The sequence below is a fragment of the Metarhizium album genome (assembly GCF_000804445.1).
Source record: "Metarhizium album ARSEF 1941 chromosome Unknown scaffold_21, whole genome shotgun sequence".
NCBI lineage: Eukaryota > Fungi > Ascomycota > Sordariomycetes > Hypocreales > Clavicipitaceae > Metarhizium > Metarhizium album.
The window spans coordinates 75,643-143,533 of record NW_024467595.1 but is presented as its reverse complement, the minus strand read 5'-3'; the positions used below and the strand labels follow the sequence as shown (position 1 = coordinate 143,533).

General features: G+C 52.8%; 16 protein-coding genes across 16 annotated transcripts; 9 read left to right on the top strand and 7 right to left on the bottom strand.

Moving 5' to 3' along the window:
* Positions 1-15,490: 15,490 nt before the first annotated feature.
* On the bottom strand, positions 15,491-18,288 carry MAM_06466 (uncharacterized protein; the record flags this gene model as incomplete). Its single annotated transcript, XM_040825264.1, has 5 exons — positions 15,491-16,223; positions 16,286-17,432; positions 17,495-17,674; positions 17,746-18,064; positions 18,118-18,288. The coding sequence occupies 5 exons, from the start codon at positions 18,286-18,288 to the stop codon at positions 15,491-15,493; spliced, it is 2,550 nt and encodes an 849-aa protein (XP_040676691.1).
* Positions 18,289-19,390: 1,102 nt separating this feature from the next.
* MAM_06465 (Metalloenzyme, LuxS/M16 peptidase-like, metal-binding protein) lies at positions 19,391-22,693 on the top strand (the record flags this gene model as incomplete). Its single annotated transcript, XM_040825263.1, has 3 exons — positions 19,391-20,160; positions 20,225-22,439; positions 22,502-22,693. The coding sequence occupies 3 exons, from the start codon at positions 19,391-19,393 to the stop codon at positions 22,691-22,693; spliced, it is 3,177 nt and encodes a 1,058-aa protein (XP_040676690.1).
* A 278-nt stretch (positions 22,694-22,971) lies between these two features.
* On the bottom strand, positions 22,972-25,364 carry MAM_06464 (Peptidase M48; the record flags this gene model as incomplete). The annotated part of the gene is made up of 3 exons (XM_040825262.1): positions 22,972-23,397; positions 23,454-24,383; positions 25,239-25,364. 3 exons carry the CDS (start codon positions 25,362-25,364, stop codon positions 22,972-22,974), a joined length of 1,482 nt encoding a protein of 493 aa, XP_040676689.1.
* A 57-nt stretch (positions 25,365-25,421) lies between these two features.
* MAM_06463 (Taxilin) lies at positions 25,422-27,061 on the bottom strand (the record flags this gene model as incomplete). Its single annotated transcript, XM_040825261.1, has 5 exons — positions 25,422-25,916; positions 25,964-26,207; positions 26,276-26,424; positions 26,497-26,768; positions 26,869-27,061. The coding sequence occupies 5 exons, from the start codon at positions 27,059-27,061 to the stop codon at positions 25,422-25,424; spliced, it is 1,353 nt and encodes a 450-aa protein (XP_040676688.1).
* Positions 27,062-28,063: 1,002 nt separating this feature from the next.
* On the top strand, positions 28,064-31,078 carry MAM_06462 (mitochondrial presequence protease; the record flags this gene model as incomplete). The annotated part of the gene is made up of 1 exon (XM_040825260.1): positions 28,064-31,078. One exon carries the CDS (start codon positions 28,064-28,066, stop codon positions 31,076-31,078), a length of 3,015 nt encoding a protein of 1,004 aa, XP_040676687.1.
* Positions 31,079-34,227: 3,149 nt separating this feature from the next.
* Positions 34,228-35,639, top strand: MAM_06461 (ornithine decarboxylase; the record flags this gene model as incomplete). The annotated part of the gene is made up of 2 exons (XM_040825259.1): positions 34,228-34,507; positions 34,573-35,639. The coding sequence occupies 2 exons, from the start codon at positions 34,228-34,230 to the stop codon at positions 35,637-35,639; spliced, it is 1,347 nt and encodes a 448-aa protein (XP_040676686.1).
* Positions 35,640-36,445: 806 nt separating this feature from the next.
* MAM_06460 (elongation factor 1-beta) lies at positions 36,446-37,861 on the top strand (the record flags this gene model as incomplete). Its single annotated transcript, XM_040825258.1, has 3 exons — positions 36,446-36,485; positions 37,088-37,489; positions 37,632-37,861. The coding sequence occupies 3 exons, from the start codon at positions 36,446-36,448 to the stop codon at positions 37,859-37,861; spliced, it is 672 nt and encodes a 223-aa protein (XP_040676685.1).
* A 988-nt stretch (positions 37,862-38,849) lies between these two features.
* MAM_06459 (Formyl transferase) lies at positions 38,850-39,646 on the top strand (the record flags this gene model as incomplete). The annotated part of the gene is made up of 3 exons (XM_040825257.1): positions 38,850-39,045; positions 39,081-39,326; positions 39,390-39,646. The coding sequence occupies 3 exons, from the start codon at positions 38,850-38,852 to the stop codon at positions 39,644-39,646; spliced, it is 699 nt and encodes a 232-aa protein (XP_040676684.1).
* A 421-nt stretch (positions 39,647-40,067) lies between these two features.
* MAM_06458 (DNA repair protein RAD16) lies at positions 40,068-43,508 on the bottom strand (the record flags this gene model as incomplete). Its single annotated transcript, XM_040825256.1, has 3 exons — positions 40,068-40,296; positions 40,351-43,429; positions 43,487-43,508. 3 exons carry the CDS (start codon positions 43,506-43,508, stop codon positions 40,068-40,070), a joined length of 3,330 nt encoding a protein of 1,109 aa, XP_040676683.1.
* A 1,233-nt stretch (positions 43,509-44,741) lies between these two features.
* Positions 44,742-46,532, top strand: MAM_06457 (DNA repair protein Rad7, protein; the record flags this gene model as incomplete). Its single annotated transcript, XM_040825255.1, has 1 exon — positions 44,742-46,532. The coding sequence occupies one exon, from the start codon at positions 44,742-44,744 to the stop codon at positions 46,530-46,532; it is 1,791 nt and encodes a 596-aa protein (XP_040676682.1).
* A 901-nt stretch (positions 46,533-47,433) lies between these two features.
* On the bottom strand, positions 47,434-48,592 carry MAM_06456 (lipase; the record flags this gene model as incomplete). The annotated part of the gene is made up of 3 exons (XM_040825254.1): positions 47,434-48,190; positions 48,263-48,434; positions 48,493-48,592. The coding sequence occupies 3 exons, from the start codon at positions 48,590-48,592 to the stop codon at positions 47,434-47,436; spliced, it is 1,029 nt and encodes a 342-aa protein (XP_040676681.1).
* Positions 48,593-53,843: 5,251 nt separating this feature from the next.
* On the top strand, positions 53,844-55,603 carry MAM_06455 (uncharacterized protein; the record flags this gene model as incomplete). The annotated part of the gene is made up of 4 exons (XM_040825253.1): positions 53,844-53,947; positions 54,108-54,424; positions 54,489-54,618; positions 54,694-55,603. The coding sequence occupies 4 exons, from the start codon at positions 53,844-53,846 to the stop codon at positions 55,601-55,603; spliced, it is 1,461 nt and encodes a 486-aa protein (XP_040676680.1).
* A 1,571-nt stretch (positions 55,604-57,174) lies between these two features.
* On the bottom strand, positions 57,175-58,041 carry MAM_06454 (uncharacterized protein; the record flags this gene model as incomplete). Its single annotated transcript, XM_040825252.1, has 1 exon — positions 57,175-58,041. The coding sequence occupies one exon, from the start codon at positions 58,039-58,041 to the stop codon at positions 57,175-57,177; it is 867 nt and encodes a 288-aa protein (XP_040676679.1).
* A 1,557-nt stretch (positions 58,042-59,598) lies between these two features.
* Positions 59,599-60,879, top strand: MAM_06453 (RmlC-like jelly roll fold protein; the record flags this gene model as incomplete). The annotated part of the gene is made up of 3 exons (XM_040825251.1): positions 59,599-59,914; positions 59,976-60,354; positions 60,477-60,879. 3 exons carry the CDS (start codon positions 59,599-59,601, stop codon positions 60,877-60,879), a joined length of 1,098 nt encoding a protein of 365 aa, XP_040676678.1.
* Positions 60,880-61,473: 594 nt separating this feature from the next.
* MAM_06452 (exostoses (multiple)-like 3) lies at positions 61,474-62,589 on the bottom strand (the record flags this gene model as incomplete). The annotated part of the gene is made up of 2 exons (XM_040825250.1): positions 61,474-62,227; positions 62,297-62,589. The coding sequence occupies 2 exons, from the start codon at positions 62,587-62,589 to the stop codon at positions 61,474-61,476; spliced, it is 1,047 nt and encodes a 348-aa protein (XP_040676677.1).
* Positions 62,590-64,285: 1,696 nt separating this feature from the next.
* MAM_06451 (Glycoside hydrolase, superfamily) lies at positions 64,286-67,250 on the top strand (the record flags this gene model as incomplete). The annotated part of the gene is made up of 3 exons (XM_040825249.1): positions 64,286-64,571; positions 64,787-65,325; positions 65,382-67,250. 3 exons carry the CDS (start codon positions 64,286-64,288, stop codon positions 67,248-67,250), a joined length of 2,694 nt encoding a protein of 897 aa, XP_040676676.1.
* Between the last annotated feature and the right edge of the window lie 641 nt (positions 67,251-67,891).

Sequence of the window (67,891 nt, the reverse complement as noted above, 5' to 3'; positions counted from 1 at the left end):
GTGCCTTCGGAGGAGCTTGGTACTTTGAACCAACAACTCCCAACTTGCACTGGGCAGGCCCTCTCGTAGGTCAACAACGATCAGAAATGGATTTTTTGGTATGCGCTTCTGCGAAGTCCGGGAGCAAGGGCAATGGGATGGGTGTTCATCAATCGATTGACATGGATGGGATGGATTCCCCTCTGCCTCCCTGGCTGGCATGGGCAAGCGAGCAGGCGTCGACAGACGTGGGCTGACAAGAGGGGAAAGGGGGGTAAGGGGGGGTAGCGGGGCAACAGAAGGGTGTGGCTGCAGTAGAAAAAACACTCAAGGTACATATATAAAAAGACGGAGTACTAGCTTGGCGGAAAAATAAAGGAAATTTAACAACAGCAAACGAGGTCGGCTGCAGGCCAACCCAAGCACCAAGGTGACGGGACAAAAAAGGAAAAAAAAAAAAAAAAAAAAAAAAGGACTTTGCTCAACTTGGTGGAAAGGGGAGGGGGGGTGAGCATGGCGCTGGCCGGCGGTATTCTTGCTAAGGCATTGGTGTGCTAGCAGGCGCGCTGGCAGCTTCGGCGAGATGACCAGCATGGAAGGACAGGAGGCAAACTTGAGTGACATACGTGAGTGACGATTAAGATTGATGGACGCTTAGTGCATCATCAGTATGCAACGCGACCCTAACAGGAACTACTGGCGAGAAGAATGAACAAAACCCGTGACATCCGAGTACCTCTCCGGACCTGGGTAAGTACGTACGGAGTACGTATTAAGCCTAATGTGTCAGACCTCGACTTGGTCACTCTGCCGGTCGCTCTGGACGGAGGGACCAAGCACTTCCCTCGTGCGCGCAACAACGTCCAGCCAAGTATTAGAGGCCATCAGTAAGCTCCAATCCAATTGAGAGTCGTCGCGGCGTACGGAGTACCCCGTCCTTGTTGGGGGAGCTGTCAAGTTTTAGCGCCAATTAGTCCAATTAGTCCTGGTTGTGAGGCAGAAACAGGCTCGCATAACTCGGTCGAGTGCTCGAATCACCGTGCAAACAAAGTATTGCTGGCATCTCTACTCCGTGCCCTCATTCATGGTCATTCATCATGGAGGGGCATGGAAGCCCCGGCAGAAACAAAGCCCACTCCCTCGCCCACGCCCACGCCCAAGCCCAAGCCCAAGCCCAAGCCCACAAGTCCAAGCAAGCCTTTCGAACCTCTTAAAGCAAGCTACTGAAGTAGCTCGCCACAGCCGTCCGCTGGGTGATGGACCCGGCTATTTGGGACGGAGCAAGCTCAGGGCCACTGGCACCTTGCACCGTGACTCTGCCTGACTTGAAAAAAAAGAGTTTGCTTGATGGCGATGGGGATTTCTGACTTTCTCTCTCCGCCGTGCCGAAAGGCCAACGAGAGTCCACGTCCCCATCATGCGCCGTGACCTGCCCATGCCCAGCCCGCATCTTGACAACGGCTAAAACAGGGTACAGGGTTCTTTACCAAGTTGACGGCTTGTTTCTTCCTCTCCAAATCCTGCCAAGTGGCCAGCAACAACAGGAGAGCAGGACGGATTGATGGCACATGGATGGGCCCAAGGTCAACAAAGGCAGGGCCGCAGCTAGAGCAGCGCACCAAGTCAAAGGGACGTGCAGGAATACTCCGTAGTGTAGGTGGCCTCTTTTCTGTACCGTCTAGCATGGCCGCGGCGAGGGCGGCGAGATCCTGGGGCCCGTGGCTGCGTCACAGAGAGTCATGTCCTGTGTGACACAATGCATGGAGAAAGGACAAGGCAAGACGACATTCTCAGGCTCTCGTGCCTAAAAGGGCTTGTGCTGCGCGACATGAGAACCGAGTGACTGATGAGCACCGAGTAATAGACCGAGTACTCCGTGGAGTAATAGAACCATATCCCGCATCCGTCTGGTTCTCTGCCGTGCGCCTTGGGCCTTCACCTTGCCGGGGCGGTCTGCTCTCCCGCGTCCGAATCGACGAGCTCTGTCGCAAATATCCATTCGTGGCGTCTGGCAGCCTCTGGCCGTCTTTGGTCGATTGTCACCCATGATCCATGCAGGAGACACGAAACCAAAGTCACGAGGATGGACATTTCATCGTTGACAGCCGCAACAAACGACGACGGCGACGACGACGACGACGACGACGGGTTGGCACACGCGACTGGCCCAGCGCTGGCCCAGCACCGGCCCAGCACCAGCAGGCAGGCGAGCACGCCGTGACATGCATAAGTGTAGAGGCCGCCGCCTAAAGCTGCATGGACCATTCGGTGCTCTGTACTCTGTACTCTGTACTCCGTGCTCCGTGCCCCGTGCTCCGTGCTCGGCACTCTGTGCTCGGTACTCTGTACTCGGTACGGAGCACAGCGTCGAGCGTCGACGGGTCCATGAGCTGCCAGGGTGCTGCAATTCCTGTCGACACATTGTATGCAAGCACTTCTCCGTACAGACAGGGTGCGTCGTACGAAAACGAATCTGTCCAAAACGATGGGTAGCAGTCATTACCTGTCAAGCATGCACCTGCAGTGTGCACCTGTGCGGTCGACCCGTCATGGCGTCGGCCAACTCGTGGCCGTGGTATGACGCAGAACTCGTGAGATCTGAGCTCCCGCCAGGCGCGCCAAACACTGAAGCCAAACGCAAATGGCTTACGGAGTACGGGCTTGAGGACTTCGAGGGCGTGGCAATGGCGCTAGGCGGGGCCCTACACAGAAGCCAGGGCAGGCAGCACACAAGTCTGGGGGTGTCTGGCGCACATTTTCTCGCATACTTACTTGAGTCCTCCGTACTTACTTAGGCACGCACCCAAGCAAGCAGCAGCTGGGGGTGTGGCGTGAACGCCACCAGCCCAGACCGCAAACAGCGCTGCGCTTCTAGCACCAGATGACGTGCCGAATACTCTGTAGACCGACTATTCCTCCGTACACTTCCTAACAATGAGGAGTACCGAGTCTGTCTTCGCCGGGTGGGTGACGACGTAATAATTTCCGCTTGCATCTCCCGACGGGGATATCGCGCGGCCGCACAGATTTGGTTTTTGTTTTTGTTTTTTTGTTTTTTGTCTTTTTTTGCCTGCATTTGTATATTTTTTACGGAGCATGTGCTGTGTGTTAGTTTTTCTTCCTAACTTTATTTAATTGGGGGATGGAGGCAGGGGGTCCCCTTCTCTGATAAAAAAAAAAATGCAGCACGGCATGAGACAGCGCAGGGTGCAGAAAGGCGTCGAGGAGAATAATAATGACGGTGATGATCTGGCCGTCGTTGTGTGACAGCTGTTAGTGGTGCAGCCATGAGCTCATGGACCTCGAGCGGGTTTAGATCGGGGCTTTGAGGCTCTGAATTGGTTGGTTTGACAACACTGCTGTTTGCGATTGCCCACTAGCAGTGCTCCGTACCGAGCACGGTGCTCCGTACGTACGTATTTCGAATATCCTTACAACATGCCTCTGTGGCTGGAGCTCCAGAGATGGCATTTGTGGCTCAAAGGGCGTGGCTCTATCTTCCACCGGAGTGAGCCTTGGGCAGACTGGGCATGTTGAGATGGTTTGTCAGGCAAAATATTTGTGCCCCCGGCGGTCTGGCCGTCGGCGCCCACTGCCTATTATTATTATCCTGTCGCCATCCGGCCCATGGTCTGGAGCCGCCTTGAAAACGGCCCACGAGCAAGCCTCAAGTCCGCAAATGCTGGGCCAACGGCGCTTTATCATCCGACGACGACAGAAAACTTTCCGGCTGCCAAAGTGCCTGGCAGGTCACTCCAGTCGTCATTGACTCGAGCCGCAGAAACGCTGCCAGACTATCCTCTTCATGGGCCTAATGGATGCCACCATGTGCCTAGTAAAGTTGGTACTACGCAGGGTCATTATCGCAGGGCTGGCATGGGTCGCGACAACCGACTACGCGCCATGGTTTCGAATATTCAAGGGCATGGGCTGGCTGGCCGCTCGTGGGTTGAAGGCTGCGCTGCAACATGGCAAGCAAGCGGAGCCCAATTACGCCCAGTCTCGCCCAGACATGCGGCCCATTACGCACCCCGCGTTGAAGACCTGGCCAGCTCCACCATTGGTCCATTGGCAAGCCGCGTCGCGTCATCTTGATGAAACGCAATTTCGTTGTCTGTTTTTCGTCCTGCCCGGCTCTGTGACCCAGCTTACCCCCCAACGACGCAATGGTGACGCCGTGCCGTCCGGACAGGATGTGTGTCGCTGAACTGCCTTGCACTCTCGAGATGTAGGGACGTCTGTTGGTGGGGTGCATATGCAAACTCGGCGTCGTGTCTCGAGGCATAGAAAAGAGTAAAACTGCGGCGAGAAATGCAACAATAGGAAGAGAAGCCGACGCGGAAAGTGCCTATGACTGTTACACGATCGAATGTCGACATGGATGAGTAGCTACCCAGGGGGGGTATCTTCTCCGCAGGCTACTTGGTGTTTTGAGTTCTGCATCGTTCGACTCCGTACTACATCAATCAAGCCAGCAGCATGTCGGTGATGGGGTTGCTCCTAACATTGCTGGCCGGGCCCTGTCGTAAGTGACACAAACTCGTTAAAGAATGGCGGCGTCTGTTGCTCACTCAGTACCGCCAGCATGGTACCCTTGAACGACACCACGCCGCGGGGTCAGACTTGACAGGAATTGGATAGCAGTACTCCGTAGGCAAGCCAGCGTCGCTACAGTCCCGCCAAACCTCGAATCAGTCGTTGCATGTACAATCACAATCACAAGTTACAACAGTCAATCGGTCAGGGGGTGATTTGACACAAAGCAAGGGCTTTTGCCTGAGGCACTGGTCTGACGCAGAACTTGGACACAAGTCGGTGCCAAGCACAATGGTCAGAAACCAAGACGGGTTTTCGGCTCCGTAGTCTTGGCTGGCGTGACCCTGCTTCGTACTTGAAAAGTACTGACGCTTCATTGGATGCCTACCTCTTAATTTAGGTAAGTAACTTGTACCTACCCAGATACCTAGGTGCCCACAGCAAGTAGGTATTTAGGTACCTTGGAAAGTGTTCCCTGCCAAGTCAACCTGTGACGTCCTCACTCGAAAAGTCTAGACATCTGCGCTCACCCCAACTGGAGGAAAGGGTCCCGTCTGCAACAATTGAAGATGATAATTGACAGACGTTTGAGTGGGTAGGCTCCTGTATTTTGCCTGTGTGACAGAGGTTCGTGAGCCTGCCTCTTCCTCAATTGGTCACTGCTCTCTATTCCATCCATTCCGTCCCGATAACCCGGCCAGGCAACCAATCAAACTGAAGGTAAACTCGCGTTCCAGTGATACCGAGCGAAGCCACCAAACTTGCTGCTGGAGACGGCTTCTCGACGGACACCAGCCAACCCGAGTCCCGATCATGGTTAACTTGGCTGCTTGGCATGACCAAAAGACAGGGACGTAGACCAGATATTGCGGCGTCCCCGTCTGGCGCAGCCGATACAAGGCGCTAGGGAACCTAACCCGGCCAGACAGCGAGATGGCGCGAGTGTCGGAGGCTTCGTCCAGGGATTATTTGTTCTCTTCAAGCCCATCATTCTTTCTGAAATATGCGGAGTGCATGTCCAAGATTTAGCACCAGAAGTACTACTAGGATGATAGGGACGGCTCGTCTTGTCCGTATGCAGTTAAGTCGCGATCAACACGCACCAGCTGTGCCGCAAAATCAATACCCCGCACAAAAGGAGGTATTCTGGAGGCAGGAATGGCGAGAACTTACAACAATGACAAAGCTCAACTGAAATTGTCCAGCTTTCCTGATTTAGGCGTCATTGGGAATGAATCCGCTGTCCTATCCAGCTGGTGCTTGGCTTAACAATCGGTTTACTTTTCGCCTCTGCAGGCCGCTAAACGACACGAAACTAAACGAAAGAGGAGCAGACACGTAATAATATTAGAGCAGGGGAGTCGCTACGGAGTACATGGCAAGACTTGGCAGGAAGAACCCGCCGGTTGAGGGGGTGGATATTGACACGCATGTATGGAATACCTGTGAATCTACGCCCGGTATTCGGATGGGTGGCGTATCAAGTACCGCCGGAGTCTCAACGCCCAGCGCTTCTTTCCCCACACTTCCCAAGTCGAACAAGGCAGCTTGGATCGGCTTTGTCCCTTGTGGTAGTAATGTCCAACACAGCTTGCAATTCGCATCCAGCATCAGTCTCTAATTGTCCGAGGACGTGTAGTTGACTCAACCAGATCACAAATGGCTTGAGGCTACTTTATTCCCTTCATTCAGCAGAGATACAAGCTTTGCTCGCTACTCTTCAGGTCGGCTACATCGGACTGGCCGCATCACACAATGGTGGGCTGGTAACTACATACCTCGATCATCGAAAAGCAGTTCGACAATTTCGACACCGTGCCTTGACCAGAACGTAAACATGGCAGCAAAGATCAACAATGACATTTTCGGCAATACGATGGTAGCACCGGTACGTTTATCCACAACAGGTAGACCATGAAAATGAATTTCCGTCCAGTGAGCCTACGCATCTGGCACCTCTTCTCGCCGCGTCATCTTGACCTACATACCAAATCCAAATCTACCCTACCCTATCGAGATTATGTGGGAAGCTTGTCCCACAGCTTGCTACGTACCAACCAGCTGAGATGAATGCATCTGCTCAATGAAAGACCGAATAAAAAAAGGATGCGAGCGGCCGGTATTCCCAAATTGTCAGTCCCTGACGATGTCCACATGAATTGGCGGTACAGAGACACCCAGAGAGCAGGAAGCATCGGGGGGGCAGCAGGTGAGACACGCAGCGCACCAGAAGGCCGAGTCGAGAAACTTTGGGCTCTCACTGTCCAACCAGACCTACGCCGAAACCATCGACTTGTCACTCAACGCAGCGCCGAGGACGCTGGACTTGCTCGAGTCCTACTAGCAACAGCATGAGAGGCCAGACTGCTTACGGAGTACGGACCCAGGCGATCCCATTTGCTTGACTCCGCTCAGGAACGATGACGTCCTCAGCTGTCATTCACCCCCATCTGCTGAGCCTCAAGTTTTGCCGATACCCCCGTGGAGGGGCGGGTTTGAGGGGGTATATTTCTCCAGCCAAGCCAAACTGGTCCATGTCAGGGCTTGAGACACATTGACGTACGTCCCTGCCCGCTTCTTTTCGAATCAGTCGCCTTGCTAAGCTTTGCAGGCTCCGCATTGTCTAGTGGCTCTTTTCCCCTGGTAACTAAACCCGCAATCAGCAAAAGTGGTGAACCCATTGGGGTGCCTCTAGGCCGGTATACCCGTTCGTTTTTAATGCTTACGAGAAATATATGCAGTCTACATCACCATAAGCCCGAAAGTCGCTGTCTCGTCTGCAAACGTGGTGAAAAAAAAGCCTCAGACTACGGTACGCATCAGGTCACGCGGAATGTTTTCCCGCGATTACAAGGGACCCTAAGACACTATTGTTGACTTAGTTGACCGTCTACTTTGACCCAGTGCAAGCTATCAGGGTTCCTGCTCAACGCCCCATCCTGTTGAAAAACAGGTCATCATCAAAACTGATGGCTGCCATGGGGTTCAAGAGGTTCGTACGGTGTCATGCTCCAACATGGTTTCATGTTCTCTGGCCACGTTATAGTTCCAGCTGGACAAGCTGCAAGTGCTCCGCTTCTGCAGGCTCAGAGACAACCTATAAGATGACTGCCTAGGGACTACATATGTATTGGCCTGGAGCACGAAGTTTACTCGGATGCATCCCCTGCGATCGCGGGAACCCCCTCCTTTGTAGTCCCGACTAGTAGTATGTTCTGGGTTGCAATTGAGTCAAGTGAGCTATGGACTGAGGCGAGTAGGTTAGCTCAACAAGGGAAACTGTCGCCGCGGTGTGCTTAAAGCCGTTTTATGTGGGCAATGAGAAGAAAAAACACTATGTGCCTGGCAGTAGATGTGACATGTTCATATTCAGTACGAGTTGGACATTTGTCGCTCCAGTGAATACTCCATCAATGGAGTGTTCAATCCACTGTTCGGGTGTTTGGAGCACTATCCTTGGTCTAGGCGATACAGTCTGCTCTTATTTGGCACACTCGCCCATCCGGCCAAAGTCATTGGTTGCGAAAGGACACATGCCCTGCTTCATAAGACAGCTGGCGTAGGGTAGTTTGAGGATGAGAGTAACGTGGGCTAGGAGCTATTACGGCAGGTGAGTTGGTCCGGGTATGACTCGCGTATTCATGCCTCATGCCTTCTTGAATAACCTCCAGCTAGAAGCCCGCTCGTGCCAGGCGCCTGTCGTCTGCACAAAGGCTGTTGTGGAATGGCCGGACAAGCCGTGACTGAGTTGAAGCTGTGTTGTTGCTCGGAGCGAAGAGGCAGCATTGCCGACTAACTCGCTGGTATAGGACAATTTTCGATGAATATTCAACATCATGATGAACGAGGACGAGGCGCAGGAGCAAGAGCCTTGCGTGTCGTTTTGCCAGTGTTGGGGAATCCTGCGTTCCAAGTCAAGGATATTATTGCCCCGAATGATTTGGAGTAACTATTTCCAGGCCGACCTTTTTTTGTGACCGGGTCCTTGGCAACAGGGTTATTATTTGCCACTATTTTTTTTTTCCCCTTTCATTCTTCTTCCTTCTTTCATTCTTTTTCTTTTCTTTTCTTATTTTTCTGGGGGGCGGGGGGGAGCGGCTGATGCTCGCTCGTTCCTTCCCTGACGATTACGGGGGAGGAAAGCCCGGGGTTTCATGAGCTTGTCATTCCACTTTTTCCGGGATCATAACTATTTGCACGACGACATGGAGACAAGCAGGCCCTGCGGTGATAACGCCACAGGAAGGACAAGCCCGGGCGAACAAGACCGAACTAATCGAAAAGTCTTCATTTTTTTCAATTTCAGACTCAGACTTCTCGGTCAACAACAACCCCCGGCCGTTCAGGGAGGGTACATGGTATGGACATGTGCCTGCCTTGTAATAAGTTGTCGCAAATTGAATTGCGCGACGCACCCCATGCGAGTCAAGAATCAGGATCTTGGTCCTCTCCAGCCACCCAGGGCCCTCCCTCCCTTGTCAATAGCCAGGGTCAAGAGGTATCTCTGTCCTCTACTCCGCAGTGTGCGAGCCGTCGAGAGACAGAGATTGGAAGGTTTCTAGAAGCAACAGGGCAGACACGTCTTCCAACACCAAGATAGGACCAATCATCGCAGGCCTTTGAAAGCAAGCAAATCTTACAAACATTCCTGCTCCGTGAGCGTTCATCAAGGCGAGAAATACCACATTGTACATACGCACGGAATACTGCCAAGCGCAAGCTCGCACACTCGCACACTCGCACACACCTCTCAGGACTCGTCCAACCAAGTCCCTGTCAAGCCCCGCGATTTCCTCTCACGTGGCATTTTTGGGGGTATTCGTGCAATGACAATGAATGGGTGGCCGGAATCGATCATACAGACGTCGCTGGACGATGACTTACATGCCCACAAATTGCAAGACTGGTGTTTCCCACGGCGGTCCCGGACCAGATAACAGAGTTGCCGGCTTCAGCATCCTGGGCCATGGAGAATATTAGTCCATGGTGGTAAAAGGTCGTTGTCCTTGAGGACCTCGGCGAGTCACACAAGACCACCCACGGCATGGCTGACTGCGGCCCTCGTGCAGAGTCGTACCTCCCGAGACACGGCCAGACGGCGCAAGAAGTTGTCTGTTTTGCTGTCTGTGTCTCGCTGCCAACGAACGTGAGCTTGAAAATGGCAACATGTCAATGTCACATCAACACAAGTCTTTGCACAGCAGGAGAGGAGGAGGACAACGGATGCAGATGCAGATGAATTTCCCAATTGATCTAGCGGAGCCCTTGGGCGGCAGACTATAATTGGAAACAAAATGGCCATACATACGGGAATGCCAAGCCTCTACAAGTCTGTTGTTTGCTCCCGTCCACTGTTGATTGCATCTCGCATTTAGCGAAAACCCCGGCCTTGGCTTACCGGCTTTCGTGACTGCGGGTTATTGGCAGAGAAAAGGAGACTCGACTCGGGTGATTAGGTCACTCGACAAGCACGTGAAAGAGGAAGGTAGAGTCACTACATCAAAGCTAGGTAGCCAAGGTGTCTGGGCAGAATGATACCGCTACTGAGCCTTTCTGGGTTTCTCGCATGGCGGCATACTCGGCCAGTTCCTTTCTAACCCCGGACATGATTAAAACACAGAGGCAGATGTGAGTTGCGCAATGGAGTCATGATTCTCATGTGTACCTTGGAACTAACCAGTCACTGGAAAGAATGAAAGGGAAAAGGCGGTACTCTGTTCCGTGAAGTTGAGTCCCATTTTTACCCACATACGAATTTCAAGAATACAATCGTCACGTACATGTTCCACGTATTCATCCGGAAATGGACGAAGTTAGTCACGCTTACAACGAACGAGAATCTGTGTCCTCTGCTGGAATGAGAAAATGCGGTGTGCCAACACGGTACACCAATACAGCAGGAATCGTTCAGCCTTGTTCCGGTGACGGGCTTCGGCAATGTACATTGCCTGCTACACGCCGCACGCTACTTCGATCCGGGTCGCAGCGCTACCCGGCACGCACGGCACGAAAGATTGGCAGCAGTTTAAGCCATGGCGACACAAGCTCAAGGATCCTCCTGTACAAGCAAGCAACTGCACTGCAGGCTGAAGTCCTCTCCGTACACTTGCATTGCATGATGGATGGGCCATGGTTGCTCACACACGCCCCTTTGTGGCCTGGACCGCAGCTTCGGTAGTGAAAGGCACGGCAGCATGGTACGAAGTGTATACTAGCTTACTGCCTGTGTATCACGATCGAACCTTCGCAACACACTTGCAGACAATGACGAAAACAAGGAGGGGCAAGAGCTACCGGCGAACAGCGACCCGACGTCGAGGACAGGCGCACATGGACTTGTGCTTGGGCCGTCTTCGTCACGATAGGACGGCGCAGAAGGCAAGAGAAGAACAAGAAGGAGGACAAGAAGGAGAGGGAAAAGGAGAGAAAGAGAAAAAGGGAAGAGGGAAGGAAAATAAAAAATAAAACAGTCACCAACAACAGCAACAACCGCCGAGGCCGAGGCTGGTGCGTACATATCACGACCGCCGTCCTGGTCCAGCTGCAGCGTTGGCCGTCTCGATGCGACGCAATGCCCCAGCCCATTCCTTCACACAGACACAGTTCATGAATGCACGGGATCAGCACGTTTTGATGAATTTTTCCGTGCGCATAATGCGCCACGGCCGATCTGATAGCCCTTCTCACCTTGCCGGCAAAACATCATGGCTGAAATGGTCTGTGCCTAACATAAATCGACCTCGACCTCTGCTTTGTTTCCATCGCTGTGCGTTGTGTGTCAAACACCCCACGTGGACGTCTTGCATATTGGTCCGTCACACCAGCGCCTGAACACGCCCAAGTCCTGGAGGGCCGGACAGACCTGCTGGGGTGGAAGGGAACTCCCGCTCACAGCGGCGCATGGTTCGGTTCATCTCGAAGTCGTTGAGAGCGTAGTGTACATGTTGGATTGAGGATGGGGCGTGAGACAAAGATGAGCTATTCATTCCGTTCATTCATTGACCCTTGATCCATCGCTGGACTGTGCTGCAGAGCCCCTCGCTCAGTGCTCCGGTCAGTTTGATAGTAGATCGACTAACTATTATGGCCATGGCGCGTGCGGTCCTTTGACTTGTTTTGCACCTTTTGTGTGGCAGGGCGCGGCAGAGACGAAGCTGATCATGGGACGACTTGGGGAATCATGCAGAAAGGAGCAACTTTTTTTTAGCCCCGACGCCACTCGACGGATTGAATTCCCACGTCGAGCTGGGGCCGAGTTTAGTTGCGGGTACGGAGTACGATTTACGACGTCTGTTGGGCCAAGTTGCGTCTAGACAATTGATTGACATTGACCCCTTTGGACCCTGTGCCCGGAGCCCGGAGCTATGTCGATTTCGATCGGCGACAGAGACCCTGACAAGGAATGGAGCTGTTTGAAGTGCTTTGTCGAGGCGCAAGATGACTGCATCTTGGCCATATGAGACGGTGTGGGAGGAGAAATGGCCAAAAGAAAGCTGGGAGTCAGGGGGCCTCCAGGCTACACCTTAGACGGCCCCTGGCTTTGGTTGGGATTGCAGCAGCACCAAGAATGATTCAAGAGCGGCACCGTATCTGGGCATCATGAACAATGTGTCCGTATGCCGCATCCAGCGCGGGCTCTCGGGAACAAGTCGACGACCGCCTTTTCTATGCGGAATCGACCGTGGCAGCCAGCCTCGCCATCACCGTGACAAGACACCCGTCAGCCAACTCCGTCGGACAAGCTGCAGGCTGGACCGAATAGGCGCCAGTCCATGCCTGGAAGGGGCTTCTGGATGGGAAGCACCGAGCACTACAGAGCGGGCCAGGGTGACAGAAGTGACAGAATGTGTGCCTGATATCCAATTCCGGTGAATGGATGCCGTATCAAGCTCAAAGAGAGGCTCGTCGTCGCCCTGTATTTGCTTTTTCTGAATATGCCGCCTGATGTCGTCGACGCTGACCAGTTGGGACTCCCACAGACGGCGGCGTCTTGCGCGGATATACTCCGTACATGCGGAGTACTCCGTGCTGGGGCCGTAAAAGCGACGCCAAGGTTTGCAGATTCCGGGAAACAAGAAGAAGTTGGTAATCGTGTCTTTAGAGAGAGCGTCAGTCAGTCCGCGGCCGAGATGGGCGTCCGATGGGCGTTCGTTTCTTGGCCGCCCCCTCATACACGGCACAGAGAAGCGTACGTGATGAGCAAGGAACAGGATGAACAACGTCACACGGAAGAGGAGCGTCGTCACCGCCGGTGGTCAAAGGGCGTCAAAAGACGGCTGTCTTGGACCACGGGTGATTTGCCCACGACTTCCACCTCTCTGTGATCGGATTTTTAGTCTCCGCGGGGATGTGACGAAAGTATCTGGCCCTCTGTGCTGTATCAATCATCCTCGCCCACCACCTTTATTCCGAGTTCTAGTTGCCCCGTTCAGTCCCGGTAGCCTGATACTACGACGACGGTCAGGGTCGTCGAGGTGCCGAAGAGCCAGACAGCGAATGACGGCGGCAATACAGCGGCGCGTTGTGCTGACAGCAGAAATGCAAAAGTCTACGGAGTACGGCTCAAGCTTTGCACCTGTACTGACAATGCGGATGATATGTGAGCGTTTGAAGGAAACCTTGGCAACAGCCGAACAAGTCCTGTACCTGATGGCACGAGAGGTACAACTATGGGGAGCAAGACACATGGGCCTTCCTGTGCATCCCCCCAACCAATTGTTTCATCAGGTTTTGCATCACGTCAACGCAGAGCCTCTGGGATAGTGGTAACCATGCACGGAGTATGCGACGCCTGCCTTGGGCACAGCCCAGGTCCCTGCCTTTGCGTCCCTTGTTGGTCTGCCTGCAAGCCCCCCCCCCCCCCCTTTCTTCCCTCGCGTGTTCAAGGCGAGAACAGACGGACGACATGCGCTGTGCCTTGGCTTCTGTGGCATGGGATAGGGCCATGCAGGGTGCCCGGTGTCTTTTGTTCGGCGCACCGACCTGTAGGCATGTGAGCTGGTGATCCAGCCTTGGCTGCAGTAGCCTCATGTACGGAGGACTACTCGGCCGTGTTGCCTGACGATGTCAGCCCGGGCCCGTGTGACCACCGTCACGCATTGTCTTGGACCTGTGACGTGTGTGGCCCAAATAGAGTTATCTGCCATGGCTTGCGTCTGGCCTGTGTGATTCAGACAGAGACGGGGTCCTCTCTCACGACAGATGACTGTAGAGGCGCTGACGCGACTCTGCCGGATCGTGGCGGAAAAGTATGCTCGGTAGAAGGAGACGTCACGGTGGGACTTGACCCGAGGAGGTCGAATGCTCGTCTGGCGTCTGGGAGTCGTCGCGTGGCATCAAGTCCCGTTGTTGCTACGAGCAACGATTTGCGCGAGTGAAGCACGTCCAAGGTCAAGACCGCATCCACGGCGCTGTCGTCATCATGACACGCCAGCCCTCGTCCCGTCTCAGATACCAACTTGCAACGACTCGACGCAGATTTGGGGCGGAACCCCCGAGCCGCCCTCTCTCCCTCGGCCTGTCCCTCCGCGCAGCAGAGTCGTCAACTAAAAACAAAATACCTCCCGAGAAGCACCGCGGCGAGGGCACGGCGCAGTGCGACTCGACAGCCCAGACCGAGTCACCACAACCGCAACGCCAGCTCCCTCTCACTCGCCCACGGGGTAGCCGAACCAGACGAGCAGCGACACATGGCGCAAACCAAAGACAAACGGTAAAAGGAAAAGGAAACGGGCGAAGAGCGTTGGTCCTAGAAGCTGTTTCCGTGATGCATGACGCCTCGGGAAGCAGAGAGGGAGGAAACAAATCTGTGTCCCGCGCTACGTAACACGACACCACACACACGACACACGACACCAACAAGTCTCACGACCGAGAAGTAGGAAAGGAAGGGAAAAAAAAAAGTAAAGAAAAAAGGCGCCCCTCTGTGCCCTAGCTCTAGTTTCCCCCCCTTGTTTTTTCCTAGCCTTCCCACAAGCGCCCAATGTTACTCTCCCCCCTCGTCAATTTTCACATTTCTCCCCTTCAACTCCTGTCCCCCGCTCAATCGGTCAACGTTGCCTGCCTGGCTGCCATCTGACTGCGGTCACCCACCCCCTTACTCCTCCAATCGACCCTCCTTCGTCTTGCGCGTGCTCGAGTCCGTACCCCCCGTGCCGTGCTGGACCGTCCGCTCCTCACGCGTCAAATATCAATCAACCCTGTGCGCCATGCCTGTTGTGTGCACCGTGTGACCGGACCCCCGAGGCCGTTCAACTTCCGACAAGGAGCAGCTTCCCATCTCGGCGTCTCTCTGCCTGTGATGTGTGCACATGTGTATATGCTCGTCGTCGGGCGTCTTGGACAGCTCGGCGTGGGTCTGTTGGGCTGATGGCGGCCCTGCTTCCCTTTTCGCCTCTCCCGCCCTGCTGTCCCTGCTGTCCCTGCCTCTCTCTCCTCTGGGCTGCCCTTGGCCTTCCGAGGACCAAGCTGGGCCGGCGCCTGCCTGGCCGGCCAAGGGCTCCAACGACCCAACGGACGTGGTGACGGCTGGCGATTGGGGGATTGGCATTGGCATTGGCATTGGTGTCGACGAGCCTCGACGGGGTGTCTACATGTCCACCGGGGCATGCGGCTGGGATTCTGAAACGCGAAAAAACGCGGGGATTCCGAGTCTGAGTCTGACGGCTCTTCTCTCGCATGGTTGCGCGAGGTCGTTTCTTTTCTTTCTCCTTCCTTTGCTTTGGTTTTGCCAAGGCTGGCCTCTTTCCAATTGCGTGGCACATGATACATTACATTCATGCAATCGATGACGGCGGAATGACCTCTCCCGCCGGGGGGGAGGGAAACCGGGGTCTCCTCCTCCTCCTCCTCCTCCTCCTCCTTCTTCTTCTTCACTCGAAAAAAGTGTCCATTTCTGCGACAAGGTTCCCGACATGGGCAGCGACATGGGCAGTTCTATCGATTCGTCTACTGTACATGCATGTGTCCATGTGTCTCATAAATCAACAGCGGGGTATTGCGTCTTTTGAATGTCCTTGATGGTTTGCCTGGTCCGGGGGTTCTCCTCGAAACTGGCCCTGATCAAATCCACAATCTCATCCACGGTAAAGTAGTAGCTTAGCTTTTGCTCGCACCACAGGGCCCTTATGCCGTTGAGGTCGCTCTGCAACACCTCGCCGAGGTACTTGAGCCGCGGCCAGTTGGGCGCGTATTGGTCCGTCGTCGCCGCCTCGTCTCGAGTCGGCTCCGCGCCCCTGAGCTTGCTCGGCAGAAACAGGTCGTCCAGCGACGTTGCCGTGACGATGAGCTTGGCAATGCCGTACGCTTCGTCCTGCCCTATGGACGGCATGTCCAGCACGTCCGTGATGACGCGGTTGGCGAGCGCGTCCACGAGGGAGCCGATGGCTTGCGACCAGACTGATCGTGCTAGCATCTTCTCCCAAGTCGTTGCCATGTGACGGATGCGTGCCACTCCCGATTCGATTGCTGCTTCCGGATCGTCTTGAACGACGACGCTCTGCGAACTTCCTACCAAGTCCTGCAAAACCGTTCTCTGGACGCTCATCTCGTTGGCGTAGCTTCTGTTGGCAAAGTTCTGCAGCGTCTTGATGTCATTCTCGAGACGTAGCATGTTTCGCGCTCGCGGTGTGAGGTCCGCCCGGTCTTTCCAGGCCTCGGAGAACTTTGTGAGCTGTTCTGCAATGTACATGGCGTCGTTGTACAGATACCTGCCATTGTTAGTGTCATGTTGCAGCCGTCACGGCGAATCTGTGTAGACGGTATGCCCTACATGTTGCCACCCACATTGAGGGAGTAGTAATGGGGCGAGATGGCTCTGAACAAGGCCAAGACGAACGTGGGCAAACTGAAGAGCCCCGGCGCCGTGGACGAGACCAGTTGATACTTGTCTCCGTCCGCCGTCAAGCTAGCGCCGTCCTCCACGACGGCCCGTATGAGCTCCAAAACAGGCTCCGGCATGCTTGAAATGTAGTACGTCTCCCTGAGGACAAGCTCTCTCGTCTCCTGCGCCGCGGATTTCGTCTTTTGCTTTTTCGGCGAGGGCTTCGGGGACTCTGGCTCCGCGCTTGTTTCCTCATCGCCCCAGCCCCAAGCATCTGCTCCGGCATCATCCTCACCCTTGCCCTCGGGCTTCTTGGCTCCCTCGGCCGGCTGTTGAGCGTCGCCTTCGTCATCCCAGCCCCATGCGTCGGCGCCGTCGTCTTCCTTGGCCTGCACAGGCGGCTCGGCGTCCTGTTTCCGATCGTCCCAGGCGTCGTCGTCCCAGGCGGCTCCCCAGTCGTTCGTGTCCGCTGCTGCACCCGCTCCAGTTGTTGCCAGTTCTTTGCCCTCTGCCTCAGTGACCATGTGTTTCTCTACCTTTTCGACTTGCCTGGGCTCACCGATTCCATGAACCAGCTTCGTTCGAATCCTGTCCAGTGCAGATTCTCGGCATCGTCCCAGCCACGTCATGTGCGATTTGGTGACCCACCCCTTCAGCTCATCGAAGCCAGTGTATCCGTTTGCCTCCAGGGCGGTGCAGAATCTCTGTGCAACTTGAATGATGATCTGAAACTTGGGAATCTCAGGCAGCGATGACGGTACTGCCGGGTTAAGCCATTGCCGGATCAACCGGGGTATGAGATCCGGCATCATGAAGCTGACCAGACTGTCGAGGAGCTCTGTTGGCACTCTTTGCGCGACGAAAACCGACACCGTCTCCAGGTCCGACAGCAACGCAGCCACAGACCCGTCACTGCTTCCGGTCAATTTGAGTTCATCGCCCTCGGCCGCAACAGATCGTGGAGATTGTTTGGTCTTGTCCATTCGGGGAGAAACAAGACATCCGTCCAGGTTCCGCCAGAGTTGTTCCATACGCTCGTCTGTCTCTTTATATGCCTTCAGACCGATGACGGCGTCTGACAAAGTCATGCCGCCCTCTACGATTGGTTAAATCAAAGGGAAAAAAAAATGATGAATATAAGATTGTCGTTTCACATACCAGGGAGGGTTTCCCGGACAGATACCTTTCCCTCCTCAACATCAAACCGAATCAAGTCTTTCCAGACATTGTCGAATACGTCGTGAATACTCAACTTGAGGTCCAGCGCTCGACGGTCCAGGCGTCGAAGTATCCTGCACGACTTGCTTAGGCCGATTTGGCCGATGGCAGTCCACGATTCTACACCCGTGTCAGTATCGCATCGACCAAGTCTCGGCTGAGGACGTGAACGCGGCAGACGATAAACGTACGTTCGAGAAGACGCAGGGAGTCGAGGACGCGTCGTTCGCTCCGCGCAGCATCAACCCGACCCAACAGCTGATTCACGGCTCTGATGTCTTCAAGGGCCCCGCGAAGCTGCTGGCTGTATTGGAGTTCACGGCTGAGGAAGCGAACCTTCTCCTCGGCATGCTCGATTGCCTCTCCCGACGCGTCGGGTCCCTCCGATTGTCGTATGATTTCGTTGGCCATGGTCTTGGATCGGATAATGTCCTCCTGCAGCGTCTTGGCGTTGTCCACCCATGAACTGACATCGTCTCTGGTTTCCTCGTTGATTGTGTGAATTTCGGTCTGCCAACGTGTTAGAGGATACATGCTGTGCCCGCGCGATGTGTGATGCGGACCTCGAGGTTGGCCTTGGCCGCGGTCAGAGCGCCAATGGCAGGCCCGAGATCCATCTCGGACAAGGGCAGCAGGGACGAATCATCTGCGGGGAACAGTCCTTCTAGAGAGAAGGCGACGATGGCATCGCCGAGCTGTTGCGACTCGGTGGCCGCCGCCGCCGCCGCCGCCATGGCCGACGGGGGACGGTCCGTGAGTGTCGTCTTGGTGCCCTGCCTTACTTGGGAGCCCGGCGCCACGAAGCCGATGGTTGAATGAAAGCGGAATGCAGCGACAAATGAGAAAATCAGTGACACTGTATCATGGTGATGGTGATCTTGGTGCGGCAAGAGGTTAAGGCGAAGGGTTGTATCGACGACGGGTCGGTGTTGTGCTGTGGCGTGGATTGGGCAAGCTGTCAAGCTCGGAACCCTGGCACATGTGATTGATTCTTGGGCAGGGTGCTCCGTACCGGGTAGCCTGCGCTGCCTGGACCCCACCCACCGTGCCACAGCGCGTCTTGATTGGCCCGGGGATTGCAGCACAATGGAGGGCAGCGAATCTCGTAAGCCATCTGCAGGCTGAAAATATCACCTGACGACTCATCTACACCCTCCTCGGTGTCGAGCTGGTTATAACCAACCCGTGGTAGAGGTCGACTGGCACTGGTCCGTCTGTTCTTCTCAAGGCTATGTAGTCCGCTCTGCTCCGTCCGTCTCGTTGTTTCTGCCTGCTCGAAGAGCGTCGGGGCCATGGCGGGGTAGCTCAAGTGTCGGGTCACGGACGCAAATCAAAACCCAACTTTGACAACCGGGCTCTTACATTATCAGCGTCCGAAAGGCTTCCTGCTTCCAAGCTCGGGCCTTCTCTTCCACGAAACGTCCATCCACTGCTGATATCCCGCGTGTCGAGTGGTAAGTTTGACCGGCCAGCGGCCCTGCTGGCTGCAAAGAGTCGATTCCCCGGCTCAGTCTCACCGACCGTGTTGTGGCCGGCTTCGATGCGCTCGAGTCTCATCTGCTTCAATGTTCCTGCCATCTCGCCCCTGACCCCCAGCCCAGCCATCCGTGGTCGCGGATCATTGTTGTCCTGGAAATACCTTCTCCGGCGCTAATTGTCGTACCCTTCCTTGCCTCTCCAACTTGTACATCCCGCCGGTCCCTTTCGAGTTGGCAGAACGACAAGTCCTCAGCTACCCTGGACATTGCTAGACAGGACGAACTTTGACTTTGCCGAAGCATCTACTAACACGCCGGGGTTCTTTCGTATAGTTGACATTTGGCCGAGTACATCACCATGACCATGCCGTCAACAATGCGGCAGTCCTTGTTCCGCAAGGTCCAGCGCTTCAAGACCGACTATGCTCCGTGCACAATCACTCAATATGTATCGGAGCGGAGCGGCATGCAGGTCGTCGTTGCCGATCGACAAGGCCCCAAGATCAACGGATACTTCACCTTGGCCACGGAGATCTGTGACGATTCTGGCGCGCCACACACTCTGGAGCATCTGGTGTTTATGGGTTCCAAGAACTACCAGTTCAAGGGCCTTTTGGACAAACTGTCCTCTCGCGCTTACTCGGGCACCAATGCTTGGACAGCAACAGACCATACAGCTTACACCCTGGAGACTGCAGGCTGGGAAGGGTTTGCGCAAGTTCTTCCCGTGTACTTGGAACACATAATCCTACCTACAATTACCGACGAAGCAATCGCCACCGAGGTCTGGCATATCGACGGCCAGGGTAATGATGCTGGTGTGGTTTACTCCGAGATGCAGGCTGTTCAATTCCGCAGCGCCGAGATCATGGACCTCAAGGCACGCCGCTTGCTCTACCCAGAAAATGTCGGCTTTCGCTACGAGACGGGCGGTATGACGGAAGCCCTGCGTGTTCTGACGCCTGAGCGCATTCGCCAATTCCACCGTGACATGTATCAGCCACGCAATCTGTGCCTTGTTATCGTGGGTGAGGCGGACCACGTCGACCTGTTGCAAATTTTGGACGACTTCGAGGAGAGTATCAAGGACGACATTCCGCCCTTGGACGCCAAGTTTAACAGGCAAGTGTACCGTGAAACCACGACCAAGAGATGGCAAGAGGGCTTCCCGCTAACCCACTGGGGTCTGCAGGCCTTGGCTTGATTCAGCCCAACCCCCTGCGCTGAAAGAATCCATTGTTACTACTGCTGAGTTTCCTGAAGAGGATGAATCCGTCGGCGAGATTCTTATTGGATTTTTCGGCCCCAACTGTGTCGATCTGATTGAAACTTCTGCGCTCAATATCTTGCTCACTTACCTGTGCGGCTCGTCCGTTTCCGTTCTCGAGAACGTCTTAGTCGAGAAGGAAGAGCTTGCCAGCTCTGTGACGCAATGGTGGGAGGCGCGGCCAAACTCCGTGATTTGGCTCCAGCCAACAGGTGTCGCGACGGAAAAGCTGGAGTTTGTGGAAAGACGACTGATGGAACTGCTGAAGGAAGTTGCTAGTAAGCCACTTGACATGGAGTATATGCTGGAATGCATAAAGCGCGAGAAGCGCCAGGTCAAATTCCATGCCGAAACCTCAGAGTCATTCTACGCGACAAACATCATCACTGACTACCTTTTTGGCAAGCGAGACGGCTCAACGCTTCAAGAACTTGCAACTCTGAGCGAGTACGATGTTCTCGAGAAGTGGACAGACCAGCAATGGCGAGCTTTTCTGAGCAAATGGATGTCCGACGCCCACCACGTTTCCATCCTCGGCAAACCGTCCCACGAACTAGCCAAGAAGATGAAGCTTGACGAGGAGGCCAGAATCGCCAAAAGAAAAGGGGAGCTCGGAGCAGAAGGGCTAGAAAAGCTCGCCAAGCGCCTTGAGGCTGCCAAGAAGAAGAATGACGAGCCCATCCCTGCCGAGGTCATTGATCGATGGAGTGTTCCCGGCACAGAATCGATCCATTTTATTGAGTCTGATACTGCACGATCTGGACGGGCCAAATCAATTGGCTTGGGTACTGGTCCGGCACAGGAGACCATTGACTCTGCAACAGATGGTAAACTGCCACTGTTTATCCAGTTCGAAGATGTGCCCACCAACTTTGTGCACATCACCATTCACCTGGGCACCTCGCAAGTGCCGTTTGAGCTGAAACCTCTCTTGTCCATATTTAGCGACAACTTCTTCAACACTCACATCTTGCGAGATGGCAAGCAAGTCGACTTTGAGCAAGTCGTGATGGAACTCGAGCGAGACAGCATCGGCTACAGCATTGGATCCTCTCGCTCGCTCGGCGACGTAGACGGCTACATGATTGGCTTCCAGGTCGAGCCCGATAAGTATTCTGCCGCAGTCCAGTGGCTGCGAACCATGATGTTTGACTCTGTCTTTGATCCCCAGCGCCTTGGGGCTGCCATCACCAAGGCCCTCGCTGATATTCCTGAGGCCAAGCGCGACGGTCGTGGGATGGCTGCAGAGATTGATGCGGCTGTCCACATGGACAAGACGTCCCTGGCCGTAGCCAGGCGTATTCTGGTCAAGGCAGTATATCTCAAGCGCCTCAAGAAGCTCCTCAAGAGTGAGCCGAAGAAGGTCATTGAGTGGTTTAACATCATCCGCAAGTCGCTATTTACATTCCAGAACATGCGCCTCCTCGTCACCGCAAACATATCCAAGCTCCAAAACCCGATCGCTGCGTGGAACACTCTCGCCGAGACTCTGACGGCCCAGGAGGACATGGTCCCGATTCCCAAGTTTGTAGACCTCCTCAATGAAGAAGGCCGCAAACCAGGATCTGTCGGCGCCATCATCGTGCCCATGACCACCCTCGATAGCTCGTATTCCGTGAGCACCGCGCCTAGCATCACCTCCCTCTCGGACCCCAAGTTTCCCGCCATCATGGTGGCAATCGGCTACCTCGAGACCGTCGAAGGACCCCTCTGGAACGCCGTCCGCGGGGCCGGGTACGCCTACGGCTCTTACTTCTCGCGCAACGTCGACTCAGGTCTCCTGTCCTACCGCGTCTATCGCTCCCCGGACGCATACAAGGCCATGTCCGCGTCCCGTGACGCCATCCACAAGATTGCCGTCGGCCAAGTCCCCATCGACAAGCACCTCCTCGAAGGAACCATTAGCCAAATCGTCGTCATGTTTGCCGACGAGCAAGCCACAATGCCGAGTGCCGCTCGGCAAAATTTCGTACGCAGCGTTGTCCGCGGCCTGCCCGAGGACTGGAGCAAAGACGTGCTCCGACGGGTGCGGGACGTCACCGTCGACGAGATGAAGCGTGCCATGCAAGAGTTTATCTTGCCTTGTTTTGAGCCGGGCAAGAGCAATGTGGTGGTTACTTGCGCCAAGCTGATGCTAGAGGTATGCAATTGCGACGTAACAGAAGACGAGTTGAGAAGATTTATGGGCTAACAGCATGGCAGAATATGGAAACCGCCTTCAGGGGCATGGGATACGAGGTACAGACACGGGAGCTGAGCTATTTTCATGATGATTACGGTCTGCAGGCCGATGAGGATGGAGAAGACGAGGAAGGGGAAGAGGACGAAAATGGAGAGGAAGAGGGCTCGGAAGGTTCATATGATGATGACGACGACGAATCGGGTCAAGATTAGAGCGGTACGGTCATCACCAATTGGGCGTAGATATTGCATTTAGGCTAGACTCACATACAATGCGCGACTGTAGAGCCCTTGGACGCCATGCCAAGTTTTTGCAAAATACCTGGGTAGCAAGAGACTGGATGCTTTTTTTCTTCCAACCAACTCTCTTACCCGACACGGGCATCCAAGTCTACTTCAAGACTACATACTTCGGAGATGATACATGTCCTGTCTGTCTAAACTCCGCGTCACGACATGTCCTCTGCTCATTCTCATTCAAGCCGTCGTCCTCATAGTTCGTCACGCCCAGTGACCGTTGCAACACCCTCTTTGTCCTTCTCACTGGTGAGCGCTTCCCGTGGCTTCCAGTCGAGCGCCTTGAGACGCTCGGACAGATGGGGATGTGAGAAATGATAACTGGCATACATCCAATCGGCATCCATGGTGCTCAGATTCTGGGCGTGCAGCTTGATTAGGGAAGAAGCCAGTTGCGAGCGGAAGCCCAGACCCTTCGCAAAGTCGTCTGCTTCGAATTCGAACTTGCGAGAAAGGATGTTGAGAAGCAGCTTGATGACGGTGTCCATGGGCGAAAGGGCGTCACTGAAAAGGATAAATCCGATGATGATGGGATGAGTGGTGTGGAAGCCAAAAGCGTTGTAGAGGGACACGTTGTTGATGAAGACGGAAAAGAGGGAGAAGACGTAGAGAAGGTGGGCCTGCACTTCGGGTCAGTGAATTGAATTGCTAGTGACGACCAAGGATGGATGCTCACCTGGGCGATGCCAAAGAGACGCGTGGTGTGGCCGAGTTTCCAGTGACCGAGTTCGTGGGCGAGGATGGCAATAATTTCATTGGTTTCCGTCTTTTCGATCAAGGTGTCGTAAATGACAATGTGCTTCTTCCAGGGCAGACCATAGAAATATGCATTCGAGTGCGCGCTTCGCTTGCTTCCATCAATGACAAAGAGCTCTTGCAGGGGGAACTTGTGAGTGGCAGCTAGGTCCTCAACCTTGGTCTTGAGCTCGCCTCCCTCGAGAGGAGACAACTTGTTGAACAGAGGTTGAATAAAGATCGGGTAGGCAGTCGTGGTGAACAGCTGCAAGCCGGCAGAAAAGACCCAGAGATAAAACACAAACTGGTTGCCCGTCTTCTGGATGATCTTCAAAAAGGCGGCCAGAATGGGGGGCACGAGGGCAACTGTCAATAGATTCGTCTTGATCATGTCGGTAATGAACAGCTTGGGTGTCTGCTTGTTGAAACCAAACTTCTCCTCCAGCACAAAGGTGCTGTACACGCGCGTGGGGAGTGAAAGGAACTGTTGGATGATGACGAAGGTGAGAACGAAGAGAATAGAGTGGCTGATTTCGCCCGTGAATCTAGAGGGAGCCCATTTGAGGAGCACGTTGCCCGTCCAAGACCACAACTTTGGAAGAACATCGAACTGAATGAACGCAACGTTCTGGACCTGGGCCCAGAGGCCGGAGATGATGTCGAATTGAGCTTTGGCGCGGCCGTACGCTTGAGACTTGTCAAAAGTTTCCTGCGATATTTCCTTGGAGAGGACGGCGGGGGGCTTGGTTTGTTGCAGAATACGATATTGACGGAGGGTGAGGAAGGACTCAAAGATGTATTGACCGACAGAGAAACCGAGGATGAGTTTCTTCCAAGGGAAGAGAGGGCGGTCGAGATATCGCGCGAGGCGCTGCGATGGATTATGAGGTTAGCGAGTCGCGTTCGCGATTGCGTCATGAGACTGAAAGCTTGGAGGAGCGGGTTGAGATGCGGTTGGCTTGAGTGCCCTCAGTTGCGGTATCAGTTGATGAGCCTACCTGAAGAAAATCCATTTTTGGCGACGACAGCTACAAGCAAATCGTAGCAGCCTCGACGATCCAGTGGATTGATGGGAAGGAGGGAGGGTGAGAGAAAAGAAAAGGGAAGAAAGGCAGAGTGAGCGATCAACGTGTTGGTTGTGTGCTGTGTGTGAGGAAGCGGAGCTGAAACTGACCAGGTGTCCTGTCCTGTCTTATCGATTTGGCCCCCTCAGTTTTGGCTGCGCAGCAGTGAACGTGCAAGTTCAAGTTCCTGCGTGCCTTTGGGTGTGAGCAGGCACAGAGCACATCAACTGGTGTTTCAATGTCACATTTTGCCCGGCAAACAAGGCGAGACCTATGGTCATGATAGTGCACACATACTCCGTCCGGAGTGCGGAAATCGCCTTTTTCCATTCTGCGAATAATATTGAGCAAATTATGCAAGACAGCGTCGTGCGGGTGAGATGCACTCAAAATGGATACAGAGTACTGTGGTGAGAATGTCCGATGCGGTGGGAACCTCGTGGGAACCTCCTCCACCATCTGGCCGCGGCGGGCGTTGGACTCGACGTGGAATGAGTTCGTCTGTGCCCTTATTTACGTGAACATACAATGGCACAGTGCTGTCAGACCACGAAGCCAAGCACGGCACAAGACGTAATCTACCTGCGTCGTCTCCCTGCACCTTTTTAATTCGTCCCAAAGACGACTCTGTACTCTTGCGGTGACACCTGCGCAACGCTCACCTTGGGGATCTCCAACGGCATCTTGACTGCTAAATGGAACGCCACGGCAATATTGAGCACTCTCGGGGTCTCCTTGGCGCGGTTCATTTGCGCAGAGATACGACGCGGAGCCCCGGACATCGGCATGGCAGCAAGATGCGGATTGCCAATCGCTGGTGCTCGAAGCATCCCCAACAAGCCATCCTAATGTCCGTTGGTAGCTGCAGTTGCTTGTTGCTGATTTGGTGGCCGTTCTGGCCCGTACGGCACTGGCGCAGGCTGTTTCTGCACAGGCTGAGGCTCTTCCTCAGTATCGTCGTCGAGCTCGCTCAGTTCCTCATCCTCGCCTTCGTTTGAATAATCGCTCTCGTCGTCGCCCTCAACTCCACCTGGGTTGTCCGAATAAACGCTTTCCATGACGCTGGCTAGTCCAGGAGGGCCCTTTCGTCCCTGATGCTGCATCTGCTGTATGATGCTCATGAGTTTATCCACCTTTTTCTCGGCAGAGTCCACTTGCTTCTTCCACCCTTGACGTTCTTCGGCCATGCGGATGATATTGGCAGCCGTTGCATCTTTCTGTCTCTTGAGCGCCTCGTTCTCTTTCTCCAGCCGCTTGCCCTTCTTGGACATGTCTTCCATTTCTTTTCGGAAGGATAGGAATAAGTCATTGCTATTGTTCAGCGTATCTTCAACCTTCTTCTGTGGTTAGTCAGTTTTATGAGCGGACGTAAATGAGAATAGTGTACCTGTTTGAATTTTTCGACATAGATATTCAACTGTTTTCGAAGTTCCGTCTCCGTCTTCGTAAAAGCTTGAACTTGGGCTTGCAGATGGCGCGCTTTGCTCGCCTCGGCCTCTCCATTTTTCTTCTCCCGTTCATATCGCGATTGATGATATTGAACCTCGATCTCTTTTGTCCGCATAAGTGAATGGAAATGCAGCTCACGCAGCTCATATTGTTCGATGAAAGACTTGAACCTGACACGAAAGCTGCAACGACACGATATTAATACCGGGCTACCCAAGGGTCAGAAACCTCACCTATACGATGTACTCACAGTTCATCTACTTCCATGTCCACTACCTGTTTTCGCGGGGTGTCTTTCTCTTCCTGGTAGCCTTCCAATTTCGATAAAAGAGTGGCGTATTTCTCATCCCAAGAAATGTTATTCCGCTTCTGCGTGGTTTGGAGTTCTTTGTTCTCATTCTATTCCAAGCCTTGCATTAGTGTACTGTCTCCATTCGATCCTGGTCCGCGATGGGCTGGTCATGATCTAACCTTCATCTTGTTATTGTCTCGCTGTAGCTCACGACACAGCTTTTCAAGCTTCTCCTTTAACCCCACAGTCTTGCCAAGTTCGGTTCGGCTAGTATCTCGCTCCTTTTGAAGGGTATCGCCTCGCTTCTTGTTCCTTTGGTTCTCCTTTTCGAGACGTCGCATATCAGCCAGGAGTTCACTGGAGCGTTTCGTCAGGTGGTCAATCTTCTGCATATCGTCCATTTTAGCGACCTGCTGCATCAAATCCCGATTGGCTCTTTTGACTTCTCGCTCTGGATGGACAGAGGGCACTGGTTAGCATTGAGAGATACAATAGCCTTGAAGAAGGGGCCACATGAGACTGGAGGCGCGCAAGGGTTCGTTAGAACTTACCAATTTCGAGTTCTTGGTCCTTCTCTCCAGCTGCATCCTGCTCCAGCTGAGAGATACGGGCCTGAAGCAAACGTGATGCTTCTGACGAGTCGATGGCCTTCTTTCCCTTCCCCTTCCTCCCTGGTATAGGCGCAGAATGGACGTGGCCATCGTGACCATTAGTCAATGCTGGTTCTACCTGACCCGAAGGCATGACGTTTGAGGTGTACTGAGGCCTTTTGTATGGTCACGGGTGCAAGAATATTTCAAGATTTGCGCAACATGGAGGCCATAAATTGTGTTCGAGAAAGGATGATGACCCGTGGAGTTGGCGTCGACGTTTCGCCCGGTCGCGTAGGCTAGCAATGAATATGCGACGAGGCGAAACAATCGGTTCGTTATGGTTCGGATCAGTCCGTGGAGTTGGTCGGAACTCAAGGCCGGTAACCTGAATGGCCGCGTTAGCAACCTTTGCGGTGATGTGATGTGAGCAGGTGCTCTGCCCCTGCATGCATGCAGCCCAATCAAGCTGTGCAAACAAGCGAGTTTGGAGCTTTACTGAGCATGATCGATTACTAACAGACTCAGAGACTTGCGCTTCCGAGGAAGATCAGACTTGGGCAAGGTGAGTGAGCAGCGGTCTTCGCACGGATGATGATGAAGTCTATTGTCTATTGCGTGGGCTTCTGGGTGCAGTTTTTACTGAAGCCGAAGAAAAGGCATCGAGGTATGCCGTTAGTACATTAGGGGAACGTCGCCTGCAGACTTGCGAGGTTTGTTAGCGCACTATCAGGCAATGCATTGGATAAACACTGCCCCAACACTCATGTCAGGCCATCATTCGCTGGCAATCAGCCTGAGCTCCACTGAAGTTCCGCCGAAGCCGTCATTACGGAGTACCTTGGAGGATATCCACACATGTGCAGTTACTGGTAGGTTGTATTACGTGACCGACATGACTAAGTATCACAAGCCCCTGGAATTTTTAGCTTGCATTTTGGATGCAAACTTAACACACTCGAGCATCGTCTTCGCCAACGCTGGCCGAGCATTCCAGCCTTGCCATTGCCATTCTTTACCCTGGTGCGACCCACACGATTTATTCTAGATGCCGCGGATGTGTTTGGGTATTTGAGCGACATTTTCTGTTGTATAGTATTGTACTATTATAGCTATTCGCTCGTATTCATACAGCTCTTCGCAGACTCTAGTCATCATGCTTCGAAATGCTGCCCATGCAGCTCGCAGAACTGTTACAGAGCTTTCGCAATACCCGAAGCCAGGCGACAAGCTTCATGGCTTCACCCTGATACGATCTAAACATGTCCCTGAACTGGAACTGACGGCACTGCATTTGCAACACGATAAGACCGGTGCCGACTACCTCCACATTGCTAGAGAAGACAGCAACAATGTCTTCTCCATCGGTTTCAAGACGAACCCTCCCGATGACACCGGCGTTCCGCATATCTTGGAGCACACGACTTTATGCGGAAGCAAGAAATATCCCATCCGCGATCCATTCTTCAAGATGCTACCCCGAACCCTTTCCAACTTCATGAACGCCTTTACAGCCTCTGATCACACCTTTTACCCGTTTGCGACCACAAATGCCCAGGATTTCAAGAATCTCATGTCTGTCTATCTAGATTCAACCCTGCATCCACTGCTCAAGGAGTCTGACTTCGCCCAAGAGGGATGGAGAATTGGGCCCGAGAATCCTCTCGGAGAGACCGATGAGAGCAAGAAGCTGGTGTTCAAGGGTGTGGTGTACAATGAGATGAAGGGTCAGATGTCGGATGCTGGGTATCTTTACTATATCCGCTTCCAAGATCACATCTTTCCGGACATCAACAACTCAGGCGGCGACCCTCTAAAGATTACCGATTTGACTTACGATCAGCTCAGGAGTTTTCACGCCGACCACTACCACCCCAGCAACTCCAAGTTGTTTACCTACGGTGACATGCCCTTGAACGACCATTTACGAGAAGTGAACGCGAGATTGAAGGTGTTCAATAAGAAGGAAATCGACGAAACGGTCCACCAGCCGATCGAACTCGATGGCACCCGCGAAGTGACACTCAGAGGCCCCATGGACCCTCTTGTCGACCCTGATCGTCAATACAAGAGCTCAGTGTCATGGATCAGCGGAGATACCGCTGATGTCGTCGAGTCTTTCTCGATCGCATTGCTCTCTACCCTGTTAATGGATGGTTATGGCTCGCCCCTTTATCGCGGTCTCATTGAGACGGGGATAGGGACTGACTGGAGCCCCAATGCCGGATACGATAGCTCTGCCAAGCGCGGAATCTTCTCAATTGGCCTTACTGGGGTTCAAGAACTTGACGTTCCCAGGCTAAAGGAAACCGTTCAAGGGATACTGAAAAAGGCTCGTGACAACGGCTTCGACAAGACCAAGATTGATGGCGCCTTGCACCAACTGGAGCTGTCCTTGAAGCACAAGACTGCCAACTTTGGATTCTCTATGCTCAACAGACTGAAACCAAAGTGGTTCAACGGAACTGACCCCTTTAGGTCTCTCGCTTGGAACGATACCATTTCAGCGTTTCAGGCGAAGCTGGCTAAAGGCGGCTATCTCGAGGGCCTCGTTGATAAGTACCTGCTCAACGACAATACTATGATATTCACCATGGCTCCATCTACCGCCTTTGGAGAAGAAGTTGCAACGGAAGAGCAACAGCGCCTTTCATCTAGGATTGCCGATGCCATTCAGACCGCCGGAGGAGAGGAGGAGGCTCGAAAGAAGTTTGAGCAGCAAGAACAGGAGCTTCTTGTTGAGCAAAACAAAACCAATAGTGAAGATCTCAGCTGCCTGCCGACTGTCCATGTCAAAGATATCCCAAGAACGAAAGAGCCTGTGCATGTGCACGACGAGGTACAAAATGGCACGGCCATTCAATGGCACGAGGCACCCACGAATGGTTTGACTTATTTCCGTGCCATCAATACCCTGGAAAACTTGCCCGACGATCTCCGGGAGCTTGTTCCTCTCTTCACAGATAGCATTATGCGTCTTGGAACCAAGGATATGACCATGGAGCAGCTCGAGGACCTCATCAAGCTGACCACTGGAGGAGTCTCTGTCGGATACCATTCCACCCCTTCACCTTCCAACTGTCATGCATCTAGCGAAGGGATCATTTTTACTGGCATGGCTTTGGATAGAAATGTCCCCGTCATGTTCAATATCCTGCACAAGCTGGTCGTCGAGACGGACTTTGATGGTCCTGAAGCAGCTCTCCGTATTCGACAGCTACTCCAAGCCTCCGCAGACGGTATTGTCAACGATATTGCTTCATCGGGCCACCGCTTTGCCGTGGGCTATGCTGAGTCGAGCATCACACGGAGTGCATGGTTACGCGAACAAGTCGCCGGACTGTCCCAAGTGAGACTGGTAACCCGGCTAGCTGGCCGCCCAGAATCTGACAAGTTTGAAGACGTTATCGACAAATTGAAGCAAATCCAACAATTTGCACTCTCAAGCAATAACATGCGAACTGCAATCACCTGCGGCTCAGAGAGCGTAACGCAAAACTCCAATTCGCTCCAGTCCTTTATGAAGATTCTCCCTCGAGGTGTTTCGGATTCAAAGAACCTAAAGCCGCGGCGCCTCCCTACAGACTGCAAGACTTTCTTTCCCCTCCCTTATCAAGTGTACTATGGAGGCTTGTCTGTACCGACTGTGGCCTATACCGCGCCCGATGGTGCACCGCTTCAAATACTCTCGCAGCTCCTCACCCACAAGTATCTGCACCACGAGATTCGCGAAAAGGGAGGCGCATACGGCGGAGGGGCCATGCACAAGCCGCTCGATGGTCTATTCGGCTTCTACTCTTACCGTGACCCTAATCCCCAAAACACAATTAAGATTATGCGAAATGCAGGCAGGTGGGCTGTCAGTAGAGAATGGTCAGATCGTGATCTGGAGGAGGCCAAGATTTCAGTCTTCCAGGCTGTTGATGCCCCCAAGGCTGTCAACCAAGAGGGTATGGGCAAATTTCTCTCCGGCATCACCGAGGATATGCGACAAAAAAAGAGACATGAGCTTCTCGACGTGTCAAAGGACCACGTGAAGCAAGTTGCGCAGAAATACCTCGTAGACGCAATAAAAAAGGGCGAGGAACGCATGGCTTTCCTCGGCGAGCGTCAGCCATGGGTAGACGAATCGTGGAAGACGCAGGAGATGAATGTTGCAGCTGGCGAATGATTTTGCAACACGCAAGGTCCGAGCCGGGACGAGGCACGAGCATGCATTGAACATCTCTCGCAGCATTGGTTGCCACGGAAGCACTGCTAGTGCCCGATGCTACGATCCGTGGATTTCTACAAGATGACGATTGGCCAAGCACGTCATCGCCCTGATATCACGGCAAAATTGTACCATTATTCCCCCACATATACACACCTGCATGCGTACGGAAAAGACGCAACGCACAAGACGATAGATGGGAGATGTCGCAAATCTGTAATATACCTAGACGAAACTAAATTTGCTTTCCCAGGCTGCCTTGACCGACATTGACATGCCAGCAATCGCGTTCAGATACGATACATCCATCTGCCGAAGGAACATCTTTCACAATGACAGATGGATCACAGAGCAACGCAAGAATAAAAAGACGTGCTGTTCCATAATTCATACCTGCTCACGCTTGAAGGGTCTGCCGTTCCATTTACCTTCAGAACGAGGCGACCGCGGCGCCCACGGGCATCAGGTGTCTCGTTCAGCAAGGGGGATCGGTGGTTCGGAGAGGGAGAGATTGGGGGGATTCGGGACAGGGTTTGCTCGTTCTATCAGAGCCGGCGCCCTTGAGACTTGGGTTGCCGGACTAAAGAACCGAGTACATTTGCTGTGGTGGGACATGGCTGCGTGCGTAGTCTTAGTAGACGTTTGCACCAGACTCTCGCCGAGGTAAATAATTTGCCGTGAGCTGTAGCTTTTATTCGTCTGCAGGCTCATAGCATGCGGTCGGTGTGTAAGTTTCATCCATAGAACTGTACACGCGAGTCGGCAGTCATCAGGCAAGTGGTTGCAACATAGTAGTTATTCGGGACCCGGAAATGCGGGAACAAGGTGAGGCGAACGGGCCAAGCGACGAGACAATGCCGTGGTGTCAAGAGGTTTGAAACCGGTGACGATCACTCGGCCGAGTCCCGAGATGGTGTGAGCAAGGACCGCCATGGCTCTCACTGACGAATGTGAACCTGGGGGCTACACTTGAGGTGGCAGGCACCAAGCACCCAGTTACAGGAGTTTCTATGTATAGCGCAAGCCCTGGACTACCAATACCAAGCATGACGTGGACAGATGGATTCACGCATGTGCTTGCGCGCGGGCAATGCCACTCGACGACGTCCGTGGCAACAAGGCCCAGTTCCAAACTTACGCTACAGGCTACAGCCTCACGGCAACACATGTTGACGGGGAAATCACGGCTCAATGTGGTGATGTGGTGTAAGCTGGCGCGAGTGATGCGAGATTGAGTCTGTACTGTACGCCTTGGTCTCACGGATGCAGATTTGGTCTCGCTTGAAGACTTGTCCGAGGTGCCAGCCAGCGGGATGCGAGAATTCCCCGGCTGCGGCTAGCGGTCCGTGAACAAAGGAAGGCGACAAGGGGACTCAGCCACCTGCAACTTGGAACAGAGACGAACAAGGCAACGTTAACGTCTCGCGGACTTGGACCGGCACTGAATCCGAGCTGTGCCTTGTCCCAAAAACCTTGTCTTGTTGACTGACGCACGCGAGCCCAAGCGCCCGGCACGCACAGCCGATGCCCTCAACATCAAACTCATGCAGGTGATCAGGACTCAGGACAGCCTCGTGTGGTCTGCATGCATTAACTAGTCGGTGCCTGGGGAGTACGTATTTGTGCCCAACAGCGGATCCTGGACGGCGAAATCTCCACGCAAAGGGGTGTGCAAAGGAGTCTGGACGTAGACTGTAGTTGCGTTGTGTACTCTGGATTTGCCGGCATTGTTTGGGCCCAGGCTGTGCGTACCGTGTGTATGCGTGTTTCGAGCCCGCTGGTAGGGTAAGGAAGGAGTCTTTGTTTCCCCTGTGCATTATTCACTCATCCGTGATGACACCGTCAGACGACCGATTCACCTTCCGGCAGGGGAGCCGAACTGGGGCTGGAGCTAACTGGTGGCCGGATGGCCTGTCGGTGGGTTTGCAGAAACGCGACTGGCGATCGATCAAGACCCAGGACTCGGGAGGAAAAAAAACTGGGCCAACGTCGAGAAGTCGAGAGAGGGGTGAGCGAAGACGAGGAGCGAAAATTTCAGCGGGCGCAGCAGACATTGACTGACTCGTGGCCGACAGCCATCGACTTGTGCCGGCGCGAGGAGCCTACTTTTGCTACCCGTGTGGCGGCCCGCACACGTCTTGGTCTTGGTCTGGTCTTCTGGTCTGGTGTGCTCGGGCCAGAATAAAAATCTGGCCGGCCGCCCCTCCGATGTAAACCCTCATGTGCACACAACACAACATCAAGGATTCCACAAACCGACCGCAGCTCCCAAAGCGAGGCCCTTTCCCTCAACTGCCCGCTTTTCTGATCGTCCATCGCACCGCTACCGCTCCAAGGTCAGTCAGTCCAGCTATGGCCGCTTCTCCAGTCTCAACCAGTCCCTACCGTCACCCCCAATCGGCCGTGCCACGGCACACCTCTCCCGAGGGGCAAACCCGCCCATCGGCCATCCGTCAAGGTGTTCTGGGAAAAGGCTGAGTGCTGACAGACAGTTGCGTTCGTGATAGATCCTAACCCGGTCCAACACTGCGCCTCTCGACCCGCCTTTGGTCTCTTCAAAGGCAACCGGCTTCGCCACGGCTCCCCAGGCCGTTGCATTTGTCAGTGACCAAGATTTCAGTCTCCGAAAGACTGCCCACATCATCAACGCTATTCCGCCTCCCTACACCAGTGCTGAAGGCTCCTGAGCTCCTCGAAGCTTTCCTGTTGTTCGGCGAACCGGTGTTCCAGCCCCCCACCACATCATCTTCAAAATCGTACCAGCTGCCGCATAGGAGGATCCCTGAGGTTCTTCCTCTTTCCGAGGAAGAGTCGAGGAGGCCTCGTCAATCCACTGAAGGAACAGTTTGCTATCCGTTCCGACCCCCCTAACACCACCCTAGCTCACTTGGTGAGCTGGAGCCTGATCTACATCGACTACATATCCTAGCCATCCCCGTCAACTCTTCTCGACGGCCTTCCCCCTTGAAGTTCTTTGAGTACTTGTTGTCGTTGTCCGGTCTCAAGCCACCTCGTCAAGTCCAGTCAACAGATAGGCAGACGAGACAACATACTCCCCCGGCGACAGACAACGTCTCCTTGAACGACTTACCCCCCGGGATAGGGATATGGTTATGGCAACGGCTATCCTTGACAACCATCAACATGTTACTCATAATAATCATATGCTGATGAGGAAGCCGCTTTTGACGGACTACCTTCACAACAATGTCTCTGTTGATCCAAAGAAGCTAATTGGCGAGGCCCTTCACAATCGCGCCGAGTCGGTTGATCATGAAGACTGCGAACCTGGCGATGAGGATACCTTCTTTGTCGCCGACCTTGGCGAGGTCTATCGACAGCATCTCCGGTGGAAGAAGAATCTGCCTCGAGTCAAACCGTTCTATGGTGAGTTGCATTGGTTCATTTCACGTGTCCACCTGCAGGCATCTCCAGTACCTAACATTGTCTAGCCGTCAAGTGCAACCCGGACCCCCAGGTGCTCCGTCTTTTGGCCGAGCTCGGAACTGGGTTTGACTGCGCCTCCAAGGGCGAGATCGAGCAGGTGCTGGCCATGGGAATCACTCCCGAGCGCATCATATATGCCCAGCCATGCAAGACGAACTCGTACGTGCGCTTCGTTAAGAATGCTGGCGTCAAGCAGATGACCTTTGACAACGCCGACGAACTGTACAAGATTGCGAAGCTCTACCCCGAAGCTGAGCTCTTTCTGCGCATAATGACCGACGATGCGTCCAGCCTTTGTCGCCTGAGCATGAAGTTCGGCGCCGCCATGGATACCACAGAAGGCCTGCTGGCTGTGGCCAAAAACCTAGGGCTTAAAGTGGCTGGCGTTAGCTTCCACGTTGGGTCTGGTGCTTCCGATCCCCTTGCTTTCTATAAAGCTGTTCGGGATGCCCACACCGTGTTCCAGCAGGCTGCCGAGCTTGGCTTTGCCATGCGCACCCTCGACGTGGGCGGTGGATTCTGTGGAGATACCTTTGAGCAGATGTCAGGTGCTCTTCGAGACGCCTTGAATGAGTTTTTCCCTGCAGGTAACGGTATCGACATCATCGCCGAGCCAGGCCGCTACTACGTTTCCTCGGCCTTCACCATTGCCTGCAACATCATTGCTCGCCGCACCGTCGAGGATCCTACTCTTGATGGCAAGGGCTACATGATCTACGTCAACGACGGTGTCTATGGCAACTTCTCCAGCATCATGTTTGATCACCAACATCCGGTAGCTAAGATCCTCCGATCGAATGGACGCACTCTCTACCATACGGCGCCTGCCAACGCCTGCAACGCTGGCGAGGGAGCCGAATACTCGATCTGGGGCCCCACCTGTGATGGTATTGACCGCATCACCGAGAGCATCCGTTTCGAGACTATCCTCAATGTTGGCGACTGGCTTTACTTTGAGGATATGGGCGCGTACACCAAGTGCTCGGCCACCAAATTCAACGGATTCTCCAACTCTCATGATGTCATTTATGTGTGCAGCGAACCTGGAGCCCAGTTTTTGCTGAACATGTAGGAAAGTTCGTCCTGCCACTGCCGCCTATGGCAGCATTGTGTGCGCAAGAGAATTACTTGTTTTTCGACCTCGTATTTGAGCAAAAGAGGGAGTGGAAAAGAATTAAATAGAGTTGAGGAGTAATTTTGAGAAGAAAGGGTCATGTAGAGAGACGTCGAGAACATGTTCAGCTTTTACGTACATGAATATTGATTGCTTCAGAGAATTGTTGGGTCATGCTGTGATTGCCTGTCAATGCAAGAAGCTGTCCTGAAACTGAGCTAGTGGCATGCTTAGTAAGTAGAGTGAGAAACTCCAATGTGATGCCCCGCCACCCTTTTTTTCCACTTTTGGTGGCGTTTTTTATTGGGCCAGGCATTCACCGCCGAGCCAGAATATCGACATGACGATCAGTACTCCGTACACTGTAAACTTGGGGGTTCCGTATGTGCTATCGTAAACTGTGCCTGTATTTTTCGCTCTTTGCATTGGCTTGGAAATAGTATTCTAAGTACCCGCAAGTCTAAGTGGAGGTAATCGTCTGGTAGTTCCTTGGATGCCTCAGGCCGAAAGTTAGGTGCTGGGCGGCGGGAGGTGTTGCCTGCTGCCATTCCACCCTCCGCTGCCACGTCGAGGAGGTGCTTTGGTGGGGAAAAAAAAAAAAAAAAAAAAAAAAAAAAGGGTATTGCCCCTCCAAAGCGCTTCCGTAGAAAAACAACATCCCCTCTTTCGAAGCTTCGCCTCTCCCCATACATCCACCAATCTCCCACCCAACCACGTCAAGAACCTCCTCACCTTTCACGTCGTCGATATCTACATCAAGTACAATGGGCTTCACCGATTTTCTCAGTGATGCTGGCTTGACCCGTGAGTTCTCCCCTTGAGTCAAAGGAGCATTAGCACGCTGCGATTGTTTTTATTTTTTATTATTTTTTTCGCGCATTTGCGGCGGGCTGGTGAAGAAAAACCCCCGCCCCCGCCGTTCTACCTCTGCGATCACGAAATTTTCGTTTCATGGCAGCGACTTTAGTAGACGGTGGCAACGGCTTTACTAACTGCTTGGGCGATCCCCAGTCTTGAACAACTGGGTCCAGACCCGTTCCTATATTGCTGGGTACGTTGTGACCTTTTCTTTTGGCTCCTTTTCGTGTTGCGTGTTTGCGCTTGCTCTAGAACCCGGTGCCGAACGGTGGTGATGAAGAGACACGTTTCGCGCAGGAACGTGATGTCGCTTGTCTCACCTCTCCGATTGCTGCAATTCTTGGGCAATCCTGCCCATGCCATGTGATTCTACATCGGCGAAATTTGGTTTCTCTTCAGTGGCAATTTCAAGGTCTCGGCGATTGCTCTTGGTGCAGACTTTCGAAGAAGTCAAGGCGGCATCGTGGGACAAACCTGCTACTGCACGTCTCGTTTATTCGCATCTCATCGTTTGGGCGACCACAGACCTTTGCTGCTGCACAGTTTAGACTCACCTGTGTCCTTTCTGCATAGCTACTCTGCCACTCAGGCTGATGTCGCCTGCTTCAAGGCCTTGAAGGAGGCTCCCGACGCCAAGAAGTTCCCCCACGCGGCCCGCTGGTACAAGCACATTGCCACCTTCGAGGATGAGTTCGCTTCTCTGTCCGGCGATGCCAGCAAGCCCTACACCGTCTACGGCCCCGAAGCCGCCGAAGTTACCCTAAACCCGTCCAAGGCCCCCGCTGCCGCTGACGATGACGACGACGTCGATCTATTTGGCTCTGATGAGGAGGATGATGCTGAGGCCGAGCGTGTTCGCGAGGAGCGTCTGGCCGAATACCGCAAGAAGAAGGAAGCTAAGCCCAAGACCATTGCCAAGTCGGTCGTAACTCTTGACGTCAAGCCTTGGGGTACGTTTCCTTACCATGTACATGATCTTAAAGTCATCCGTCACTGTCTCGATCACGCGCCGTAACGGCTTGATTTGGTTGCGGGTAGAATGACATTGCTATGTCAGACGCTTGAAAGACACGCTAACACGGCAAATCATAGACGATGAGACTGACATGGTCGGCCTTGAGTCTTCCGTCCGTGGCATCGAAAAGGATGGTCTGGTCTGGGGTGCCTCCAAGTTGATTCCCGTTGGTTTTGGTATCAAGAAGCTGCAGATCAACTTGGTCGTCGAGGATGAGAAGATCTCTCTGGATGAACTCCAGGAGGAGATTCAGGAGTTCGAGGACTACGTCCAGTCCACCGATGTCGCCGCGATGCAGAAGCTCTAAGTGCGTTGGCTGCCGTGACAAAACTCGCATTTGACTTGCAGCTGAACACCACCGAGCGATGACAAATCAGCACCATTGCCACGGTACGGACTTCCGCGTTGTCTCTCGTGTGGGACATTGGTCGTGAACCCCATTGCCACGGCGTTGTTAGTCACAATGTTGGTTAATGGGATGTGTGGAAGGGCTTTCAACTGCAGTGAATGTACCGCAGCGGTCTGTCTATGACGAAGATTCAAGAAAAAAGAAAAAAAGAGCAACACGTCAAATGTGAAGATGGAAAACATGGGCCTGATGAATGGGATTTGTTTTCTGAGAGAGGATGGTAACGACACTGCTCGGGTGCGGAACAAGTTGTTTTAATTATAGACAAAACTTGTGGAAAAATGGAAGTATCGTTTCCTGTGCAGCGAATGACTTTGCAGAGTTTTTTGTGTGCGTGAACGGTTGAAGTATGCTTCCCTGGATTGCGGTGCTCTTCGCAAGTAACAGTTTGTTGATTGAGTTGGCATTCCCTCTGACTCTTGTTGAAGCCACTCTCAACTTTGTGACGACGAGCTCGAAGCGGATCAAGCTTGCCTCGACGTTGCCGCACATGAATGAGTCTTCGTGTATCCCGCCACGAGGCCATCAGCTACGCCCCCTCTATTTGCCCCCTCTCCGTGTCTTTTTTCCCTCCTTCCCCCCTCTTATTCTTTATAATCTTGTTTTTGTAAAACTCCTGCCCTTGTCATGGTTTTCTTTTTGAACGGCCCGACTTGAACTCGACGCTCCCCCGCGCCGCCAGCAAGTCACGTGACGCCAGCACCCTCGGCACTTTTTTTCTCTTTCGACACCGCAGACGCCAGCCGTCTGTAGAGCGCAACGCGCCCATAACTCGACCTCATTCCCAGCCACTACAGCGCCGGGAAAAAGAAATAAAAAAGTTTGTGTCACAGAGAGAGAGAGAGAGAGAGAGAGCGGGAGGGAGAGAAAGAAAGAAAGAAAAAAAATGTCCGGCGCGCAAGAGTCCCCATGCCGCATCCTCGTCATGGCCTCCGGCTTCGGCTCCAACTTCCAGGCGCTCATCGACGCCGTCGCCGCGGGACGCATCCGGAACAGCCACATCGTCCGTCTCGTCACGAACCGGAGAGGCGCGCGCGCAACCGCGCGGGCAGACGACGCAGGCGAGATCCAGCCCCCCCCGTGTCCACGCCGCACACGCGGGCTAACGCGGCACCAGGCATTCCTTGGGACTACTTCAACCTCATCAGCCACGGGTTCCTGACCAAGGGGGACAAGGACGAGGGGAGAGTCGCGGAGGCGCGGCGGAGGTACGACGCCGCGCTGGCGGAGAGGGTGCTGGCGGCCGAGCCGCGGCCGGAGCTGGTCGTGCTCGCTGGCTGGATGCACGTCTTCTCGGGGGCGTTTCTGAGGCCCGTCAGGGACGCGGGCGTCAAGCTCATCAACCTCCATCCCGCGCTGAGAGGTGAGTTGCGGCGGCTGGCTGGCGCTGGGGGGGGCGTGTCTGTTTTGCTGACTGCTCGGATAGGGGAGTTTGACGGGGCCAATGCCGTCGAGCGGGCTTTCGAGGCGCTCAAGGCTGGGCAGATCACGCGCACGGGCATCATGGTCCACGAGGTCGTTGAGGAGGTAGATCGGGGGCCGCTTGTCATGGACGAGGAGATTGAGTGGAGGGGCGAGGATCTGGACGCGCTGAAGGAGAGGATCCATGCCCGTGAGCATGAGCTCATTGTCAAGGCAACGGCCAAGGTGGTCGACGAGATATTAGAGAAGAGGGAACAGTGAGCCTGGACCGACGTCAAGACCCCCTCGAGCTGTGAGTACATGTGATTCCGCACTAATTTGCGTCAAGTCTGATTGAGCCCCGTGCAATCGTAACGTCGTCTAGCATGCTTGCCTGGTAGTTAACTATTATGCACTGCCTCCGGGGCGAAGGGGGTGCGGCTGGTTTGGCTCAAGAGAGAGCTACTGGCGCGGTTGGAAAACGACTGCTACATCTGCAGTCATTCCGGTCGCACAGAGGTTGCGGGAGCATTCCCTTGTGACTACCAAACCCTGGCAGTGGCCCAGGTCCGTATTTGACTCACTGTATGAATAAGAATACATCAAAGCCGCAACTCCTCGCTCATAGGCCAAAATGCCTCCAATGCCATACATGCAAAAAGTCATCTTGCATAATAGACCTCCCCACCACGTCCCGTGCCACTTAGGTGCCTCTGAACAAAAACTGCATGTCTTCCGGACTAAGACTCTCCATGGCCTTGTCGTCTGCATTCACAGTCGAGTGAATCATATTTGTCTTTTTCTCCTGGATTAAAACCATACGGCTCTCTACCGAATCTTCGATACAAAGACGTGTGATGGTGCAAGGGCGGGTTTGGCCAATGCGGTGGCACCGATCTGCGGACTGCCACTCTGCGGCTGGATTCCACCACCTAGATGTGTGTAAGCCAGTCATCAAATATTGATAGGATGGAAGTTGGACTTACGGATCAACAATAAAGACTCTCGATGCTTCTGTGAGATTTAGCGCTACACCTCCTGCCTTGAGGGAGACGAGAAAGCATTCAACATCAACGTTATCCATGAAATGCTCAATAGAAGCCTGACGCTGCGCGGGAGTCATGGAGCCATCCAACATGACGGTGGTAATGCCAGCTCTACGTAGACGCCACTCGATAAGCTGCAGCATGGTCGTGAACTGTGAAAAAATAATAGACTTGTGCGATGCATTGTCTGAACGGAGTTTGTGCAGCTCGTGGACGAGCAGTTCAATCTTGGAAGATGAAGTCCAATTCTCCATCTTGATTCGGTTAATAATCGAATTCTTCTTGACCAATTTTTCGTCCTGCTCAATCTCAGGTTGCTCGAGATCAATCGACAGAGGAATATGACATCGAGGACAGTCGGGGGATTCTGTTGATCCAATGTAGCTAAAAACACAGGCTCGGCAAAAGTCGTGTTTGCATCGACTGCGAACGGTATCCTCTGCCGGCTCGTCGCAGATGCTGCAGATTAACACGTTTTGTCCACCGTCAGCATTCTTCTTCAAAATCAAATCGGGGTGGTCTGCCACTTGTCGCATTTGCATGATGAGACCAAAAATGTTGGCGTAATTGTTCAAAAGTACACCTTGGGCGACGTAGGTGTCGAATTTGCGCTGACCATTGGTCATGATGCTATTGGCAAAGTCGTTCTCTTCTTCGCCAAAAAACTGTCTCTCAACGTAGACTTCCTTAACGGGCAGTTCCATAGAGTCGGTGTGGTCTTTCTTGAGGCGACGTAACATGATTCGTTTCGTCATCAATCTAAGCTTGCGAAAAGCCTCCCGGCCGGGCCCAAGATTGCCAAACTTTTGAATTGGGTTGAGAAGCTCCTGATTGAAGACAGAGACATGTTGCATGCCTGCATGGTTGCAATGGGAGCAGCGACTATCATCATTCATCGCCCACTCAGGAGTTGAGCAGGGACACTGTTTGCAGAGGTAGAGAGCAAATGGCCTGACATTCAAGAATCGAACGAGTGAAAAGAATTCTCCGATACGGTTTTGCAACGGAGTTCCGGTCAGACACCAGCGATATGTTGTTTGAAGGGCGAAACAAGCCTTCGCAGTCATAGTTGTCCGCGTCTTGATGCTGTGAGCCTCATCTAGGATGGCCCGGTGGAAATGAATTGAATGTATGACACTCTTTTCCTTGTGGATGCCGTTCTTTCGCTTAAAGCCTTTTTCTTGCTTTCGGTACATGGACTCCAAGCTATTGTAGGACATCATGATTACATCATATGTCTTGAGCTCTTTGGAGGTGATGGTTTTGGCCTTTTGGTTAGTTCCGTGGAAGACGAAAGTCTTCAGAGTGCCATCCGTGTATGATTTGATCTCCGACTGCCATTGCATCAATGCAACTGGCGGTACGAGAACCAATGATGGCTGCTTAGCTGGGTAATCGGACATGATAAGTGAGACAGCTTGAATGGTCTTGCCTAGACCCATTTCGTCACCTAGCAGTCCACCTTTCCATTCCAACTTTTCCATTTCTTTCATCCAAGCAAGCCCTTCCAGCTGGAATGGTTTGAGCTGCCTGGATATGCTTTGCGGCTGTGGAGCCATGCCAGCTTGAAGAACAGGCATCTTTTCCAAGTCTTCCCACATAGTAACGATTTCTGGATGGTGATATTCGAGGCGATCGCGTTCCTTCTTAAGGCGCCCTCTGTTGCCTGATCTATACGCTCGACGGTTGGCAGCAATCCTTTGTAACTGAGATACACCTTGCTCAGGGTCACTCGAGTCGGAAGAGGTCATAACAGCAGAGACTGAGGATACATCAGAAGTGATGCTAAGGCGCCCTCTGTTGCCTGATCTATACGCTCGACGGTTGGCAGCAATCCTTCGTGACTGAGATACACCTTGCTCAGGGTCACTCGAGTCGGAAGAGGTCATAACAGCAGAGACTGAGGATACATCAGAAGTGATGCCAACCATTTCGTCTGCGACCTCAGCATCGTCCGAACGCGTGACGGCTTTCCGTGCAGGATTGCGGCTTCTTGCAAAGGTTGATTTGGAACCAGTCGCTGCTGTTGGTGGCCTACCTCGTCTGACTGACACCCTGCCCTTTGCCGGTAGGGCCCTTGGTTTTGCTGGTAGCTTGCCCCTTTTCTTAGCTGAAAGGGGCTCATCATCCGAGAAAACATCAGACACATCATCGCCTGCATCCGCCGTAGCTTCGCATGTGGCCTCGTCCTCTGACAGCTCCAGGGGATCGGATAGTTCACTATCCAGCGCAGCGGCAACCGCGATTTCTGTATCCATGTCAATGTCTGACGCTGTGGGATCCTCTGAATCCGATATTACTCTGCTCTTCTTTGCTGGACGAGCGAGCTGTGTGAATGATGTAGTTGAGGCTCTGGTTCTCTTTGATACACTGGGGGCGGGGAGAGGCGAGGAGATGGCAGTCACGGCACGACTGCTCCTACGGCGCGGCGAGGAACGCAATGTTGCCTCTCCAGCTCTTGCAAACTCTTCATCCTGCACCTGACGGGCTATCTTTGCGTACCGGCCTGTGTCAGAGAAATCGTCATCTTCCTCGTCAGAATCGATGATTTCAGTAAGCTTCCTATTCGCTTTCATGGAGTAGATGCTTTTTCTGAGTGCTCGTTCGCTGTCAGAGTCGTCATCACGACGCCTAGCAGGCAGACGTATTTCTAGTGAAGTAAGGGGTCTCGAGGCTTCGGTAGACGCTGAAACTTCTGCAGCCAAGGGCGTAGGAAACGTGCTGGTAGCAGGTGTCGAGTACTCGGCATCAGATGACAGCTCTTGTGGAGTGACAGCAGAAGACGCAGATGTGCTGCTAATTGCTGTTGCTCTTGCGTGCCGTGGTTCGACTCCATTCAAATGACAAGGCGAGGATGCTGTAGAAGTCGTAGCCGCACTGAGTAAAGAGGCACGATATGGTCGTCCTCGAGGTCGCTTAACAGGCTGTGCTGCGTCGCTGGAGACGACAATTTCATCTCCATTAGCTCGTCTAGATGAAGCTGACCTCGTCCGACGGACGCTGTCGATACCAGACGCTTCTGCCTCGCATGTTAGAAGAGGGACCAAGCCCAGATTGGACTATAGTAGACAATTACCAGAAACTTCCGACAATCCCATCGTGCCGTGTCGAGGGGAACGGCGCCTGCGTACTGGTTCCCCCTGATCTTAAGCTTTGGCGACTATGCAGATTAGGCGGGATGAAGTAGTATCTCGAGAGGTCGAGGGTGAATGAACACAATAACTAAAATGACAGAGCAGAACGCAAAACTGGTTGAATTGCTGCTGCCTTGGGTGTTGAAAAGCGGCAGACAGCAGCGACAGGGATGTAAAGGCAGTTACAGGAGAATTGGAAGTGCCAGTGGACCCAATTGCTTGACTACAACACGACGTTGCGCGTGGAAAGAACAATAGAGCCAACAGCCTTCAAAAAATGACCGAGCAGCGAAGTTGGTTCAATACCATGAACAAATTAAATAAATCTGCAGTCCTTTGCTGGGCAGGGCATCGATTGCTCCACAGGTGCGAAACGCCAGGAACCAAAAAGTGTCGCCACCGAGATGGTGCATGATGAGATTTTTCCCGCCCAAACCGCTCTCCGTGAATTGCGACCAGCATTCACAGTGCGCTCATTTTGGTCTCAACGGCTTGTAAGAGCCACGGCGCTTGGCCGCGTTCGCACGGCAAACACGAAAGCACGTGCTCACGGCAAAAGGGGTTTGATAGGCCGTGCTTGTCGAAGCTGGCACTGTAGTCGTCACTTTTTCCTCCGTGCATTCCTAACAAGTCCGTGCATGGCTCACAGTGCCCGACTACTTCAATTAATTTTCAGACGCCACTCACCTGACACCGTGTTAGCTGCGCGAATGATCAGCGTCACGTTCCAAATGGGCACTGGGAGATGAAGTTCTGCTCGAACAGGGGCAAGGAACAAGCAGGCAGTTTGTCACTCGGGTCGGTCTCAGTCAGACTCGGCATTTGTTGGTAAAATTGCCACCACCCGATCAATTCATCATCGACATCTTTGCAGGCCACAGCAAATCTCGCGCTCCGTCCTCGCTGCTCAGTGCCTCCAAAGAGCTTGCCTCTCATCATCCATCCATCATGTAAGTCCCATTGGTGCGCCGTTTCGAATGCAGCCGTCCTGACAACCATCAAATCTAACATCAATAAACAGGGTCCGCCGGAGTCAAACACGGAGTCAAGCCAATGGTGTATATCCGGAGCCAACGCGCAACATCACCGGACCGTAAGGCCATTTTTGTTTTGCCTCGGCTCCCCCTTTCCTTTCGTCCCTGGCGCTAACACGGCCATCATAGTCAGTCTGCCTTGACGGACTTCCTCGCTGTAAGTATGGCCCGTTTCTCCCAACCCAGCACTTATTCACAATCTTTGCAGAGTCACAACATCTCCGCGCGGCAAATACGGGATGATGCAGAGCTGCGACGCCAGCAAGCTGCCGCGCAGGCCCGTGAAAACGGAGCGCAGTTGACTGAAGAGGTCGAAGTTACCGTTGCGGAGTCAAGTGCCACTGGCAGACGACAGACTGGTCGCAATGGGGCGGGAACCCCAAAGTCAAAACGCAAACAGGACGAGGAGAAGGCAATCGAAAAGATCAAGGCTAGCAAAGCCTTCAAGAAGCGTAAGAAGCATGCTGATGACGACGATGACGATGACGAAATTGCTCGAGCTATCTTCGAGTCGCGCCTTGCACCCCTTCCAGGCCAGATGGAAAATTGTGCCATATGTGAGAAGCGGTTCACAGTTACACCCTATTCCGTAGCAGGGCCAGATGGCGGCCTCCTCTGTGCGCCATGTGGACGGGAGATCGCAAAGGAACGTCAGGGCACCAAGCCGAAGAAAAAGCCGAGAAAGCAGGCGGGCGGGATCGGTTCTCGGCGAAGCATTCAGAGTCGCATTCTCGACGGTGACGTTGGCACAAAGAGTCTTGCTACCCTATGTGTGCAGACCCTGGCCAAAAACGTCGACATGGCTGACAGCTTGGGAGACCTGCCCGAGCACCTGATTGATAAGATTGCTCGTATTTTTTCCAAGAGACGATTATTACGTTCCGAAACGCTTCCTCTGTTTGCACAGCCCACTACAGAGACAATACATATCTACGACGGAGCGAAGCTCGGGAGTCAAGACTTTATCAGCATCTTCCAGGTCTGCCCCAATCTGCGCCGATTCAAAGCGCGGTCGGCCATCCAGTTCAAAGATGAAGTCATGGACTATCTCTTGTCTCGTGAGATCGCACTGGAGAGCTTCTATCTTCACGGTGCCAACCTTCTCAGCGAACAGAAGTGGCACGGATTTTTTAGCAGCAAAGGCCAAGCCCTCAAAGGAGTCCAAGTTTACTGCACAGACAAACATTTCGGTGACGACACCGTCGCCATTATGGCAACACATTGTCCGAATCTGCGACGCCTAAAGATAGAGAACAACCAAAAGGTCACCGACAAAGGCGTTGAGGCCATAGGAAGTCTCTCTTCACTTGAACATATCGGCTTGCAACTTCAAAACAGGCCCTCATCCGCAGCCATCAATGCCGCGGTGTCCAAAATCGGACACAACCTCAAGACGCTCTCCCTTAAAATCGTCCCCCAAGCTGACGACACTGTTCTCCAATGCATTCACGAGAACTGCCACTCTCTGGCCAAGCTTCGTATCACCGACAGTGAGAAGATGACGGATAAAGGGTTCGCGGCCCTCTTCACAGGTTGGAACAACCCGCCTCTCCAGGTCGTCGATCTCCAAAAATGCCGATACATCGATGCAAGTCGCCCGCGTGCAAACGATGATGGTGTCGGTCTTTGCAGTGAAGGTTTCAAAGCCCTCATGGCACACTCTGGTCAAAGCCTAGAAGAGCTGAACGTTCATGCCTGCAGGCACATTACAAGACAAGCCTTGGAAGAGGTTTTCTCCGAGACTTCAACTTATCCAGAGTTGAAGAAGCTTGAGATCAGCTTCTGCGAGGAAGTCACTGATTTTGTACTGGGGTGTATCTTCAGGGCTTGCCCTAAGATCAAGGAGGTAAATGTCTTTGGGTGTATGAAGGTCAAGCAGGCCAGAGTCCCTCGCGGGGTCATTCTCGTGGGTGTACCAAACGCTCAGGGAATGATGACGGAGGGTATGGATTGAGTTCCTGCCCTACCAGACTTGTCTTGTATTATCATGTGCACCTATTGCTGATGGAGCGTTTTGGTGAGGAGCACACTCTTTGAGGGTGCAGCGGAGTTGCGACCCCTAAGAAGGGGTGCGTGGCACGACTATCTTTTGGGTACATTTGGTTCCACGATTCACAACTTCAGCCAAGAAATTTGTAAAGCCTGAGCATTTGGCGCATATGCTTTGTACAATGGAGGTGGCTACCGACTATGTGCAAAACTTTGCAGGCTATAATTGAATGATGTATTTCATTCAAAGGACTTTACGCTCTGCGCTGACTGTAGCATATCCGGGTCACTTTGACCAAGTGAGGTCCGAAAATTCCATGTATTCCCGCGGGGGGCTGGTCCCACTCACGTTTTTTGTCTAAATTCTTGTCTACTTTTGTTGTACAACCGGCAAGGCTCGCCGAGTCTGTCACCTTGCCAGATCCATGCTATAGAATGCAAGCGCTATACAGTAGGCTTAAATTTAAATAAGAGAGAGATGGCGATTGTCGACAAGTCCCCCAAATTTTATCCTCAATATGTGCCAAGAGAAAGATGCCATGTACAGAAATAACGGATTTTCAAAGATCACGTCCAAAGAAGGACATGCGCCAAGGGGAACAGTGGGAATCCAAGCCTCCAACAGCAGTTACGTCGAGACGACTTTGCGCCTCATACTCGCCTGGCTTTACCCGGAGACGAACACGACGTCGGATTTCTCTGTCCTGGCGCCAAGGCCTTGGCATCAACCCCGTGTTTTAATTAATATCCACCCCCATAAGATAGTAGTTTGGGTATTATATCCCCCGCGTTTGCGTACCGCAAGGGTTGCGGATCCATCTCTTTGCGTGACGTCAAAGGGTAATGAAGGATAAGCTCGCGGCTTTCTATGCTTCACCGTTCTCCACAAATTGCTGGTCCCTCCGACTCCAGGTGGTGAGGCGATCCTTGAGATCCTGAGGCAAGGGATCAACTTGCTGGGTGTCTCTCAGCCGCAAGGGGAAGCCGGAACAACCACCAGTGTCGCCGAAGTAGTACAGATGAGCAAAAATGTCAGTGATGAAGCGGCTGGCGTTGCACTCGACATTGGCGATGCCCCTGCAGATCTTGACATCGGAGATGGCGTAGTCTGTCGTGAAGGCGTCCCCGCCAGACAGCCAATACTCTGGCGTGACATGTCGATAGCCGGCAAACATGGGAGGAAGACGGGGAACGGGGTCGTTCTCGTGAGTGACTCGCCACTGTCCGCCTCGCTGCTCAGAGAACCAATTCGCAAACTTGTCATTGCCAACACGCGGCGAGCCATATGTATACAGGTTGGCGGGAAGTCCGTCGCGGCGAAGGTAGGCTGCGCCAATGGTTGCGACGGCGCCTCCCAGTGAGTGCCCAGTGATGACGACTTCATAGCCGGGGTTCATCTCGCGGGCGTACATTATGGCTTGAGTGACAGCGTCCTTGATTTCGTCCCAGGCCTCGGCGAAACCAATGTGTAGTTTACACTCGGGTGTGAGGTCACAGTGGCGCCAGGCGAAGACGACGTCAGTGACGTAGTTGCGGATGTTATTGCTGCCACGCACAGAAAAGACGACTTCCTTACGGGCAGAGTCAACGGCTACGTAGGCGCCAATCCCGGTAAGCTCGCCCCTGGGTTTAGGACTTTAGAGAAGCTTTGGAGGAACGCAGCGACTGGTAGGGGGTCTGAAGACTGGGACTTACTCCATGGAAGCTACCACCAGAGGCCTGTTCTGCATGACCAGAGGACAGACCATGTCTGTACATACAATGGGCCTGCTGACAGCCGTGTTGAAATTGCAGTATGCAGCGGCAGCGTGCTGAGAATAATACTTGAGGTTGGTAAAGACCGTTTCGGATATCTCAACATTTCCTCCTAGAAACATCGTGTTGGCCAGAATCAAGCGTTATAGAGATTTGAGTTGTTGACATACCTCTAGTCTCGAGCGTTCTCAAGTAATCGCCCTGAGTGACTGTGGAAATTGGTTTCGCAGCAGCTATGGCGGCAACGCCAAGAACGATGCGGAGCGACATCTTATCAGGGACTCGAAAGAAGGCCGGTGTTTTCGACGAAACAGCTCTCCTAGAAAACCCGCTGTGGTCCAATAAGGGGTGAAAATGCGGCTTCTCTCTTCTCCATTGCCCCGGAGGCCACAATCACTGCAGGAAACGTGATGATCTTATACGCATTGCCTTCCCCCTTCACGATTGTTTGGCCAGTCACAGGTTCAATTGGCAAGCAACTAGCATGGCCATTGTCGCTTGGCCATGACGGACAGGTTGCGAAAGCAATAATCCATCCAGGACTTCCAGCTGACTGTCAACCTGCATCGCCAGTGGTTGCGCGATGTTCCCAGACTAGGTTCTCGAGCCCACGACGCTCCGTGCCCGTTGCCTCGCGCCGGTATGCAAGGGCAAAAAAAAAGGGCTAGGCAAAAGTCCACGCCCCTCTCTGAGCACTGAATTAGGCACGCCCTTCTTTTGCGGAGAGGCACTGAACACTAGATGGTTTACTTGCACACTGCTCAAGCAAAGCGAAATGGTCAACGCTTCCCAGACAGGAATGGACGCCATGCCACGATGGGCCCTGGCCGGGCCATGAGACACAAGCGGCAAGTTGGTCGGTTTCCCATGCCAGCGGCACACACACTGCCAGAGGTCAGCGGTGTGCCGGCCCCGAAGCAGGCTTGGGATTTGCACATACTTTTCAGCGATACCATGTTGCGATTTGGCTCGTCGGCGGAGATTGATGCCGGCTGAGGCAGGCCGCCACCCCTTTACAATCAGCTGCGTTGACGTCGACGTACGAGTTCATGTTGATTTGCGGAAATGGGAAAGGCTCGTATTGGGAAAATTTAACGCACCCCATGGTGGTAGTAATTAGAGTCATTAGACAGGAGTTGAATCGAGTGGATACGGAGGGGAAAGACAAACCGGTGGATACGTGGAACATGAATGGCGGGTGTGGCGGGCACGGGAGCGGGCGAGATGCTGGAGCAGCTCCGATGTTGCAATATGAAGAAATCAAGATGTCTGGGATGTTGGTGGGCACGGTGTAGCAGGTCTGCGTAATGCTGCCTGAGAAGTACGGTGACACGAGGGCATACAAAGAAAATACCTAGACAATGTTGACATCCAGTGTTGGCAGAACAAAGAAGACGCCCATGTTTGCTTTTCCTGCCCTTGTGATAAGTTATTCCCGCTGTGGCTGTCAGAGCAGGTGAGTAGTCACGTGCGGACAAGTCTGGTGATAAAAAGGATTAGTTATCTAGCGTATAACTAACGTTACCTACTTACCTACCTAGGGTAACTAATAGTCCCCCTAATTGGGGGCTGGGTCGACAACATACTGAAGTACAGAGAAAAACCGGTTTGTCACGGTACTATGGGCTCGGAGCGAGGCGTGAGCCTCACATTCATGTCTCGTCGATTGGTCGACGTCTGCGCCTTCTTCAAAGTTGATTTGCGCAACTTAATTCACACCCAGCCAAAATTACCACGTTTGAATCCCGTCATGCCACCTGAACTCGTCCATTCGTCGACACACTCTGCATTCAATCAACACCTATGTCTTTCTCAACCATGACACAGGCCGCAGCAGGACGAAGAGGCAGGACACATTGAACATTATGCCTCCAAAATACCCTCAGCTGCCCCCCACCTGGTCCCCCGAAATAAAGACATCCTCCCAATCGCTCAACGGCCCGTGATGGAACACAGCAGAACCATTGATGCTATTGTCAACAGTGTTGAGCCCTCTGACGCAACATTTGCCAATGTCCTACTCCCCATTGCGAATTTTGAAAATAAACAATCTGGTGACAGGGCAATTATATCAGCTCTTCGCTACACATCTCCCGACACAGAGACTCGGCGCGCTGCTGAGGAGGCAGACAAGCTATGACTTGAATATGCAAACATCGTAGTTGAGAGACTTGACCTATTCGAGCTCATACGATCGGTTGGCAACAGCGATCAATCGCCAGACGCCGAGTTTGCCTGGCTCCTCAATAGGACGTTGTTACGATATCGAGAATGTGGACATGGGGTGCTGGATAGTGATGGCATTAGAACTCGGCATCTTACGAGCATCGAGATCCAAAGGATGTGCGCCGAGTTTGATCGAAACATCCAAGAGTCTGCTCCGACAGAGATGCTTTTCACGGACGAGCAACTTTCAGGCGTGCCAAGAAAGGAGCTAAAAGGCTTACTTCTACACGACAGCGGCAAATGGAGAATCCAGCTGCGAGGGGACAGGGCTGAGGAATTGAAGCAGGTCGAACTAGACTCATTTGACAAACTGTACATGTTGATATGGTGGAGCAGCCGAACAAGTGCGAGGGAAATCAGTATGTTATTTTGCAACCGGTAAGATGATATGATGACCTTAGGCACGGGAGAGGATCTGCTATAACAACACAGTGCCACCAGGACGAGGATGACCATCGAGTATATCCAGCGACAATGCTTATGTGCAACTTTCCCTCGTCCAGAATACATCATCTCGTACTTCTCACCCATTCACAGGTCAACACAATCTTTCATGGTACGTCCATGCCCGAGATATCCTTAGTCGAATCAACTAACTCCGGACTAAGGATCCGGTCACTGTATGCATAACCTCTTGGGCAGACACAGATTTGCCACTTTACGCCGTTTCCAGGGTAGCTTTGAGATTGGCGAGGGATTTTCCAGCATGCTCGAACGGTGGTCATGCAAGAAAAGCGCCCTGTGCAGAGTCAGCTGTCACTATACATATCTTAGCAAGACATTTATGGATGCCTGGGTTCGGGAGCACCCTGACATGCCAGTGCCGCCCTAAATACAGTAAACTAGGTCTATAACGATATCCTTCGTGAGGCTTTTTTCATTGTTATATAGCAACTATTATTAAGGTGTAACTTTTATAGAGCTTATACTTTTTATTATATTTACTAGGAAATTACACTTAAGAGTATTATAAAGTATATATTAAGAGAAAGCAGTAAAATTTAGCTCTACTATAAGGAAATCTAGCTTTACTATAAAAAGTCTTAGCTCTTAAAGTAGAGCTTTATAATAATAAAATATATAGTAACTAAGTAAAAAGTTAATAATATTATTAGTAATATAATTATTAATAATTTACTAGGGAAAAACCTTAGATAACTATAAATTATTGTAAAAACCTAAATATTGCTAAGGTACAGAATCGTTATAGACATAGTTTACTGTAATTCCAGATGAAATAATTAACCCAACACTTCAGCATCGTCGAAGAACGTAACCGAGATCTCCGAGACGATTTTATACATAGACGGTCCCTTTATAAGCTTGATCAAATTATTTGTGTGGATGAATCCGGCGATGACCGCGAAATGGCGATACCGACGAAGGGCTATGCTCCGAAAGGGGTAACTCCGATCCAAAGTAAGCCATTTCATCGAGGCAAAAGGGTTTCCTTCCTCCCTGCGTATACTATTTTCTCTCGGACCAAACGCGGACACCAACGGCGTTTAGGCCTGGATTCTGTCGCCGCGGATGCTGCCTCGGGGCCCGGCTACCAACAGAACGTGGCTGGCCCAGTCTCACCGAGTGGCCATGTACCACGCTCCATGTTGGGAACACCTGCTCTCGCGCTCACCTTGGCTTGCTCACTCCGAGGGGACTTTGACTCCTGTTGAAAGCATTACAGCTTGCGATGCCACAACCGACTCGTCAGATGTACGATGTTGTAAGGTCCAATTCTCACCAGCGTACTCCGTACAAGCCCATGGTCGGGAGCTTGCGGATGAGGGGCTTGGAACAAGACGCCATTCTTAATCTCCGTACTCCGTAATGCAAAGCGTTGGGCAAGTAAGGGCTGCGAGCGGTTGGTGCGACGCTTCACACCGGCGGACCCTGTCAACAGTATGCAATTTACTGCAGGAGGGCAAAACTTGAACTGCAGTTAATTCCCGGCCCGCCTACTCCATCTAAACAAGAATAAGTTGGCAATATAAATGCTGTGCTGGCTGCCTGGCAGAGCAATTCTGTCCAGACCAAGAGGAACTGAGTCAGTTTATATGCATGGACACCTACCTTGGCAACAAGCCAAAGCAGTGCCACAAGATCCGTCTGCCAGTACCGAATAAAGACCAAATGCGTTTTCTGGAGATGGTCTAATAAATCACGAAATTCAAATATATAGCGAAGATATATGACGTCTGACCCTGTCATACAACACCATTTCGTTACTTTTGGTCAAGGAAGTCCTTGGCCTTGAAACACTGGGATGACCCTGCCGGCATGATCTTGCCGAACCAAGTCCTTTTGGATTGACACACCTCCTACGGAGCAGGTACCTTGGAACGCTTGGAGCAGACAGAGGCCCAGTCGACAAACAGCAAACTTACGAGAAAACGAGATGCAGACATGGCGTTATTAAGTGGAACGGGGCTTCTGCGCAACCTCGATCCAGGGGTTGTTTTCTTGCATCCCAGCTTCATAGTGTATTGAGGTTTCATGTTGGCTGCTTGTCATTGGCTTCATCGACAAAAGGCTGGCGAACGAGGCTCGCCGAGAAATACGCCTTGAACACAAGCTGGCATCGGCTATCCGCGAGCCCAGTATGATTAAGCTCTGTGATAGGATATTGCGGGCGTAACCACACCACGTAAACACTTGAAGGGACCAACCAACGCAGCGACGAGCTGACCTCTTTTGAGCCGTCAATGAAGTCACTACCTCAACCGAAATACCAACAACTCTGCATCAGGCCTTCACAGAAGCTGCAGTATTTCATCTGGATCCACTTGAGCAAAAAGGACTGGTTTGTGCGCGACGAAGACGGCCAAAACCCCAAAGTCTGACTCTGAACATTGCTAAATTGCATGCAATATTGGGTAGTTACGCAAAGAAAATTGCTAAAAATAACCCAGAGCCTGGAAATGCAGTTGAGTCGGGGGTGCAAATCAAAGCAACCCGTTGGGTGTTTCCTGGCCGACCAAAGCGTGCGACCTAATTTCGTGGCAGACTCGGTTTCCCCTGTCCCTTGCCCCTGAAAGAAGAAACAAAGGTATCAATGATTTGAGGACCCTCTAGCCTTCTTTTTGTACGGATACTTCTTGTTGGTTACGATGCTTACGAGCCATTCACGCTACCGACCCACAATGACTTGATGCCCAAATCCTTGGAATTCGGATGAAAGCCAACCTCCCAGGGACCTGGCCGGTCTTGACATGACGGATTGCACAGCAGAAGCACTCAAGTGCCACAGAACTGTATGGTTGACGGACTACAAGAAAAAAAAAATTGCGGGTACGTCATGATATATCACTGGGAGTGGTCCTGCGGATCAGGACGGCAAGATGCCCGATATGCCAGCTTGACATCGTACAACTTGACATCGTACAAGGCTGCCGACAATCTGTGAGACTTGATAGATGCGGTCTGACTTGACTGCCCAGCCATTGATTTGTCTCTTTGACTTGTACCTGTATAACGCGAGAAACTCCCCGAGTCATTTCCCCCCTCCTCACTTTGAACTTGCTTCCGTTTCTTTCTCTACACATGCTACTTCTTCCTCAAGATACTTTCCTACTCGAGACATCAACGACCTGATCGAAATGTCGTGGAAGGGCGTTTATATTTCACTGCTATTATACGCTGGTGTAGCTGTCGCTGCTTCTCGGCAAGACGGTCAAGCCATCTGCGACTTCTATGCCGAAAAGTACTATGGGGAGAGTAATGTCACAACGCAGCATCTTCTGATGCAGGGCATTGTTGCTTACGCTTACGCCGGGGGAGATACCCTCCCGGACCCGAAGCCTAACAGCACTGGGATTTTCAATGAGGGGAATTTCAACGGTGACAATGTCTTTCTCCGTCCCTTTTTCGACGGGTCAAGTATGAGACAGCCCGAACATCAAGCCATGTAATCCAGATATTGAAGCGCTAATCCTGCCAACAGTGGCAACTACCAATTTCAACAGTCGACCAACACGGATTGACTGGCTAGATGGAGGCGGTCTCGATCCCCTTCTTGCCTTCCTAAACGGCTCTACTAAAACTGCATTAATTAAGCCGAAATCAAACCAGGAGTAAGTCTGGATGTTTGCACCCCCTGAATCACTCTCGTGGTGGCGTATCTGGTAACCCAACGTTTGATGAAGTAGAATATTGTTCGACCATTGGTATGTTTCCTTCGGAAAGATTTACCAGTGCAGTCTGGCAAGCCGATTCGTAAAGGAGTACGCTCCATTTACGCCAGCTTATGTCCACCAATTCATGAATTTGACTCAGACAGAAGTGGCCTATTTCATCGACCAGCTCATGATAGCCAGTACATACTACAACTTCTCGGATGCCGATGTCAAGCAACTTTCTGCGGCGATGAATGCGAAATACAACAACCGGTGCTCGGCGCCAGACGCAAATGGGCAACTGAACTCGGTGTGCTTTGAAAAGTCCTGCCCACAAGCTGCAGATAAGAGAGATTGCGAGGCGTACAAGAATATAGGACCGTACGGCTTCAAGGCTACCTCTCCAACGGGCACTGCGACGGGAGTGATACCGACAATGTCTTCAACCTCGAACCCCGCCGCCTCCTCGTCCGCAGTAGCTGCGAGGGGAGGTTCCTCCAGCCTGGCTCCGGGAGCTATCGCGGGAATCGCGATCGGCGGCGCTGTTGTAATTCTGATGGCAGTGGGCATGTGGCTGTACTTCCGGCGTCAACAACAACAAAATAAGCCTGCGGAGTCGCCGGCGGCCGCCCAGAACCAGATGAGTCAAGCAGGCGCTGTTCCCTTCTCTCCCCAGTCGACATACAGCCAGCTACACGACAGCTACTACAGTCGGGGCGGCGGGCACGACTCGTACGCCGTATCAACACTTGGAAGCCCTGCCAGCCCACCCCCGACATGGGAACAGTCTAAACTGGCTCAACTTCAGGAAATGGCGGCCGAGGGTACTTCACCAACTCCTGCAACGGTGCCGTCTAACGACCAACAGGGACAGACGCATCAGATTGCGGAAATGGAAAGCCCGGATCCTCCCCCAGGATGGAGCAAGGAAGCAAAACAATAAAGATTGGAAGACGTGGAACTAGCAAGTTGTCGAGGGTTGGTGAAGTAAAGACGGCTAGCAAAATGCACGCCATCGCCCTACATGCCTTCTGCCCTAATCTAGGCTCTCAATTTGTGGTTGTCACATACAGCGCATGGGGGATGGCAAAGTGTTGGATAACTTGGAGACACCAGAACAACAGTTGGCACATAAACCATCTACGGCCATTCCCATACCTAAATAGAGACATTGATTACGGGACTCTTTTGGTTTTGTGATGACTGGGCTTACTTGACGAACTTGCGAGGAGTTCCCGGGCTGAGGCGCACTGACATGAAAATTGGGGGCCTTCCACGTGCGATGTTTTAGCTTTGACCGACTTAAAGTGACCAACTGCCGCTCTTATGCTGCCCGCGTGAACAGAAGATGCTTCACGACCGTGTCGCTCACACAGAAATGACATAGCATAGGCCTTGATTCAGCCAACCGTGTGCGTGCGGATCCGGGATGCGGTCATCATGGACCACGACGTTCCAAAGCGTCACACCTCACATCTACAAAAAACACTCACACGGTGTAGTAGCCAACAACTGCCCCAATCGTGCTGAATGGAATGAGAACCAGATGAGTTGTAGAGCTATCTAGCAGGCTCTGTCAGCAAACACGGAACAAACCGCGTCAATCCGTGTAATCTGGCCCGTGACTTTGGTGAGCGCCGCCGGGATCTCTCGCAGCATACAGAGGATTTTCCGTGGCGTGCCTGCGCTCATTGTCCGTCTGCGAGTGAGGGCATGGCCCTGCTGCGCTTGATCTTCGGCCGCTAAAGGAGCGACCGCCGCTAAAGGGGCCGACGCTGAACACTCTGCGGACAAGCGTCCACGTCAGGGGCAAGTTGGCGACGATGACTGCGGTGGACGACTCTCGAATATACCACAATGTCCACGGCGACCCGTACGGCTGCGCGAAGCTGAAGTATTTTCTTCTTGAGCGGCCAGTGGGTTCTCAAGAGCAGCGGTATCGGGATGAGTAGAATGATGACGTCGGAGGAGATGTTGAAGACGGCATTCGTGATTTTGGATGTTGGTGATTCCCCAACCTGAGGGTTGTGGGTTTCTGCTACGTGCTTTGACACCGCGCGTGCCGAAAAGTGCAAGTAGAGGGGCCTTCTCTCCCTTCTTTCCCCCGCAACGCTGTGGTTCATACTTGTCAGGCTAGTCTTGTAGCCTCCTTGTGCCGCAACTCCTCCTTGGGCCGTTGCGGGACTTGTTGGACTTTATAAAAAGACCATTTCTCTTCGACAAAGCAACTTGCCGTCGCTCCTCGAGGCCGCCGTGACAAGAGTGTGCATTCCCCTAGTGATGCGTACGTAAGGCGCCGTCTAATCTACTTACTTTGACACGACACACGACAGTCCGGTCGGACGCAGCACCACACCACCACGGGCAAGTGGAAAGCCAGCAGCACAATCGTGTCATGGAGATTGAGTGGGCGTCATTTTGGCACAGTTCGATTTAGACTTCGGGACCCGGTAATTCAACACCACGACGACCAGACCAACCCCTGTACTGCCCAACCCGTCCTCCCACGGCATCTTAAACCTGCTGTCCGTGTAAGATGCGATTGAATATCTCAAAGTTGCCGTGTGGATTATAGGCATGACTTCGATCATAGACAGCAAACGCCACAGCTTTCCACCGGTTAGCAAACTCCCGTTCCCGCAGGACCTCGAGCCAGCAGTAGGCAATGTCATCGGGGGGGTTGCTGAAGACGCCGCAGCCAAAGGCACCGAGAACTAGCATTTCGTGATGGTTGATTGCCGCTACTCGCAATGCGAGCCTCATCTTGTCCTTGGTCAGCGAGCGATCTTGCTGAAGGGAAAAGAAGCGCCCTGCTTGCGTCGTTCTCGGCTTTTTGATTGCCGCCACAGTGAATACGCTACACTTGGGCAAATCAGCCGCCGGCTGACGCATCAGCTCGTGATTGCGGGCAAGGCTTTCGCGTATTGTGTACACATTAGGGGAATATATCCCCCCACGACGGCGTAGCGGGTAGGCTTGATGTTCCAAGCTGCACGCGAGTGAGGAGCGACGGCAAAGTTCCTCTTCCTGTGCCAGGGCACCGTTTAGCCAACCGCCGCCACGATGGTTGGCATTGGCGAAATTGAGGACAAAGGGTCGGGTGTTCCGGAGCCCCTTTTCCCACGCCCACCTCCACAGGTTGGTGGCCGCGTCTAGAGTGTCCAAGTTACAGACTTCGATGCGAGGAGCAGTGCGAGGGGAATGAACGGGGGCAAGTCCTCCGAGATCGCTGAGGTGATACCTTTGCGACGAGGCAAGATTGACCGGTGATACATCATCCTGGAGACAGCGAACAAGGAGTTGCGTTTCCCGGGCCGTCGCGCGGAGCACGTCTCTCAGTGCTTCGGGGAGTCCCGAGTTGCCGCTTCCGCTTCGGTTCATGGCTTCGACGGGTCCCCGAAAAAAAAACGCCACTGACATATGATTGTGGGATGCCGGTCAAGGAGCGCCGATACTTCGAATAGTCGACGGGAATATTCAAGGTTAAGGACGCTTGCCGTGGCAGTATGTTGTTGCGGATGTCAGACTTGGAAAGGGACCTAGGAGGAGAGGCTGGAAGGCGTATATTTGTAGCCAAGGAGTGGAGGTGAGGGTTTGAAGAATACCCTTGGAGCGCTCAGAAATGCAAGCCTCAAGTGCCGTGGGTGTTGGGACGCCTTTGAACGCTCAGAAATGCAAGCCTCAAGTGCCGTGGGTGTTGGGACGGACGGCCTGTGCTGTTTGGGCCCTTGTTCGTGGCCGGCTTAGTTATAGTAATAGTAAAGTTAAAGAGTTATAAAGTCTATTAAGTAAGGTCACCGTAACCCGCGTACAGGCTTCAAAGCTCTCAACGTGGGCGGGAAACCAACTGCGTGTTTGGTGCAAGTGAAGAGATGTGGCCTGCCTTTGTTGCACAGTCGGCCCTGCTTTTGTACGGAATTCACGTGTGACTGAACAAATAAAACACACAACCATGTGGAAAAAGACACAGGATCTAACAAGAGAATCATGATTTCTTTTTACCTTGTGCCAGATGGTCAGTTTCCGCCGTTGTTCGTACGCTCATCGTCTATGTGGCTGGACAAAAGAACACACAACCATGTGGAAAAAGACATGGGGTCTAACGAGAGTTTCATGACAAAGGGTCAGGTCAAAAGAAATTTTGCGCAACTTCTTTGTTCACGTTCACGTCACCTGGGTGTTTCTCTCCGAGTTTCCCTAGTGTCCGTTTCTCCCATTGTCAAGCTCATCTGAGTCATCTCTATGGGTGTCGTGGTGACGTTCTGGGGCAAAGATACCCCGAAGGTCAGTGTTGTCCGAGTGGGACACCATTGGTCAGCCTTTGCCACCTTCTTGGAGATGCTTCTTCCTTGTCACGCCTGCAAAAGACGTACCGACTCTCCGTGCGCACCTGGGGATTATTCTTCATCATCCTGCACAAAATCACCACCAAAATGGCAACACAACGCTCGCATGTTGACCAGTCCTGCGATGCAGACGTGCCCGCCCTGAAAAGGCTGGTTTGTCATTGCCATCTTGCGTCGAGCCCGTCATCCGCTAGACCCCATGATATCGCCGTCCGATCGGAACGGCGGCCGCTCGGATGCACAACGCAACCCCACGCACGCCAACGTGGTGAAGCCTCCGTCAACTCCGGAACTGCTTACGAAGCAGCGTCAGCTTCTTGATCATACACGGCGCTAACGCCAAGTCGGATAGGCGGTTATTGAATCAGGCGGCAATTCGAATCGGCAAGTAGGCGATGCCGTAGCATCAGATGTCGGTGACTGCGTCGTTGCCAGGGAGGTTGCGGGCGCCAGCTTGTTCCGCGCAGATATATAACTACCACCAGGGCCTGGCACGCTCAAGATTTCCCTGGCTTTGCCTGCGCCGGAGTAAATGTTGTCGTTGCAACCGCAGCGGATTCGGATACGACCACAACTCGAAACAGTCCCCGCCATGCCGTCAGCTCAAGTCATGAAGCCCTCCGCTGTTGATCCCAGAGATAATGCGGGCTGTTCCTATTCCGCGGGCACCGAGGGCGACGACGCCGCACTGCCATCCACGTCGGAATACCTCAAATCGTTGCCGGCCGAGAACCTGGAGCCGCTTTGGTCCAGAATGGATGCCATGGTCCCCCGGGCACCCAATCCAGTTGCGAAGCCCCATGTATGGAAATTCAAGAACACGCTGCCGCTGCTGTCAACAGCAGGACGGCTGGTGTCGGAGGAGCAAGCAGAGAGGAGGGTGTTGATGCTGGTGAACCCCAGTATGAGTGAGTCTCGCAAGACAAGCCAAGCTGCGCGTCCCGTGCGCGGTACCTCTCCTGGATCAAGATGTCATCTACTCGGCCTTCAACGCCCCCGTATCTGGCTGTATCCTAACAGACTTCCACTGCGCAGGCGCTCCTCACACAACCGACACCATCTACGGCGGCCTCCAGCTCGTCAATCCTGGCGAGACGGCGCCCGCCCATCGTCACATGGCGTACGCGTGCCGCTTCATCATCTCTGGCCAAGGGTTTACAGCTGTCGAAGGCACAAGACTGCCGCTAAAGAGGGGTGACGTCGTCATCACACCGTCCTGGCACTGGCACGACCACGGAAATGAAAGCAAGAAGCCTGTCATATGGCTGGACGCCTTGAACCTGCCTCTCTTTACGTTTGCAAAGGTGCACTTTGCAGAAAACTACCCGGAAAAACGATACCCCAGCACGTAAGACTTTTCTGTACCTGTCCAATTTGAAAGTGGCGGGATTTGCAAAAAAGTGATGAGTCTCTGCGTCGCATTCGGCCGGGAATACGGTGTTCAAGATGCTAATTCTCCAGCATCTGCAGGTCGGGTGGTTCCAGCGAGTGGCATCACCCTTGGGAAACGACCCAACGCGCCCTTGATGCCATGCCAGGGCTCCATGCGACATACCATTACGAGACCACCGACGGCGAGCCGCTGTCCACCACGCTCGGGGTGCAGGCGGAGCGTGTCAATGTCGGTGTGACCACAGACGTTACGCAAGACACTAGGTCCTTCATCTACCACTGCTATCAAGGGCAAGGCTGCTCCGTGATAGAGTCACCTTCGGGCGCGAAAGAGCAGTTGGACTGGGAGACAGCAGACACATTTGTGGTACCAGCGTGGTCAAAGGTACAGCACGTCAACCGAGGCGCAGACGCGGCCTACTTGGTCGCAATTCACGATGGGCCATTGCTGGATCGGCTGGGCCTGAGGAAGAAAGAGTGACAGGCGAGGTTGACCTGAGGGTCAAGATGCGTTGGACAACTGCCATGGCAAGATGGGGTCTGAGCATTGGGGTTCGTAGTGAGCATAGTACAGTCGGTCTGTTTACCATTGAAAACTTGTATGAGACGCTGCGATCGTGGGCCTGGCGCGCAGAGAACGCCGGTACGGGTGAGTCGGGCTCGCGTGATGTCGCCAACTCGTCCCAGACAAGAACAGACCGTGGAGAGTCGGGATCTCGGGGAGTATGCCATCATGTCATGTCGTTGAGCAGCTTGCAAATTCTCGCCGCAGACAGTCACGAAGCCGACCTGTACACGAGATATTTCTCCAGCGGGAGTGTGTCATATGATACAAGCCTGGAGTACTAATATACACAAGAGTCATTCGTGCTTCCAAGGCACAAAGCACCCAAGCGGATGAACGGCCACGACCATGGAACTGGTCGCATGCCACGTTGCATGCGGACGTTGCCGCCACATCACCATCATTCCAAATGACCACGCTAGCAACGCCCTTTCATGTCGACCGGCCGATCATTGCATGGTGGTGCATTTTCCCCTGCAGCACGTGCTTGGCGAAACATCCGGACGAGTGTCATGAAAGAATGACGCCGAGCTCAATATGCGACGTCTCATTGACCAGTGGCATGCACCCGAACATGTCGTAATAATCGTTGAGGCACTTGCTTCGAGCCTCGCCGTGCCCAGGTTTCGTGCTGATACCAACCTTCGGTACGGCGCTCACGTAACTATCCCTGCCCTTGACCAGCAGGGGTCCCTCGCCAGTCATGAGGGATGTTATAAAGTTGAGCGCGATGTCCTCGCAGTTGAAATGCTCGTCCACGTAAGCTCGAATTTTTTGGGGGACGTCGTCCTGTGAGAAGTAGTAGTCCATGAAGGAAATGTGAGTGAAGGCCAGCCCAGACAGAATCATGTTGTAGTAGTTGTGGTCCTCATTGGTGGAGCAGAGGGTGTACGTCCACCGGCCATCAGCGTCTCGGTCCGCGCATCGTGTGAATCCTCCAGTCATGCGACGTCGGCCGAACTTGCGCCAGGTCTGAAATACGAACTCGAGGTCTTTGGGCTTGTAGTAGATGTCGTCATCGGAAAGGAAAATAGCCTGGGTCTCGTACGCGGGATCGGGCCATAGCTTCTGGTTGAGGCTGTTCTGTTTCGACTGTCGGTACCGGACAGAAACGCCGTGCTTGGATTTGTAGTTCGGAGGGGGCGCATTGTCTACATCGTTCCACACCACCACCACTTTAATCAGGGAAGGAATCTCTTCGGATAACAGATTACTCAGGGTGTCATTCAGCTCTTTGGGTCGACGATACGTCTGCAATGCGATGCTAAGAAACCATGGTTAGCCAATGGCGGCGCGCAAGTAGGGTTTGCTCGCAGCAAGGGGCGGGCCATACGTAAACTTGTCATCGCGTAGGTTCTGATACTTCGTCTGTGACGCCGCCCAAATCTCGTCGGATCCGGTAAAGTCACCACAATGAGGGATTAGGCTCGTCTTGAAAGAATGAGGGATTAGGCTCGTCTTGAAAGTGTCGCTGGCCGTGCCGGCCATGCGCTGCAGGTACTTTTCTGGCGCGTACGGGGACAGGGTGAACATGAGGCCGGCCGTCAGAGTAAAGGCAAAGACGATGGTGGCAATGCGCCTGCACGTTCGGGTTTGAAAGGCGCTCAGGGGCTGGGATGCATCCATGACTTTCAGTGCGATTGTAGAGCACGCGGCGGCGGTTGCATGCGACGCGGCCCTGACAAGCAATTCGTCACGCCACCACCGAAAGGCCAGGGCTCGTGGGAATCTCACATATGACGAACCGCTGGCCGCGAGGATGAAGGAGAAGAAAGAGTTGCACAGCAAGTCCGCTGGCTGGATTGGACGTTTGGTCGCGTATGCGCACGGAATTTAGATGATGCGCACACGGATCGTGGACCCGAGCGCCCCTGAAAAAGGGGCGCATATAATTCTCTCCTTTGTAGCTTAATTCAGGGCTCTTCTCTATCGTGTACGTGATATCTAGAGGTCGGACCCCCTCGGCGGTGCGATTCAGACGCCTGTCACAGGTCTAAGGTCTAGTGGCCTGGCTTTGAGCCCCTGAATTAGTGTGGGCGGACATTAAGTGGAGCTGGAAGTAGGGGCACGTAAAGTAACTTACATTGTATCCTGCGGGGTCTGGTCAAGGCGCCAGCAAAATCGAGGAGTGGTGAGCACCGCAGCAAGTACCGAGCCACTTCAGCAACCAACTACATCCTGGCTACTCCGTAGTCTCCTTGGGACCTGCGCCCCTCGAATCATGAAGCACTCCATGCTTGCTTAGGTAGGTACTCAAGAACTTTAGTACATGAGTACTCCGTACACTACCCTAGCCCTGCATGTGCACTTGTCCGGCACCCAGAAGTGAGAAAGATCCGCGACTCTGCTCGGCTTCGGAATTCGATGAGAAGAATCTCCCCCCGCATCTCTGACGCAAGCCTTTGTGTAGTCATTTTCATGCCTAGATATTTCCGCTTCTTTACCGCAGTCGGAGTTGAAATGTTGTTCTGGCTTCGCGGGGTCGTGCAACGCCCCACCATCAAGAGGCTCGCTAGGACTCGCCATCTAATAGACGGCGAGCACTATTTACCAAGTAAGTACTCCGTACCTAAGTGTTACTCCGTAAGTACAGCTTACCTAAGTAAGTAGGTACTTAAGTAGGTACGTTGGTATACTCGGTACTCCGTAGGCGTCGGTTGGAATCGAGATGCAACCACATCTTTCGGCGCAATGCGACGACTGGCAAGGACATCCGAAACATTGACACACGCTGGCTGCATGGCTTGCACCGCAGAGGCAGACTTGGGCAGCGCAAGGCTCGTGTCGATGATGGGCTGATTCTGCGAATAGTTACACCAAGTCGCATTTGACCTCTCCCGACCACAGACGACTCCATGTCATGCGCCCCGATGTGACCCAGCCATCACCCGACACGGCCCAATCTGTGCCTTTCAGCCACTGCCCTTGATCATAAGAGGCGTCCATTGATCCTGCTTGGAAAGTTAAAGGGTGCCCTTTTCGGCGGAAACCTTTCCCTTTCCAGTAATGCTCTCTCAGGCACATGCTGTCGGACCGCACGTCCTTGTGCACGCTGCCGTCATGCGACAACAACAAGCGGAATCGCGGCGTGCTGCTTACTTGCTTGACCTGTTTTTTTCATAAGTACGTTCTCCATCCTTTCAGTCCATCACTTTTGCGATCTGGCATGCAGCCGACCCGTTTTTCTTTTATTTCTCTTTTCTTGTTGTGCACTTGTAGATTGCTAAACCGAGCGGCCACTATCGCCGTATGGCTGGTCAACATCCAGTGCCATCTATAGCTGCGTAAAGACGTCGCCCGTCACATTTTCGGCTGGGCAAAAATGATCTCAATCAAGTTGGAAACCGCCTTTCTTGTGGCCACACTGTCCATTGGCGTCATTGGGCGGCCCTCGCCAGGAGAGTCGCCCACTCACAAGCCTGTCCCGGGCAGGTCCCTTCAGAGCTCAAACTTGCCCGATGACTATTACGTCCCTTCGTACTACCCAGCTCCGTATGGAGGGTGGGTAAGCGATTGGCAGGAGAGCTATCGTAAAGCAAGACGCTTCGTGGCTTCCATGAACCTGGCCGAGAAAACCAACATCACTGCGGGTAGTGGCATATTCATGGGTAAGTCATAGTTGGTACTCGACGTATTTGTTTATGAAAGACAGGTTCTTTAAGCGTTCAATCTAACACCTGTGGCAGGGTGAGTGATGAAAAATCACACCAGGCCGCTCAGAATCCTGCTCGCCCCGTTCCATCATCACTGACTGTTCTCGTCCCTTGAAACACGCATCGATGCAGACACTGTAATGGCAATACTGGATCTGCCCTTCGCCTAGGATTTCCGCAGCTCTGCTTCAACGATGGTCACAACGGAGTCCGACAGGCTGACAACGTGACGGTCTTCCCTGACGGAATCACCACCGGTGCGACTTTTGACAAGCAACTCATGTACCAGCGCGCCGTCGCTATCGGCAAGGAAGCCCGTGGCAAGGGAGTCAATGTATGGCTAGGCCCAACTGTTGGGCCGATTGGGCGCAAACCAAGGGGTGGTCGCAACTGGGAGGGATTCGGTGCTGATCCGTCCCTGCAAGCCATCGGGGCTCGCGAGACGATAAGAGGTGTTCAAGAACAAGGTGTCATTGCCACTATCAAGCACTTCGTTGGTAACGAACAGGAAATGTATCGCATGTACAACCCGTTCCAATATGGCTACAGTGCCAACATCGGTATATCCCCGCCGTCCTCGCCTTGCCAAACTTGTCTTGAGCTGACATTCTCCCTCCTAGATGATAGAACTCTGCATGAAGTATACATGTGGCCTTCTGCAGAAGGTATTCACGCGGGTGTTGGATCAGTCATGATAGCATACAACGCGGTAGGTAACTGGTCAGTCAGGGATGCTTGATTCGGTAAAAGGACTAAGTGATACAGGTTAACGGTACGGCATGCAGTCAACACCCGTATCTTATCAACGCGCTGCTTAAAGATGAACTTGGCTTCCAGGGCTTTGTACAGTCCGATTGGCTTTCTCACATGTCTGGCGTGGCCTCTGCCATTGCTGGCTTGGATGTGGACATGCCAGGAGACACTCAGATTCCGCTGCTTGGCCATTCATACTGGATGTACGAGCTTAGTAGATCGGTTCTCAATGGCTCAGTGCCAATGGACCGCTTGAACGACATGACTACGCGTCTCGTGGCTGCATGGTACAAGATGGGGCAAGATGAGAACTTTCCCGAGACCAACTTTGACACAAACACGAAGAAAAGGGAGGGCCTCCTATATCCTGCTGCCTGGCCGGACACGCCCAAGGTTGTGGTTAACAAATTCGTTCCCGTCCAAGCCGATCATGACGGGATTGCTCGTCAGGTAGCACAGGATGCCATTACACTTCTCAAGAACAACGACACTCTACTGCCACTGAGGAGGTCTCAGTCTCTCAAGATTTTTGGCACGGGAGCTCAAACCAACCCAGATGGTGCCAATGCTTGCTCTGATCGGAAATGCAACAAGGGCACCCTGGGCCAAGGATGGGGATCCGGCACGGTAGATTATATGTACCTAAACGATCCCATCACTGCTATCAAGGCCAAGGCCGACGATGTCCGCTTCTATAGCACGGACTCTTTTCCTAGGAAAATCGACGAGCCACAAGATACAGATGTTGCCGTTGTCTTCATCACCTCCGACTCGGGCGAGAACACCTGGACCGTTGAAGGCAACCACGGCGATCGAGACGCCTCCGGTCTCCACGCATGGCACGGCGGGGACAAGCTGGTCCAAGATGTCGCCTCGAGATACAAGAATGTCGTCGTGGTAGCACACACTGTTGGCCCACTGATACTTGAGAAGTGGATTGATCTGCCTTCAGTGAAGTCGGTCTTGATTGCCCACCTACCTGGCCAAGAAGCGGGACGGTCTCTTGCCGAAGTCTTGTTCGGCGACGTCTCGCCAAGCGGCCATCTTCCCTACTCGATCACAAAAAGAGAGGAAGACCTACCAGAGAGCGTGACCAAACTGATAGACAGCTACAATCTCCACCAGCCAGAAGACACATATACGGAAGGCCTTTATATCGATTACCGATGGCTGAACAAGAATAACATCAAGCCTCGATACGCATTTGGACATGGTCTGAGCTATACCAACTTTACGTATTCCAAGGCAGCGATCACCAAAGTTAGCCAAATGAGCAGCACGCCGCCTACCAGGCCACCGAAAACAGGTATACTTGACTACACGCAGGCCATCCCCGAGCCGAGCGAAGCGGTAATGCCGGACGGCTTTCACAAGCACTGGCGGTACATCTACTCGTGGCTTTTACCGTCGGAAGCCGTTGACGCTGCGGCGGACAGGAGAAACAAGTACGAGTACCCCGATGGATACTCAACGGTCCAGAAATCCGGTCCTCGCGCTGGTGGTGGGCAAGGGGGCAATCCCGCATTGTGGGATGTGGCGTACAAGCTGTCCGTGGAAGTCACCAATGTTGGACCAAAGTACTCTGGAAAGGCTTCTGTACAGGCATATGTGCAATTCCCCGAGAACAGCAAATACGAAACACCCATCACCCAGCTGCGCGATTTTGAGAAGACAGACACGCTTGCGCCCGGCGAAAGCACGACTGTTGAGTTGCATTTGACCAGAAAGGACTTGAGCGTGTGGGATGTCGTGCTGCAGGAATGGGTGATTCCCGTTGTTGATGGACAATATACCGTCTTGCTGGGAGATGCCAGTGATAGCTTCCAAGTCTCCTGCCGCGTCGACAGGTTGGAATGCATCACCCTTGCCCAAGGTTTATAGCTGCACTAGTCACAGAAATTGGCACATACGACCATAGCTGCCAGTAAAGCTCAGAAACCCGTCCGATCTTCCAGGAGAATCTGGCAAGCGCTGGATTAGTAGTTGGGTCGGTGACGACCAGCGAATACCTAGTATTGTATGTTTTTGTTATACCTTTTTTTTGCTCTTTTACTTTAACTTAAAGTCTATAAACAGCTTATTTATATATTTTTTAATTTAATTTAATTTAGTAAAAGCTATTTCTTCTTAATAGAGATTAAAGTATATAGTAGTTAAGTAGTTAAAAAACTTCATTAAGTTATAGTTTATAAATACTTTAAGCTTATAGTAAAAAGTAACTTAACTTTAAATCTTTATAAATATAATAGACTTAAGCTATAGGTTTAAGTAGGTATAAAGCACTATATTAGTACTTTATTAAATATGCTTTAGATATATATTAAACTTATATATATATAATAAGTAGTAAAAGAGAATAAAGAGCTTCTTCTTTCTTTTTTTTCTCTTCTTAAGTTTATAGATACTAGTAATACTTATATATAGTAGCTTATAAAGCTAGTTCTTAATATACTATAAACTTTATTTTACTATAATAAATAAATACTTTTAAAACTTTATAAAGAGTAACTTACTATTAGCTA